The sequence below is a fragment of the Sorex araneus genome, chromosome 9 (genome assembly GCF_027595985.1).
Source record: "Sorex araneus isolate mSorAra2 chromosome 9, mSorAra2.pri, whole genome shotgun sequence".
NCBI classification, from domain to species: Eukaryota; Metazoa; Chordata; class Mammalia; order Eulipotyphla; family Soricidae; genus Sorex; species Sorex araneus.
The window spans coordinates 58,612,957-58,684,401 of NC_073310.1; the positions used below are offsets into that span (position 1 = coordinate 58,612,957).

General features: G+C 48.1%; 1 protein-coding gene across 1 annotated transcript; it reads left to right on the forward strand.

Annotated features, from left to right (window-relative positions):
* The first annotated feature begins 11,471 nt into the window (after positions 1–11,471).
* SKIDA1 (SKI/DACH domain containing 1) lies at positions 11,472–15,001 on the forward strand. The gene has a single exon (XM_055147226.1). The coding sequence runs from the start codon at positions 12,074–12,076 to the stop codon at positions 14,831–14,833; it is 2,760 nt and encodes a 919-aa protein (XP_055003201.1). The 5' UTR covers positions 11,472–12,073; the 3' UTR covers positions 14,834–15,001.
* Positions 15,002–71,445: the final 56,444 nt, after the last annotated feature.

Genomic DNA, 71,445 nt, shown 5'->3' on the forward strand with positions numbered 1-71,445 from the left:
TGCAAAACAAACTAATTCAGAATCAATCATATCATCGTTAGACATACCTAATTGCTGAGCTGTTCAGTTAGATAATTCTAAAATCTAATATAATGTAAATTTTGAAAATGTTTTTAAAAACCAATGCCTAATATTTAAAAGGTTTGGGTTTAGTTAATCTTTTGTTGGGCTTCAAAGCTTCTCCTTTTGCTATAAAATTGATATATATATCGGTTATATTTACATTTCTGGGTAAAATGCCATGTAATTACCCGTAGAAAAATAATATTTAAAAGATGAATTCAGATTTTTTAGGCATTTTATATAAACATCAATTATATTTCAGAGCTGGACAATTTTTTTCCATAAGGAACAATATTTAAAGGCATTATGCTGACTTTTCAGTCTCATCAATGTAGCATAAGTGTAAAAGTAGAAGGTCTTCATTCCCATTATTTACTGACACTGAAGATTTGCATTTCTATTATAATGAAAGTGTGATTAAATTGACATATTTAGGTGTCTGTTCATAAGATTCAATAATGTTAAGGGTATATAAGTGAAAAGATTCTGGGCATGGCAAAGAGGAAAATCAGTTTTTGAAATGGAAAATAACCTTGAAATAAATGAAATGTATCTTTGGCTCAAAAAGCAGAAATTGCAGTAAATTGCTAAATACTATTTGGACTAAAGGAGGTAATTTTTGTAAGATTTCAATGTTTTCCTCTTTGAAAGGGACCACTGCTTACCAAATCCAGAAACAAGCCTAAGAATATGTTAATTAACTGCATTGTGTCTCTGAATGAATCAACTTGACAAACTCATTTTTTTATTTCTATTCCTTCAATTAATAAGCTAATACATCTCAGATTTTTTTTTAAAGTCTCTAATGTGTATATCTACCTCTTGGAATTGTACAGTAACAGTGCCAAGGACACAACATGGCCCCATAGAGTGAATCTTATGAAGCTTAACATTCCTGGCGAATTAAACACACAAACCAAGGATCACTGTTTGTCCGTCTTTACTGTGGTGCTTCAGAGCCATAATGTAGGTAATTTTGAGATGGGAACACTTTGCCTCAATTAAAAAAGCAGTGGTCTTTGGTTCAAACACAACTGGAAAATATGACATAAAAAATGTTAAGCTATTATTATAAAGACTAAACTGCAATGCTCCATGTCCCTCTCCATTCCCACCCCCATTCACGACCTTTTTTTTCTGCCCATTTGTTGTTTTTCTCACAAGTATATCAAGACTTGTAATGTTTTGAGGTATTTTTTTTTCTTTAAACTAAAAGCTATCAAAACACTAAAAGATATCAAGAGATTGATTCACCTTCTCTTATCAACTACACAGCAGATAAACTTGCAAAACTATTCTAAATATTCAGACTTTAAAATAAAAAATGTAAATTGAATCCAAATCGTTGAGGAGGAGGGGATAGATGGGAGGATGAGTGTGGAAGGAAAGAACAGATTGAGAATACTTAATTTGCAACACCATTCCCCCCCCCTCCCCGTTCAAATCTTTCCACAGTTAAGTCTCACGTGGATTTCTTCTATAAGAATGCCTCTCTACACTTCGAAATAACTGTATGGTTTCAATGAGGAAATGCAAGTTTAGTAAAAAGATTCGCAAAATGAAAGTGTTAAAATGCAAACCACTTCTGCAGCATTTCAAATGCAAAATAACAACCACCTCTAACTTTAACTGACTCTAAAGGGGTCTTTTCAAACAGATGCTATTTATGAAGATCATCTGTTAACTTCTTTCTTGTAATTTAAAACTCTTGTCAAATGATGTTTTCATGCTGACGTGCAAATATAATATTCCATTCGAGATCAATTCTAATTGTTTTTTTTTTAATCCACCTTGGGAAATAGTGCCTCGTAATACAGACTGGTAATGGTTCTTTTAGAAGGAATCTATTAGGAGTCTAAGTCGAAATTACTCTTGCCCTAGTAAGTTTTGGGCCAAAGGACTGAAAAAAATTTTTTTTCTGCATGAGTTTTTCAGGCATTATGACTCTGGTGTTCAAGACTCGCAAGCACTTGTTGGAAATCGTCGTTTTTAAAAAACGGTGAAGTTTGCCAGAAACATCTTTTCCACCTCCTCACAAAGGAAAACAGGCAGCGACTTTGGTGGGTTGCAATTATTTGTTCCCCAAACCTGGCTTAAAAAGCAAAGGTCGTTTTTCCCTTTTAAATCTCCCTGTTATTTTGCAAATACATTTCACCTTAAGAAATCAAGTCTGTTTTTGTCAGGGGCAACTCAGCCCTTTCTTTTAAAATCAGACTTCTTGTACACAACAAAGAGCTGAGTGGTAACAAATAAAGACAGCGAAACGTGCTTTTCCCAACTCCTTGGAGCCCCGGGCATTCATTTTCCGAATCCACACATTTGCAGGCATTTGAAAGAGGCTACAATCTGCTCGAACTTTCTGGTTGCGGGGGGTGGGGGCCGCTCAGGGAAAGGTGCCCCCATTTGTGTCTGTCTCGTTATCACTTTAGGACCCTCTGCACGCCGCTCTGCCCCCTCTTTCACCGCGCGAGTCGCAGGCTCGCCCCGCCGCCTCCGCTCAGCCGCTCGCCGCCCCGGCGCCTTCCCCGCGGGTCCGGAGAGGGGGACCCCCGCTGCCGCCGGGCCGGAGGGTAACCGAGCCGAGAGGGGCGGGAAGGGCCGAACAATGGGGGCGAGCGGCTCCCGCTTCCTCCGCCGCGCGGGCCGCGCGCCCGGCCCCCGCCTCCGCGGCCTCCCCGCCCGCCCGCGCGCGCCGCCCCGGCCCGGCCGCGCTCCCCGCGCCGACGCCCGCGCCCGGCCTCGCGTGGCCGCCGTGTGCGGGCGGCTGGCGCTCGCGCTGTGTCGCCTTCCCGCCGGCCGCCCCGCCGCCCGCATCTGCAAGGAAATCCCGCGAGCCCCTCGGCCTCGAAAGAGAGTTGTTAAAAATTTTAAAGTTTTTTTAAACGCACGTTTAACCGGGTGCCCCAAGCTAACCCCCCCTTTTGAAAATCTCTTCCTCTTAGATACTGTTATTTCAAACTCTCCGGCAAAATGCACTTTGACGAGAGGGCCGAGGGGGTGTCCGGCAGCAAATTCGAGAGCTTTCTCCTGCGCCTCCAGGGACGGGGCGTTGTGTGTGTGTGTGTGTGTGTGTTTGGGGTGGGGGGTGTGCAAAGTGGCAAGTGGGCAGAAAAGCAAGGCGATTCGCGGGGGGACGCGGCCGGGCCGGGGAGGCCCAGCAGGGGTGTGGAGGGCCCCGGGCCCGGGGCAGGGGCGCTGCTGGGCAGGAGGGGAGGTTTTAAATAGCGGGGAGAGGCGGGGAGGGGGCGCGCATGACGGCACTTTATGAGAAAGGACGGGGCAGCGGATGAGATTACTTGGCTTTCTCCTCGCCCCCTGGAAAGGAGGGGGGGAGGAGAGAAAGAGAGAAAAGTTGGAAGGAGGCGGAGAGAACAGCGCCGCCGGCCTCCGCCCCCGCCGCGGTGGAAGGCGCGGGCCGCGGCGGGCGGGCAGAGGGCGCGGGCCCGGCCGGCCAATCGCAGGCAACAGGTCGGGCCGCGGCGGGCGGCGGGGCGCGGGGCCCCCGAGTCTCCGCCCCGCGCCGGGCCGGCGTGGGGGTGGGGCGGGGGTTCCCCGCCGGAGAATCCTCCCCCGGGGCCGGCGGCGCGGCGGAGGGGAGGGGACTCGGGGCCCGGAGGATTAAGCCGGACTCGAGCGCGGCACGAGCGCGGCCCGCGTGAGGGATCCTGGGTAAAAAGTGGCCGCGCGGCCGCGGGAGAGCGCGGCGAGGAGCCGGGGTCAGAGGTCAGGGCCTGGCGCCCCGCGCGCCGAGCCCCCCACGTGAACGCTGCGAGCGGGAGGAAGGGCGCGGGGCTGGGCCGGGCCGCTGGAGAGGAAGCCCCGGCCCGGACCGGAGAGACCCGTCCGCCCCGCCCCGCCCCGCCGCCGACACAGCCCAACTCCTCTCCCCTGCCTCTCAGCTCGCGCCCCAGCCCCCCGGACCCAGCTGGCAATAACGCAGTAAATTTGCTTTAACAACAAGTGGGGGTGGTTGCATTTACTCCTCCCCTCCCCCTCCCGCTCCTCTTGCTGCGGCTCTTGACTCTACTACAAACCAGGACTATAAACATAAACATGTGTCACTGTAACTGGGCAGGTAATATACGGATTTGGGGTAGGATGGAGAGGCGGTGGGGGGAGCTTGGTCGCCGCTTGGGGGGCAGTAAAAAAAAAATGTTTCACGTGCTCGACGGCTTTGGGGGCTACCCAGACTCACACCCGCGCGCACACACACACACCCCGATGCGTTTATATAATGCCTTTGGCACTCGGTCACTTACTCATTCAGCCACAGACCCACAAAGAGACTTGCTGGTAACAACCGAACCCCAAAGCAAATACATTTCAACAGGAATCTCTCTCCTTTTCCCTGCCACCGCTGCCCTTTCTCCCAGAACAAACAGCAGCATCCCCATTTGAATCCCCTCTTCCCCCACTCCTTTAAAAAAATAATAAAATCTTTGCCGGATAGCAATAGAGAACGTTTTTCGACCGAAATACTACACCACTCTCTCCCCATAGACAGCATCTACTCGTTTTGGCCACAGAAATCTTTTCCAACAGCGAGAAAGGCTATTTAAATGACTGAGTTCGAAATCTGGTGTTTCAGTTATTTCTTGGGCTTTGCCTTTCTGCATTTAGCAACTTCTGCTCTAAGTTGCTGTGCCTGGCGCTGGAGAGATTTGCCACAGCAAGCCTTCATTATTATTATATTTAGTCTATATTTACACTGCCGCTCAACTCTCCCCACCCCATTCTTAGTTCAACAAGCTTAGCAACATCCACCAAGATAGTGGAAAGCGGAATCTCCTCGCGGTCCTTTTGACTTGAAACCGAAGGAGACACAAAATGTTCAGATGGAGAAGTGGTTCCCTTTGTTCTTTCATTGTTTCTCTACTAACTGGTGGATACAAGGACAAACACTTACCTTCTCTTCTTTTTGCTCCAAAAACCAGACGTTCCCATCAGCCTTAAAATACGACAATCCACCTTGAAAGTAACTACGAATGTCGGGAGAGTTTGTATTCCATTCTTTTTAGGTCTCTGCCCTCTTTTAGCGTAGGATTAAGTTGCCGAGCACGTTGCTGCAAGCCTTAGCCCCCCGCCTTAGTGAATCGGTCACGTTTAGGACCCTCTAAGTCCTTCCTAATTCTGCCAGTAGAATCCAGGGCATTGGAGCTCTAAACTTTGAAAAAGAAAGGGGCCTGCAAGGATTCAGAAAACTTAGGAAAACCCCGAAATTTTTTCAAGATCGTATTGTTGTAGCACATCATCAAACAGAATTTGCCAGGAAATATTAGATTTTATTCAAAGAAAGTTTTTTTTGAAGTTTGTAATCAGCAATGTGCTATTTAGACAGATGGAGTGAAAAGGAAGGTTTGTGTGGGCATTTCACGGAGGGAGTATTTTCCATATTTGTTGTGCCATGCATTTAAAAAAAATACAAACAAAACACCAGAACTGAGAGAGGAAAGAAATCTCATCTGTCTTATAATTTTCAAGAGTGACTTAAAGAGAGGCATTTATTTATAATTTCTTAGTATACAACTTGGCCTCAAAAGAGAAACATTAGCTTTTCAAAGTTGAAAGACTTAATTTCCCTCTATGATTACAAAAAATTTTAAGTGACTTTTCTGGTTCGGTGTGTGATACTTGTCACTGTTTGGTACTCAGCCTGGGGAGCATTACTGCCCAAACCTTGTTCAAATCTGATTATGGTGTGATTTGTTGAAGTCATGAATATGAAATGATCGCTGTGTATCCATAAATGCGAACTTGGGATTTTTTGATCTCCCGCTTTTTTGTGTGTGTGCCCAGTAGCTGGAGCCTTGCAAGACAGCGATTGGCTCCAGTGCTCCTGGAAGGACTTGGGCTCACGCCAGGGGAACAGAACCAGAGGATTCCCTTTCCGGAGTCCAGCAGGTCCACAGACGTCCTTCTTTCCCCCTCCTCTTGGGTGCTCAGATTTCCAGGGTGCTTTTAGCCACCCCTAAGTAGGCCTCATCACTGAATGTCATCACATCAGTTTCTACACATTTGACTCGAACATAAGCAAAAATTGGGGCAACCCAAATAAATTGTGCATCTTGATCTTTTTTTAATGATTTGATATATCAACCTTGAACTCTACTTTCTCAGATTTTTTTTTTTATCCCCCTACAGACAGGATCAATTGTGGGAGGCCCTGGTATCTCAGAGGAAAATATTGCAATAAAACAAGATAATTGGGGGGAAAGGCGGTTGCAATAGGAAAAGTGGCTTTTCTTTGATAGCGTTTAATTGGAATTAAAAGATTCTTGAGCTGTAAACATTCTTTATTTATTCAGCACACATAAGCAGACATTGTTTTATCACCATCATAATTATGGTGTCCTTTAAACTAGCTGATAGCAGGAAAGATAAGTGAATGTGCCTTAGATTCAGATCAGGTCCCCCTTCCTTTTTTTCCCTTCTTCTCTCCCTCCCTCCCTCCTCTCCCTCTCTCTCTTTCTCTCTCTCTCTCTCTCCTCACAACCACCCTCTACCCAACCCCCATTCCTCCCTTGGTCACTAGGGTCCCCCACAGCCCTTGAGATGAGGAAAGCAGGAAGATTGTGGCCTAACCATTTCTTACATCATGAAAGTGATTTGTACCACACTCTAATTTGATGCAATCTATAACCTTCTTCTCTCTATGCTTATAACTGCCTTTTAGCTTACAGTGTGTTATTTGAAGACTTGCCTATTGCTTACCTGTATAAATCTTGTCCACTAGCATTTGTTGCTTTACATTTGTCTAATTTAGAAAGCACACTCTTAGGGCTTTTGCAGAACAAAGCCTCACAAAAACTCCTTTACCTCCAAGGATTTGCAAATTTATAAAGGCTGCATTGAATTCAAGATGGGTCAGGGAGCAAAAAAAGGGTAGAAGGTCACTGCATTTTGATTATGGGTCAGTAGACAACATGGCATATACTCTGTCCCAAACTTCTGTTAAAAAACAGGATTTTAAAATACCTAAGAACAGAAGGATGGACCCTTTTGGAGACTTGCCCTGTTTTGTTTGGATGAGAGAAAAAGAAAAATTAAGGAAAATATACCAAGCACCAATTTAAGTTCTTCCTTAATTTAGCCACTTCCTTCTCCATTCTCATTTTCCCCTTTCCCCAAAGCAGAGAGCATTTGATATTAGGTAATTTTAGGCAAGGAACTACCATACAAGATTTATTGTCTTATATCCTCAATTCAGCCATATGAGACTTTAAATTATTATTATTTTAGACTTTGTAATGTTAGATCAGAGTCACTTCTGACTAACAGAACAAGGGGCTTCATTTATTCAACAATGTAAGTCGAGGCCTTTGTTATGTTCCTTGGTCTTTTCTGTCTGAATTCACTTTGAACAAACTGTGCCCAGCAATCACTAAAACAAATGTATATGGTGAAGAGTTAGATGATGGTGGTGGTGATAGTTCTGGGGTGTGTGTGTGGGGGGGTTCTCATTTAAATTATACAAGTAAGGGCAAAAACTTGGAAGGAGGGGATTATTTTAATGCACTTCAATACTTTAATTATATGACAGTTGTAGTGTAGAAATGCAAAGGTACTCTTTGGTTTTCCTTCAGGTTTTCAAAAGAACTTTTCCCATTAGTAAACTACTCCTGCAAATTGCTGTTGCATTTCCCAGCTAACCATTTAAAAGACTGTAAATGCCTTGTGCATTACTTCGCTCCAGAGGAAAGAGGTCAGACTGAATTGCAATGGTATTGAAACATAAAATACACCGAAAATAAATCAAAATAGAACATCTGAAGGTAAATTTATCATATTCATACAGGAAAAGTAAAGACAAATATGTTCATATCTTCATAGCCCATCACTTTAGAAACTGAAAGTACTGGTTTTGGTTGTTGGTTTTTTTTTTTTCTTTACATAAATGCAGAAGTGAGTGTTCACCAGAATGTATTTCATCTGTATTTGCCACTGAGGATTTTCTTAGCAAGAAGCTTTGTTTTCAAAGCTCAAGTACTTTTTATGATACTATGTAGATTATACATTCCTGAGCAAATAACAACAATTAACAAACTCAGGGTACATACTGTCTACATGCCTACGTCTTCAATAAGCAATTCCCTGGCCTCTCAGGGATGGATATACCTGCACTGTTAATTTGGGTGAATCCATCCACATGGGTATATGCATTTGAGAAGAATAGGAGTTGATATATCTTTTCTGGAAAAAAAGAATCAGAATACAGTCCATCATCTGAATTGGGTTCATCTTTGATTGTAGAGGCGGCTGACATGATCAACAAATTTATCAAAGACACCTCCTGGCTTTTGAAGAATAGTACTTTATACATCTGGATCCTTACATCCATGCAAAGTAAGTAAATTATTGCATAACTTTAAGCATAATTGATAACAGACACCTTTAATTTTTCATCCCCATTCTTTTGGCCAGCTTTCACATTAATAATCTAAGCCATAAATGTTGGTAGCTATTGATCGAAATCCCCTGTGTGCATGCAAATCCATCTTAAAGTCCCTTGCCTTTCATGTGTGAGAGCTCAGGGGCCTCTGCTAGATCTTTTTATCGGGATTGACCCCCAAGGTGCCTGGAGAAGACCCCGGATATGCAACGTGTGCTGATGGCCACAAGAAAGCTGTCTGTCACATTCTGTCTATATGTATGTGTGTGTGCCTGTGTGCTAGTGTGCGTATTCATGCCTTAACACATACACACATGCGCGCACATGCACACATCCAAGGATGAGGAAGTTCAAGGAACAAAAGAATGTATCAGACAAGAGGAAAGATGTGTAACAGGAGTATTACAAATGTATAAGTGAAAAGGTGTCTCAGTGCACAAAGGTACCAGCACAAATTGTCTATCTGGACATGTTTTCCTAATCTTCTGACCTTTATTTTTCCTTTTCTGACCCAACCGATTATACCTTTAGCTAAAAAACAATACCAAACAACTTAATATTCTGATAGTTTTTAAAGCCATATATACTGCCAGTATTGTAAAGGTGGAGAGAGGGGTAGGGAGAGAAAAAGAAGGTAATTTTGAACTAGTTACTAAATCATGTTGCCATGTGCAGGAGGAATAAGAGTATGACAGAGAGAGAGAGAGTGAGAGAGAGAGAGGGAGGGGGAGGGAGGAGGAAGAGGGAGAGGGGGAGGGAGGGAGTGGGGAGAGAGAGAAATGTGTGTAAATCTAAATGGGAATCAGGACTGACTAGAACTACCTGGAAAGGGGGTGGGGGTGGGGAGGGGACACTCTAGCCAACCTTTTGTAATGTCCTCCTAAAGGTTGTTTTTTTTTCTTGTGAGTTTACAATTTCTTGGCTGTTCCACTCGTTGGTGGAAATCCTAAAGCTGGGGGAGGGGTATTGGATGGGAGGGTGGGTGGGAGGAAGAGGCTGGCTGTATATAAGTGCATCAGGGGGAATTTTTACACGACATTATTGTCACCAGCAGTAGAAAGAGTCTGGGCATTCCACTTTAAAAAACAAACACCAGCATCTGCTTTTCCTGGAAACTTTGCTTTCTGCTGGAACCTTTTGCATTTTGCTTCCTGTGAAAGTGAAAGAGAAAAACGGGATGTGATAGATCCAGATGCAAAAGAAAGCCAACTCGGTGGATGGTATTAGCTGTGACGAGGCATTGTTCATTGCTGCCTCTCCGTTACGTTAAAGCCTGAAATATCACGAGATCCATTCAATGATCCTTCTCTCATTCAAGGGACAAAAATGTAATTTGCTGTAGCTCTGATTTCTTGGATGGAAATGCTAGCCTTAGATTTCAAAGGCAAGAACTAGACATCGCGGTTTGTACACACATTGATTAAGTTGAAGAGCGGCGATTACATCTGTGCTGAGTGCAACAGTAGTCCAGGGCTGACTTTTCAAATCCCAACCTCTGAGTTACAGACTCTTCTAAATAGACTTCCTTAATTTCCGGATGCACTTCTTGAAATTCCCAAATCTCTTCAAAATTCCTGGGAAATTGCAAGAGAGATGAGGGTGGGGGTGGGGAGCTATGGCGGGATCTCATGCAAACTACCTTTTTGTATATCTGATTCCTGTTTCTCTTTTTCTTTCTTTCTTCTTTTTTTTTTTTAAAAGTCATCCCTGCTGTTACTAGTCAGACCAAAGTAGGAGAAGCCGAAACTTTTGAATATGAAGAGATTATTGCATTTCCCCCCTCTCTCACAGGCTCAGAAATATTCCTTTATTCTTTTAACCACACGGATGTGTCTATTTTTGGAGGAACAAGGAAGCATATAAATGTCTGGGTTGCATTTATGCTCTAGTTGCAAACACCGGATAGTTAAAATGTTGCTGAATTTTGCAGTGCAGCCAACACACCGCCCTGGGATCGTGGTCATGCAACTGGAAGACCCCTGCTCTCACTTGGCAATATTTCGAAGATCCTTGAAAATGACACACAGGAAAATGCCTTCATTTGCCTAAGAAGAGATTCAATAGTATTGATCGTCATCCAAAGAGATTGTTTAAAACAAATACTTGACTTTCATAGGGGGAAAAATGGAGAGTTGTGGAAGATTCATTTAAACTACGGAGCAGAAGCATTGTAGACCACTGAAAGAGTCTGCATCCTACACCAGCACTTTCTTTTCATCTTTATTACATAAAACCTCTGGAAGCACCTTGGGCGGTTTACATTTTCTTTTCTTTGCTGCAGAAGCAATCTACTCCCTGGAATTCTGACCTGTGGTGAAACAGGACCCTGGCAAAGGCTGTGCTGGGGACTCTAGGACAATCCCGCCTCCAATCTAGTCTGGTTAATTGTGAAAAGTGTACACATTTCTGGCTTATCTATGCTTTGTTATGAGTCTGACGTGAAACTACCTCCTCCCCACCCCACCCCCCAGCATAGGACCAAAATCTGGTTGAATTGTTACAGTGTTTCAGAGCTGGAGCCTTGAACTGCTTCCTTGGTCAAATAACTTTGTTTCTGGTTGTGAAAAGGCATTTCTGGGGAGAAAAAAAAAAAGAGGAAAATCGACAGAAATTCAAAACGTAAGTCCGCACCGGGGTGGTTCGCCACGAGGGTTTAACTTTGGAGCTAGCAGCGGTTGCTGCTTCCCTCCCAGAAGGGAAATACCAAGCTATTCTGTACATTTTCCTCTTAAGCTCTTTTTTTTTTTTTCCTAAAGGAAAAGGGTGTGGGGTGTATCTATTTAGGCTTGATAATGTTTTTAAAATGCCTTTCTTTAAAATGATAATAGCTGTAGCGGTAAAATGCAAATAAAGCGAAAAATAGGCAATATTCCTTTAAAGGGGAATATACAGGTTTTTTTTTTTTTTAAACGTACACACACTCTCCTGATGAAGTCTGAGTCAGGCTGTTTCTGAGCTCCGATAGTTTAATGGAAAGATTTATATACCGACTGTATTATTTACTTTGGGAGGGGAGGTGGCAGTATAAGGGTATGCTAATTAGTGGGAGATTTTGGGGGGAAGGGGTGGAATATCAATTTTTATTGCATCACCTGTCAGGAGTGTCCAATCAGCGCTGGCTTTAGGGGAATTAATTGATGAAGGTGTCTCCGGACGAGCTCACTTCACTCTGTCATTTTATTTGTAGCTAAAGCAGCGGCGGGAATAGCAGCTGCATTTCTTTTCTCTTTCTCCCTTCACATTCCATTATCATAGTGCTCCAATGGAGAAGGAAGGAAGAGAGGGGCCCAGGTACTGATCTGCAGCGGGAACTTAGACCAACACACTGGCAGATCAGAAACCGGATGGTTTTTTCCCTCTTTTTTAAAAAAACGAAAACCAAAAAAAAAGCAAGAATCAAGTCAGTGTAATTTCATGGTTTTTTTTTCTTCTTTTCCTTTTTCCAATAATTTCGTCTAGAGTTTGGCACTCCCTTGGCCGGGAATAACAGTCTTTGTTATTTTATTAGCAGGATGGCTTGAGACACACGCAGCAGCTGGTGGAGGATTAACATACATACATGTGTATGTATGCGTCACGTATATATTTACTGCAAATGGTGGGGATCATTTAGTGCCCGAGATGGGAGACCTGAAGTCAGGTTTTGAAGAGGTGGATGGCGTGAGGCTCGGCTACCTCATCATTAAAGGAAAGCAAATGTTTGCCCTCTCCCAAGTCTTCACGGATCTGCTGAAAAACATCCCGAGGACGACCGTGCACAAGCGCATGGATCATCTGAAAGTGAAAAAGCACCACTGCGATCTGGAGGAGTTGCGGAAACTCAAGGCCATCAACAGCATCGCCTTCCACGCCGCCAAATGCACGCTCATCTCCCGGGAAGACGTGGAAGCGCTCTACACCTCCTGCAAGACCGAGCGCGTCCTCAAGACCAAGCGCCGGCGGGTCGGCCGGGCCCTGGCCACAAAGGCGCCGGCGCCGGAGCGCGCGGCCGCGGCCGCCGGCCCCCGCCCGGCCTTCTGGAAGGAGCGGCCGCAAGTTTGGCGCGGCCTGAGCGGAGCGGCGCGGGCGCTGCCAATCAGCGCGCAGACCCCGCGCCCCGGCGCCGCCGCCGCGCGCCCGGCCACCCAGCTACCTCAGCTTTTCAGCAAGTACCCGGGCTCGCACTACCCGGAACTCGTGCGCTCGCCTTGCAAGCCCCCTCTAAACTACGAAACTGCCCCGCTGCAGGGAAACTACGTCGCTTTCCACTCGGACCCGGCTTACTTTCGGAGCCTGCTGTGCAGCAAGCACCCGGCCGCCGCCGCCGCCGCCGCGGCCGCCGCCGCCGCCGCCGCCGCCGCCGCGGCCGCCGCCTACTACCAGGCGTCGGCGGGCCGGCCCCAGCCCAAGGCGGCGGCGGCGGGCGCCGGGGGCCCGGTGAGCCTCACCTACCGCTGCAAGCGCAAGCGCGGGCCCGCCAAGGACTGCCTGCTCGCGCCCCACGCCGGCGCCCGCCGCCTGCTGCTGCTGCCCAGGTCCTACAAAGCCAAGGCGGCGGCGGCGGCGGCGGCGGCGGCAGCGGCGGCGGCGGCCGCCGCGGGGGCCACTTGCCTGGAGAGGTTTCATCTGGTCAACAGCTTCTGCCCGCCTCCCCACCACCACCACCACCACCATCACCACCACCACCACCATCACCACCACCACCACCGGGCCCAGCCGCCGCCGCCGCCGCCGCCGCCGCCGCCGCCGAACCACCCACCCCCTCGTCACCACCGACCGCAGCCCCATCTGGGCAGCTTTCCCGAGAGTTGCAGCAGCGACTCGGAGTCCAGCTCCTACTCGGACCATGCCGCCAACGACTCGGATTTTGGCTCCAGCTTGTCCAGCTCCAGCAACTCTGTGTCCTCAGAGGAGGAGGAGGAGGAGGGAGAAGAGGAGGAGGAAGAGGAGGAGGAAGAGGAGGAGGAGGAGGAGGGGGGCAGCGGGGCCTCGGATTCCAGTGAAGTCAGCTCGGAGGAGGAGGACTCGTCCACGGAGTCGGACTCCAGCTCCGGCTCCAGCCAAGTGTCGGTGCAGAGCATCCGTTTCAGGCGCACCAGCTTCTGCAAGCCGCCCAGCGTGCAGGCACAGGCCAACTTCTTGTACCATCTGGCCTCCGCCGCCGCCGCCACCAAACCCGCTGCTTTCGAGGACGCCGGCAGACTTCCCGACCTCAAGGGTAGTGTCAAAGCGGAGTCGCCAGAGGAGTGGAATCCGCAGGACTGGGCCCTCAAAGCGTCTCCCGTGTACTGCCCAGCCAGCCTGGGGAGTTGTTTCCCGGAGATAAGGAACGATAGGGTATCTGAGGTTACATTCCCACACTCTGAAATTGCCAGTACAGTAAAGAGAACAGACCTGACAATTAACTGCCTGGCGGAGGGGGCCTCTTCACCTAGCCCAAAGACAAACAATGCATTTCCACAACAAAGAATACTCCGAGAGCCTAGGAAATGCCTACCGGCAACTCCTGCTACACACTGTGCAGATAACAACGCAATAGCTGCTAGGTTCGTAAAGAATGGGTCTTCGGAAGCAGCAGCAAATTCAGAAAAAGATTCCAAAATCCCTCATTGTCCCGAGTTTGCCACGGATTTGCCCACTTCGCAAACTGGTCTAGAGGTGGAAGCAGCAGCAGCAGCTAAAGCCGAGAATCTCTGCACTGACTCGGCATTGCCATTTCTGCACAATATTAAAATCAAAATAGAAGACAGTAGTGCTAATGAAGAATATGAACCTGACCTTATTGCAAATAAGCTAAAGTGTGAGTGCAATGATACAAAGGGTGAGTTTTACAGTGTGACTGAAAGTAAAGAGGAGGACGCCTTGTTAACCACAGCCAAGGAAGGTTTTGCATGCCCTGAGAAAGGAACTCCTTCCTTAATTCCACTGGCTCGGAGTCAGGGCCTCTCATGCACTTTAGGTTCTCCAAAACCTGAGGATGGGGAATATAAATTTGGTGCCAGGGTGAGAAAAAATTACCGGACACTTGTACTGGGAAAGCGACCTGGACTTCAGACACCTCCAGTCAAACCAAATTTGAAATCAGCTAGAAGTCCTCGTCCTACAGGTAAAACTGAGACACAAGAAGGATCACTGGATGATTTTACAGTTTTAAGCAGACGCAAAAAGGTAGCCAGCAATGTAGCATCAGCGGTGAAAAGGCCATTTAATTTCATGGCAAATTTTCCCTGTCCACCATCACTCATTATTGGGCAGGACGGGGATTTGTGGCCGGCGTATTCTTTAAACACCACTAAGGATTCCCAACCTCCTCACAAGGCCCATCCTATATGGAAATGGCAGCTGGGCGGTTCCGCAATACCTCTTCCACCTAGTCACAAATTCAGGAAATTTAATTCATAAAAGTGTTTTGGAAGATATTTTCTTGAACCATATTACCTTCCTTTTGTTGTAAATGGCACAGGATGGTTTGTACAAGTCCATTAATGTGTTACACCCCCTTTGGAGTCCCGGTTTATTCGGTTTATTGCATTTTGAAGACAGAAATCGGATTACTTTTTTTTTTTTCCATTGCGGGTTTTTTTTTTTTTTGAGTTAGGGTGGGGGCGGGGTGGGAGAAGGGTTGGTTTACATTCCACAGACTACTTCAGGCTAAAGACTCAAGTAAAACTCAGTTATTACGGTAGAGCTGGAACACTTTACTGTTTCAATGCTAATAATGCACCCGGTACCTCAGTTCAACTGCTACAAATAAATGTCAAAAGGTTGAATAATAAATATTACAATGAGCCATTAAGTTTATGCACTAGATTTCAGACCTGAAAATGTAACTGTTAATTCAGTGAAAGTTTGTTAGGTTACATGGTTACACAGTGAGGTTGCAAGAAGTTTCTATGAGCCCAAAATGTTCTTTTCTGGAGCTCTTGTTTGTGGGGTATCTTTTCCTTTTCCTTTTTCTCTCTCTCTTTTTTTTTAACTCCCCTTATTTCCTCTCCAAGAGTATTTGCACTTAATTTTTTTTTTGAGTGGAAAAATTGGGGAGTCTTGATTGAATGCTGATAAAAGCTGCCTCATCTATACTGAGTAAAATAAATATGAGATTGTATTTTTTCGTAAAGGGTGTGGTTTTACTTTTACAGCCAGTCCTTACAATTGGTACAAGTCCTTTTTGTGTTCTCACCCAAAGGTTTTTAATATGGTGGCCCTCACCATTGTCCTGCTTATCTTGTGCTCTGAACACAACTCCTCAAACTTGCAAAACAACTAAAACAGTCCTCTTCACAGCAGGATATTGTATGACTGACTCTTCCTAGTATCAAAGCATTAATTATGACCAAGAAAAATCAAGTGGGTCAGAGTTGTAAGAAAACCCTAAATGAAAAATAGCACAGTACTTCAGGGGTTTTGGGGGGTACCAGAACTCAGGCACTTGGGTTTTATTACCTACTACTTTTTTTTTTTTGCCTCTCTCTCAACTTCTGTTTTCAGACCATCCTGTATTTTGAGCAAGAGAGTTTCTACTGCAAGTGACAATCAGAGGTGACTATCTATATTTGCACTTAAAATCAAAGTAGTTGATTTTGAACATGCAAATGGCTATGGTCTAGCCCTTGGTAAGGGCCATGCTGGTATACTATGTTGTGATGATGGAAGCAGTAAATCAAAATTATGGAAATTTGCACTGTTGAAAAGCATGCTTTAGCTTTATTTTCAATTAAAAACACTGTTAAAAATTCCTGATTCCACACATTTCTACTTATTCCAGATTGAAGAATGGTTAATAGGAATGAGTGGCTTTGTTGACATTTTCAGATGTAATGTTTTTGCCTAAAAAGTAATGCATTTACTGGGGGTATAGTGTTTTGTTGTAATATCATGGCCAGTCAGATTCTGTGCAAAAACACTGGTGGAATTCTTCCTAGATTACAATAAAACTTTATAAACTTGTTACAAATCAAGTGCCAAAGTTTCAGGTTTAAGAAAGTAAAGCAGAAATCAATTGCTATTTTAATGAAAGATGAATCTAATCATCTTTGGTCCATCGCCTATCTGATAAATTATGTATCTCATATCTTTGCCATCTTAAACCTAAGAAGTTGCATCTAAAGATCACAAATCACAAGACAGAACTACATCAGTGAAATGTTTACTGTGTGAATTTAAGTCACTATTTCTCATGGAAATGTAGCCCCCCTCCCCCTCTTTTGCCTTTTAATTCCTACTCCCTTTGAAATTATTCTTTTGTCTATAAATGTTTCAAATGGATCTGGATGGGCTCAGCCCTAATTGCTGTACATGCTCTGTGGTTTTACTCTTATTTGTAAAGGACAGAGGCTGAGAATACCTGCATCCAAATATATTTGGATGGAGTAAACAGATGCTTTGAACTGCCTCCTCCCTTCCTTTCCTTCTTGAATGTTGCCAGATGTAGGTTTACTGGATCCCCCCCCAACCTTTTTTTTAAAAAAAAAAAAAAAAAAAACTGGAAAGATAGATATGGTCAAAGCAAAAATTGGGGCTTGTTATCCTTGAATTCATGTTTGTGTGTAATTCCCAAGACCAGTCTATGTTGTAGTTATAGCTGAACAATTGACCTCTCAGTCTGAGTTGTTTCCTCTTTGGAAGGCAAAACAGAATTTGGGTGCAGTGAGTTATTCTGCAAAATCAATCTGTAAAAAGTGTGACATACACCCTGGAAAGTCTGTAATTTCTACTCTTTAATTACTGCTAAGTCATGGAAGTTCAAACCGATGATGACTACTATTTTGCTTGTTGACGGTGGCATCATTATTTCTAAATTATAACTGAGAATACATATGTGAAGCCTACAGATCTTGGTATGGGATGACCAGGAGACAGAACAAGCACAATTTAAAACAAATATGCCCTGTGGAATTTCCGACATAAAATATTGGCCTCTAGCTTTGACACTTGGTCTCCAGCCCTTAGAGAATCAATAGTTTCAGTTTATAGGAGATGGGAAATGAGCTGTATGGAGGTTGGGCCATTCCACAGTGATATCATCAAAAGGAAAGAAATTAAGTAGTCAACACAAGTTTTACCTCACAATCCTACTACAAGCCAGCCAACCACAGCAAAACCTGAGTTGGGGCTTCTGTTGGGAAAGTGTACCCAATAGGATGCAGCAACTTGCAAAGCTAAGGTGTTCTTTCCATTCATGGGAGCCCCTCAGCTGTTTGCCCATTCTGCTGTGAGGCCTATTCTCAGTTCAGTTTATTCTGCTTGTTTTATGATGAATGACAGTATCTAGGTATTCTCAGGTGTCACAATCATTATCTGGTTCAAAAAGTTACTCCTTACTGAGAGAAAAACAAAAGTTACTTCCATGCATTGTGTCTTCACATTGAAGTGTTTTCAGATGATAGCTGGTTTTCTTAAGGCACTGTCCGGGTTGCTGGGTCACTGGCGCTGTGTCTAAGAGGAATCACAGGCTTAAGGAGAATGTGGGAAAGGTTCATTCTCTGACACTTTGGGGAAGCAAGTTTTTTGGGGGGTTTCCTGTATAAGCAGTTTACTGATAAAACTGTGAAATGCAGATTTAAGTATTTTTTAAAAGATCTATGTGCTGTCTTCCAGTAAGGTTATCTGCCTTCCTAGAAAACGCAGCTTGCTCTTTTTCCCCCAAGTATTTACGTTTTAAAGTGGGTGTTCTTTTCTACTGGCTTCCTTGATTATAGTGGAGTAATCTCAATAATGGTTGTTTATTTTAAAATCAACAACAAGGAGCCACTGCTAAACAGCAATAGCACAAACGAGATGAGCTAGTGTGTGGACTTTTGTCTTATCCGTGTCTGAGTGACTTCCAATGGTCTAGAAATCCTTCAAAGTTCAGGCACGAGCATTAGAAGTTCCTGCAGAGAGGAGAATGAGAATTTTGTGTGCTTGCAGGATGAGATGAAGACTAATTCCTCAAAAGCAGTCCTCCCCCCTTTCAAAGAAAAACAAAAACAAAAAGTCCTTCAGGGTGACAAAAATACTTTTTAAAAATAAAGCCTTAGCATCTAGAAAAGACAGAAAACTTGGTGAGTTTTGCTTCACCTTGAAAATAACTTCCTGCTGGAAAGGATGTGGAAAGGGGAGTTCCTAAAGCTAAACTAGGGGTGTGTGTGTGTGTGTGTGTGTGTGTGTGTGTGTTGTATGTGTGTATGGTGGGGTGTGTGTGTGTGTGGTGTATGTGTGTATGGTGGGGTGTGTATATGGTGGGGTGTGGTGGTGTGTGTGTGTGTGTGGTGGTGGTGGTGGTGGTGGTGGTGGTGTGTGTGTGTGTGTGTGTGTGTGTGTGTGTGCTTAAATGCTCCCATCAACTAACCTCAGGAAATTGGCTAGGAGGAACCAGGCATCCCCTTAGGGAGTCCACCCGGTCACCCCATCTTCCCCAGGACTCTCCCCTTCCCAGTGAGGAAGAACTGTTTTTCTGCTAGCTTTGGTTTTGGTTTGCTCCCTGGGCCAAAGGGCATTTTGCAAGCTCTCCTAGGGGTGGGGACGCGGGGCCGGGCCAGGAGGTGGGGGAGGGCAGCATCTTACCTGTTTAGCTGGCCCTCTTTTACTTAAGGGGAAAAATGGGCGTGGGGTGTGGGGAGCAGGGGCAGCTCTCTCGCGTCGCCCCTGCCCCGGGCCCCGCGCCTGTCCCGCTCCCTTTCAGCCGCGCGGCCTCGCGGGCGCCCACCGCGCAGGGCCCGAGGTGTTTTGCATGCGGCCGCACAATGGGCAGGGGATTGACAGCTCCGCCAGCGGGCCCGCGGCCCCTGCAGCTGCCGGCCGCGCTCCCGGCCCACGCCCGGCCTCGCCGCTGGTGGCGGCCCCGGCCGCGGCCCCCAGCCCGCCCCCGGCGCTGTTTGTAAACAGGGTCAGTGTCCAGGGGCTGCGGGCCAGGGCTGCGGGCCCGGGCAGCGGGCGGGGCGGGGGCCGGCGGGGCCGAGCAGGGGGCGCGGGGTGGGTGGGGGCGGCCGGGCCGGGGCCGGCACCCCGGGGGGACGGCCCTGCCGCCATCTTGCCCGGTGCCACCCGGCCCTTTGTGGCTTCTCCCTGGCCCGCCGGCCCGTGGTGGCGGCCCCGGCGCCCGCGCCCGCCGCTGCCCGCCCTTCCCGGCCGGCCCGCAGGGCGCCCCGGGGCGCGGCCGCAGGGACCCCGGGCGGCCCGGAGCCGCGGCCCCGCCGTCAAGCGTGTGAAATCACGCGCCGGCGCCTAAAGAGCGCCTAATTTCTAGTAAATGGCGAGGGCTTTGTAAATGGCTTTATTATGTTGTTTCTTGTTAATTGTTGGGAAAATCCCCATTGTGGAGTGTGAAAGGCTTTATGGGCCAGCCTGGGCCCGGCGCGATCCCGGGGCAGTAAATGGCCGCTCGGCCGGCGAGGCCCGCGCGGGGACAGCGACGCGGGGACAGCGCCGCGCCGGGCCCCCGCCCCGCCCCCGCCCGGGCCGCCCCGGGGACTCGGCCCGCGGGGGCCCCCGAGGGTCGCCGCCCGAGTGCGGCCCGGCCCGGGGGGCGGCGGGGAGGAGGAGCGGCCCGGGCGCCCCGCTCGGGTCACCGCCGCGACCCCGGTCGCCAGCTCCGGCCGTTCCCGGGCTTTGTCTGGGCGCGGCGGCCGCGGGCAGAGCGGGCCGGGCCGGGGGAGGCCCAGGGCGGCCGGGCCGGGGCTCGCGGAGCCGCCTCCGAGGCCCGGCCTGCGCGCCTGCCCGCGCTTTTGTCTCCAGCTTTCTCTGGCTCCCTCCTGCTCTTCCCTTCTCTTTCCCATGCACGACGATCTCCCTCCCTCCCTCCTTCCCTCTGTCTCCCCCCCGCCCCCCCCGTGTCTCTTTCTCTCTCTCTCTCTCTCTCTCTCTCTCTCTCTCTCTCTCTCTCTCTCTCTCTCTCTCTCTCTCTCTCTCTCTCTCTCTCTCTCTCTCTCTCTCTCTCTCTCTCTCTCTCTCTCTCTCTCTCTCTCTCTCTCTCTCTCTCTCTCTCTCTCTCTCTCTCTCTCTCTCTCTCTCTCTCTCTCTCTCCTTCCTCCACCTTGGAAACCTGAAATGGACTCAGAAGACAGAAGAAACCAGAAGCGCATCTTTGGGTAGCTTTTAGTGCTGGTGTTGTGTGTGTGTGTGTGTGTGTGTGTGTGTGTGTGTGTGTGTGTGTGTGTGTGTGTGTGAAAACAGGAGCCAGGATTTCTTCTTCAGTCGAAGATAAGACATTCCTCTCCCCTTCCCCGGCTCCTGCAGTTGTGTTTTTCCTCCCCCTGCTAGGAGAGACCGGGAAGGGGAGCTGGGGCGCTTTTGATTAACTTCGAGGCGGGGGCCTCCGACGCGGCCTGCAGGCAGGGAGGTGGGGGCGGGCGGAGGGCGCCTCCCTGGACTCGGCCCTGGGGCCTGGCCCGGTCCTCCAGACTCGCAGAGGGGTCGAGAGGGAAAAGCAGCCGCCGCCGCCTCTCAGCCCTGTCAGGGCCAGTGAGAGGCCAGAGAATGTCTCCGCAAACCCGCACTGCGGGAGCAAATCCTGGGCTAGCTGGCCTCAACGGCGGGGTTTGGATATTAGCAGATGCAAATCGCAAGGAAACGTTTCACTCCAGGCAGGAAAACCTATATTCTGTTAGCTTCTCCCCCTTCGAAGACGGCCCTGCGCGCGCTCTCACCAAATTAGCTATTACGTGAAAGCCCCCTGGGTTTAAAGCACTTGTTTCATGCATTCACGTACAGCCCGTATTAACTATATACTTTCTGCTATTCCTCTTGTGACTGTCCCTGCCTCTTCCTTCTTCGCAGAGAGTATGATGCGTTTTATTTTCGCCCAATCGATGCTTGCAAATACGGGGATAACGCAACCCATACTTCTGCCGGGGAGGCCGTTTTCAAAATTGAGTTTACCAATCAATACTCAGTCGAAATGCTCCAATTGCACGGGCTCACCAAATTCAAGCCTTGGGCTCCCGTTTCCCTTTTTCTCACTCATGAATGTCCTCTCAGAGGTGTGTGAGCTTCCACGGTTTTCCTTCTCAGAACAGGATGTTTTTATCCCGTTCATTTGGACTTTCCCCTCAAAGCTCACTGCAGTGTGATTGGAAAAACACGACCCCAAAATGTGTGGCGTTCAACCCGTCAATAGCTTCCAGGCGGAGCTCTCTCCCACTTGCAGCGAGATAGACCCTTCCTTTCTCTTCCCGGATCCTAAGGAGTAGCTCCTAGGAATGCCTCTGAATAAGGCTTTTGATCCCCACCCCAGGGCCCAGCTCTGTCATGGGCCACAGGTCCACTCCTGGACTTCTTCACCCAGAGCCCAGCTGTTGGTGTGTGAAGTTCCAGCTCTCTCCTCTCCAGCCGTGCCCCGGGCTGGGCTGTGTCTGTTGGGGGAAGGGCTGTGCTTGTCTCCTTGCAAGGGACCTTAAACCTGAGAGCTACAGGGTGAGGGATTTTGAAAGAAAATTAGAAAAGACGGCTGTCCAGAGAGAGAGAGAGAGAGAGAGAGAGAGAGAGAGAGAGAGAGAGAGAGAGAGAGAGAAGATTCTGAAAAGAAAAGAAAATCTATAGGGGAGGCTGAGGCTGGGAGGGAGGGGTTAGACCAAATCCTGAGGACTCTAAGATCATACCGGATTCCAGCTCCTGTCTGATCTCCCTTCAGTTGAGATGTCCAAGCAACACAGAGAGAGGTGGGGAGAGACAGTGGCAGACAGCCCAGAGACTCTCCAGGAAGCTCCAGTTACTCATCTAATCAGTGGTGTCAATAGGGTAGTGTTTGACCCTTTTGGGGTGGAAGAGGCTTAGCAGTCAAGAGACTTACTTAAACCCTAAAAGACTGGTCACCTAGCAGAGAGCCAGTGTGTCCACGGGTCTCCTAAAGGTCTCCCTAGCCCAGAGTTCAGTGGGGAAAAGGGGTTACTAGAGTCACGGCTTATCATCTTTCCCAAACATTCAAACAAATAAATAAACCAACAATTGTCCTGGGGGGCGGCGCTAGCAGAGAAATTGGAATATAATTTCCATTATTAGATCCTGCCCTCTTTAAGAGTAATTTAGATTAGCTGCAGGAACGACACAATACTTGTGATAAGTGATGAGTAGCAGAGAGGAAGCAACGTGGGCAAGATTGAGCTGGGGCAGCAGCCGGCCCCTGTCCTGTGAAAGACAGCACATAAGTATGTGAGAGGTCTCTTGGCCCTGACTTGGTCTGGCTCTGCAATGACCGAAAAGACCTTGGATCCTTGGGTCTGCCTGGAAGAAAGACTCATTTTCTATTCATTCTCCCTCAAGTATCTCTCTCTCTCCCCTCCCTTTCAAATGAGTACCCTGATTGTCAGTGATGCAAACGTGGAAGAAGGTCCATTTTCTTCCTCTCTGTTGGCTCCACCTGGATAGACCAGACCATGGTTGGGTTTTCAGATGCCTGGTTGCTCGCGCCCATTCAAAGTAAAGTCCACATGACCTAGTGGGAATTGACCTGATGGTTTATTTAGGTTTATTTACCTTTTCCCCTATAGCATTTCCTTTCCTTCTTGGCTTTTAATAGTCTCCCCTTCTCTGATTAAGCCCTTGCATCAGGTGAAGGTTCGATGGGGAGGAAACCCAGTAGTTTGGAGTCCTTTCTCTGCAGTGGGGCAGAAGGTCAGGCCTGATGGAGGCAGAGTGGGAGCTTCCTGTGACCCCACATATGCTTCCTTGCTGGGGTGAGAGGCCAGAGCTTCCCAGCCTCTGGTCCTGCATGTGCTGAGCTATTCCGTTTAGGCTATAAAACCCAGCATGTATCTCAAGACCAGGAGAGCTCAACTCCATAAACACGTGGCTAGGGCTCTAGCATGGAGCACATTGCCAGATGCAAATGCAAAGAGGGGCTTTTCATTCTGGTCCAAGTGTTGTACATTCAGTGGCAAATTAGTCTCCAGAAAGCCAATTTCGATTCTTCTTCTTCTTTTTTTTAAATCAGTAATGCTTTAAAAGAAAAAAAAAAAAAACCTTAAACATGGTGTACATCACTACCACCAGAGTGTTTTTATCTAAATTTAAAAAGAAAGGCTGCCAAACAATGTCCCCTTAAATAAAACATTTTAAGTAGAAAAGTATGATTAACATTTGACTTGTTCGACTGTTTTGGCTGCTCCTAACATTTTAAGAAGAATAAAAATCATTTAACTCCCCTGTTAAAGAGAAATCTTTTTAACAGGTTGAAGTACTGTGCATTTAAAAATAAATTAGCAATTTCATTATATACCCTTTCATCTTCTCTAGGCCAACTACCTCTGAAACACTTTTCTTAAACATTGGCATTTTTTAATATTATCTTAAACATTTCTGTCTGTACTTTGACATTGAATATAATTATTATATTGGAAAATAGAACTTATTTTTGCACACTTAGGGAGTTGCCAGGGCTTCTTGCCCTTTGCACAACCTCTAGCCAGTTTATCTGAATAGAATGCCATCCGACATAACATGCAGCCCTCATATAATATCCTGACACCATGAAAGGATTTCCAGATGAATTGGAAACATCCTGATTGTGAATTTTCTATCTTTTTCTGTTTTGAACCAATACTTGAGTATATACCAAAGACTGATTTTAAAAGTAATCCACTGCAAGGAGAAAAAAAGTACAAAAATAATAAGGAAACAAACAAAGAGCTGGCGATCTATGATAAATACTGTCAGAACCATTGATACCAGTTACCTGCTATAACGTGAATGGGGTCATGATGACTATTCCATTGACACAATCTCTTCATTCAGGATCCTGGCCAAAGGAATACCATGTCAATGTGTAAAATTCTAACCAAAGATAAGCCATTTCAATGGAAATCGCAATGTGCAAAGATTCATTGAAGCCAATGAGATTGAGTGTAATATCCATACCACATTCTCCTCTGCTTGCCCCGGGATTTAGTATGCAGCTCAGCACTGAAATGAGATTATGCATATAAAATACCAATATAGAATACAATGCCCAATAAAACATTAGAAAAGAAACTTACAGCCCATATACACAGGCTTTACTTAAATTTGAACTTCATGCGCATACCCTCCTACCATCAGAACATTAAATCTACAAAATGTCCTTACTCTGTTTTTTTTTTCCTCATTTCTTTCTGCATGATTCCCCCCACCCCCCACCCTCTCCTATCCAAACACAATTCTTTTAAGGGCACTCTTCAAATCATCTAACATTTCCCAAAGGATCTTCCAGGAGTCTCTTAAAGTGTCTTTTTAAATTAAAAGCCCCCAAACAATTTCAATGCCTTTTTCTTTTTGCACCAAAAAATATCGGAAAGTATTTGGACTTGCAAACCTATGGGTGTGTAAAAAGAAGAAAGGGACCAAAGAGAAAACGCCCCCACAGTGGATTACAAGGTTATGGGACAGGTCACTGGGAAAGGGAAATAAAACTGAATGTTAGGTCGGGCTTGTAAATTATGCACCTTTCAGGGAAAGCGGTTTAAGGTCTCTTCACTCAAGGTCCCCCCCCACATCCATTTTGCTATTAATTCTTAACTCTTGGTAGGCAGTTCTTTAATGAGGTTGTTTGTGGCAGGTTAATTTTCTCCAATCTACTGAGCGCCTCATTTTCCCTTTTAAGTGCGGTGCTGCCTAGAGCTTTCAGTATTTTCCATAGCAGAAAACAAAATAAATGTGAAGTTGCCGGGGCTGAGAATTAAAGGCGTGATGTGGACAGAAAAACAGAGGGCCTGGACAGATGGGAGAGGGAGGGTCGAAGGCAGGCTGAGTGAGGGCATGAGGGAGAGAGATTTCGGTCTTAGGAGAGCAATGAGCCTGGGAGTGTAATATATTAAATATTGCAGCGATCGATTTCAATACCCCAAGTGGACACGGGAATAAAAATTCACCCACAAGCTGAAGTGATTAGGAATGCTTTGTGGCGAGGGGGGAAAATGTGATTTTCTTCAGATCCTTTTTGTTCAGGTTCGAAGAGGCCTGGCCAATCCAAGGGTAAGCCCTGGACTCCGGGTTTGGGATCTAACTCGAAAGGTTAGTCGTATCTCAATGGTGCTGCTGCACAGGGCAGAGATGGGCCTTTGTACTGGGGGGGATTAAATATCAACCACAATTACGGCCTGGTCACTCTAGGAGCTTTGCTCCCAAATCAGAGAAGAGTCCATTTGGGAGAGGCCGCTCCTTCCTGTGTATCAGTCTTTGTTTCAGCACAGGGACAAAGAAGTTGCTTTTGCACAGTTCTTCTTTCATTAAAACCAGGGGAAAATGCACAATATGGTTTACAGAAGGTTGGTTCACAATAGCTGGACGTCAAAACAGTCTTTGGGACTGTGTAGGGGAGAAATATTTTTGAAATGTCATTCTGGGGTCAAAAGTATGCAACTGACAAATACCCGGGCACCAGTGCCCACTGCCACACATGATTTCATTAGTGATTGCAGAAGAGGGTGGGATTTTCTGTTCTTTTCTCCTGCCAAATCCAGCTGTTAGACATTCATGCTATGGACTGTGTTTCTCTCAGGCCAGGAATCTGTTTGAGGATTTGAGGTAGTCACTTCTTTCGGAGGCTGTTTGGAAGGAGGGAGGGATGGGGGATTGTTTTCACTCGCAGCCTAATGGGCCAGGCCCCGGCTCTTCTCACTGGGGACACGGGTCTGTTGTGAGGGACACAGCGCCCTGCCACATGCCTGCGTGCAGCCACCGCATCTGCCTCCTCCACCAGCGTGGCTGCTGCAAATCGGGGAGAGAAATGCAGCACCATACAAAAGATCTCTTGAAGGAGAATGGACTTTCAGAGTGCCTCGGGTGTCTGTGGCTGCCTCTGCTGGCCTCCTTGGCTTCTGCCAGATCTTCCCCTACTGGTGTGATTACATCCTTCTTTCACACCAGCCTGGGCTTGTAAGGGTACCCCCTGCCCCCTGCTCACCAACTCCCCCTGATAACCCAGACACTGATTTCTCTTCTCCCCAGGTGGTTACATGAGGCTAGCCTGCAAGATCTGAGTCAGCTGCAGTCTCCGAGTGGGGCAAAAGCAGTATATGATGGGGTTGGAGCCATAGTACAGCAGGGAGGGCTCTTGCTGTGCGCAAAACTGACCTAGGTTTGATCCCTAGCACTCCACAAGGTCCCCTGAGCCTGCCAGGAGTGATCCCTGAGCACAGAGCCAGGAGTAAGCCTGAGCACTGCTGGTGTGGCCCAAACAGAACAACCAAGCAAACAATAAAGTAGTCTAGGATGTCTCCTCAGCTTCCTCTTTTCTTCGGGTGCCCCTCCCCCACCCCAGGTTCTGTCTTCTCCCAGCTAGCTAGCTCTTAGGAGGATGAGCGCCTGCCAATGGGTGGGCCCAGGAGACTGGCCCTGTTTCTGTGGGCCGGTCTCCTAAATGAAAAGTGCTCAGGCCAAGAAGGAGCCTCAGCCACCCAGTTCCTTTGGATCCACCTGGGCTGATGGTGGCTGGGCGGAGGCTGGGGAGGGGGGGGAGAAAGAGAGCACAGAGGCTCCCCTAGAGAAACTCGCAGAGCTCTTGAGCAGCTGGAAATAGGCCTTGGTGTCTTTTCAGGAGCTTTATCTCCCTTCGGCTGCCTGACTCTTTCCTCTCTTCACACTGAGAGAGTTAGATTGGATTATTTGGCCCAAGAGCAAAGTAACCGGCAAAGAATCACTATTTTTTTTTGCTTTTTGGGTCACACCTGGCGATGCACAGGGGTTACTCCTGGCTCTGCACTCAGGAATCACACCTGGCAGTGCTCAGGGGACCATATGGGATGCTGGGAATTGAACCCGGGTCGGCCACATGCAAGGCAAACGCCCTGCCCGCTGTGCTATCACTCCAGCCCCGGAAAGAATCACTCTTTAAAGGAATGGAGAGAGAGATCAGTGGGCTGGAGCCTATGCTTCGTATGCACAGTCCCAACACTGCATTGTCCCCCCAGACTGCCCGGAGTGACCCCTGAGTTGAGAGTTGCTCCTGAGCATCATAGGGCATGACACAGAAAATCAGAAACGGTTATTCTCATGGTCAGAGGGAGCCCGAGGGGCTGAGCACATGCAGTAACCACGGAATCCCCAGCGCTGCCTGGTCTCCTGAGCACCGTGTGCAGCAACCCAGAGCACTGCACGCGGAGTAGCCTTTGAGCACCATGTGGGTGGCTGTCAAAGAAAAACAGAAGCAGAAAGTTGCTTTGAGGAGCTAGGCTGATTGAAAGTGGTCCACTCTCTTCTTGAGTTACTTAATAACGGCAGGGACCGGGAGAGCAAAGGCATTGCTCTGGGGGTTGCTGCCATCCCCCTAGGCCTTGCTGGAGCCGGCCCTTCTCTGACTTCCTCCCTCTCCTCTAAATCATGTCAGGAGGAGGCAGGTCGAATGAAAGCATGTGAGGAGATGGATGGGTAGGGTGGGGGCTGAGGCCTCAATGAGGGCTGGCTGGTCTGCGCAGGTGCAACCCCAGCTTTTGTGTGGCTGATTGCTAATGTTGGGAGAAGAATTCTATGGGGGAGTTTCAGGTGAGGGGGTCCCCCTGCACCAGCGAGCAGGTTCTGGGTACAGCGCCTGAACCCTGGGACCCCCACAGCTTGTCCTATGGGCAGTACCTGTTGCTGGGGTCCTGGGCTCTTGTCAGTCTTGGGGTCTAGGTCTGCAGCCCCTGGGGCTACCGAATTCACCTGTCATGACCTTCACTGCCTGGGAACCCCTAACTTCCACAACATGGGTCTGGAAGGACTGCTTAAGGCTCACTGATCTGTGCACAGAACTTTGCAAAACTGCAAGCAAGCGAGAAAAATTGTCTATTCTTGTGAGGGGAAATGCAAGTTTGCGCTTCACATGGGCGCCTGAGAGAAAGGGTGGGTGCGGGGGGCTGGCAAAGGAGAATTTTTCTTCTGGCCCAAAGCCCCACTGTAATCTCCAGAACAATTTCATTTCCTCCGAAGCACCCTGACTCAGAAAGCTCAGGCCGCAGAGAGCTTAAAGGCCGGGTGGGGAGCAGAAAGTGGCTCGCCTGGGCTGGGGCGCAGGTGAGGGCTGGCCCTGTGGGTACCCAGGGCTCTGAGGGTCTGGAAGGCAGCAGGAAACGGCAGGATGTGGCAGGGATTGAGGCACGCCTTTCTCTCTTTCTGTCCCTCTCTGTCTCTCTGTCTGTCTCTGTCCCTCTCTGTCTCTCCTGTCTTTGTCTCTGTGTCTCTGTCTCTCTCTCAGTCGGTCAGTCTTCGGCCTCTGGCTGGCCTGTCCCCGCCCCTCTTGCAGGGCAGGTCTCCGGGAGCTCGGGTTTCGGCAGAGACACCCCAACCCCGGCCGCCAGGCCGCAGCCGCTCTGCCCGCCCGGCGCCCAGGCCGCTCCCCGCTTGCTGAGAAAGGGAAAAGCGCGCGTCCCGCCTGGTGCAGGCTGGGGGCGCGTGTGCTCCCGGAGAGGGGGAACCGGCTCCGTAAAGCCTGGCCCTGCGTTCTCCGGAGGGGCGATGGAGGCGAGTGGTTTCTGCGACCGACCTCCGCCAGTCCCAGTTACTGCGCGGCTGCTGGGAACGCAGCGGGCCGCGGGGAAGAGGCAGGCCGGGGGAAGCTGGTCCCTGTTCCTCCAAAAGGGAGACTGGAACTTTTGAACCCTTTAAAGTGATTGATCGGGTCCCAGCAGAGAGCGGCTCCCCTCCCCCCACCCCGCCGTTCCCAGCTCTACTGCCTTCCCCTGGGCTCGGACCGCGCGTGGGGTGGCTCGGGGCACCGGGGCCGGTGCGTGCGGAGACGCGCGCTGCTGCTGGCGCCGGTGCACCGGAGCGCTGCTGCGCGCCGGGCCCGAGCATCTGGCGCGGCCCGGGACGAGGCCAGATGGGAGAATTCCTAACGCGAGGGGTGCTTCGTGTCTCCGGCGTCGCAGCCCTGGAGGTGAAAGACATCGGCCACCGCTTTTCCCACGAACCCAGCCCCTGCAGCCCGCCGCCCTGCAAGCCGCTGCTCGCACGAGCCGGGCCGGGCGCGGGGCGGCCGCAGGCTCCCGACCGCCGCCGGAGCAGGAGTTGATCATTAATTCGGCCTCCTCGCAGCGAACCACACACTCAACGCCTCTGGCTTTGGGAATAGGCCCGGAGCGGGAACCCAGGCAGAGCTGACCCCGGGGCCCGGACTGGGAAAGCCGAGCGGAGGAGGTTCCCGGGCGCGTCTGAGCTGGTTGGGTAGCACTCCCGGGGGCAAAGGTCGACTCTTCCTCGCCCCCCAATAAATTCTTGGCTAACTAGTGTAGACTAAACACATTAGGATTATTAAATGGGGGCAGAATACGAGGGTTGGATGTACGTCAACTGGACGCAGGCGCGGTGGACAAATCAAGGTGCTTCCAACCCTCAAATAGAAATGTAATGTTCAACTGGACGAATTAATTTTTGACGGATTTACGGTATGATTTTCTTTCCAGGGGTATTCATTGGTTCCTTTCGATCCGCAGTGCGGCCCAAAGACAGAAATATAAACAAGCACTTTCTGCTTTTGCGGACACTCCTTAACAGTATCTCCCAAAGAAAGATCAAGACACTTTGTGAATTTTCCCCAGATAATGCCTCATATTCCGAATGACTGATCAGAGAACTCCGGTATTGTTGAATAAAATGAGAGGAAGGCGAGTGACGTGGGAGTGGAACAATGGCATTTCTGAATCAGTTTGCTTGATTGACATTTGGGAGCTTCATGACCCCAGGGAATGGGACTCATTACGGTGAATACACCAAAACATCAACCAAGATTAGAACTCTAGATCCTGTTTTAATCCCATTTCAGTCTAAATTATAGTGGGAAAATATAAAATCCGAGAGGAGAGAATTAGTCTGTCATATATTCACCTAAAGTTTTAATTGTACTAAGGGGGAAATAAAAAAACGGAAAACCAGATGTACTTATAATCATTTTGAGGAAAAGCACCCACAATGAAGATTAATGTATGGGTTTGGTGGAGTAGAAACTAAGAATATTCATGTGATATAAAATATTTTTTCTTTTCTGGGGAGACAATTTAACGGAGATGTAGGAAGCTTTTTTGTTCTTCCTTTGCACGTTTGTGATACACACACCCTTTCACTGGATTATAAAATTGAGGATCATCAGTAAATTGATGTTAACAAATAATTAAAGGTGGAGACTAAATGTCCTATATAATTTCAAAGACCTCTGTTTCTTGGAAGGGATTTTCTTTTAATGTAAAAAATTGCTAAGAAGTAAGTTTAACTCAGAAACTTGTGAGAACTGATCTTCAGTTCTTAGAAAACTGAATGTGTTTGAGCAAAGTTTATTTTTAGCAGCAGAAAAGTGTGGTGAGATCATGTGTGTTAGGTGGAGTATCAGCTGTAGAAACTTCACTAAAGCAAAAAGAGAATTGATTCTTCAATGAAACTTACCCTTGATTCTCAGAAACTTGAAAAATTGAATATCTCAAGCAAAGGTGACCCACAGAAGACAGTAGAGCTAAGCTAAAGATTAGTAACAATTATGTCAGTAACAGTTATGCTACTTTATTTTTAATAGGTAAAGTACAGCAAAGGGAGATGTAAGAGGAGTGTAGAAAACTGGAGGAAATGTGTTATAAATCATGGACCAGAAAGGATGGCTGAACACAATAGCTTCACAATCTTATATTTTGAGAGGTAGATTTTTTTAATGAGAATCTCTGCATTGCACGGGAACTGGGAATCCTAAGAGTTATTTATGCAGCAAGAAGGGACAAAAATTAATTATTAGGAGCTCAGTAATCACCAAATAAACTCTGAGCTTTGAGGTTAAAAATAGACGACTATCTTCATGTTCAATTATACTGTATCAATTACTAATACAACGGATGTTTGAGCGTCTCAGCGCGACCAGATATCATCTTCTATGGAGATATCTTGGTATTAATTAATGACTGCTTTATTCTCATTATTCACAAGGAAAAATAGGGGTCGTGTCACATTAAAATTAAGATTATCTCAGTTTATCTGGGCTCTTAAACAAAGATCGAAGTAATTATATTTTGAATTAACAGAGGTAGGCAATTTATCTCGTTACTTTTTGTTCTAAGACAGAAAATCAAGATCAGCAATAAGCAAAGTTTCATTTTGAAGACAGAAACGAACCAAACAAACATCTCTTGACTCTTGCCATATTTCCCTTGCTAAAGGGGGAATGAGGGAACTGTAAAAGACGTGACTTTGCAAAGTCAAGTCCTTTTTAAAAGACTCGGATCGAAATTCTTGCTATGCAACAAGGATTCAGGTTTGATTAATTTTCTGCAAGCGACGTGACAGCGGTGTTTTAAAAGATTAATTAAAATTGAAGTGATACGGAGCAGGAATTCAACCTGCAGGGGCGTCCCTGGCGCCTTGGGGGGCTTTGCAAGCAAGTCCCCAGCCCGAACGGCGGGCTTTCCCGAGCCTGGGACGCTCGGTCTCCTGGAGAGGAACGCGGAATTTGGCAGGGCGCCCGCCCGGCCGCCTGGCATCCCGAGCTGGCCGCCAGCTCTCAGGGGTGGGGACGGGGTGTGTCCCGGGGAACCCGCCGCCGAGAAAACTGCTGGCTCGGCTCTCGCTGTGCCAGTGAGGTCCAGGGTCACGCCGAGAGGCCGGAGGCGACTCGGGATGCCTCGAGCTCACCGCCCCGGGCTGTGTGCGCGTACTTCTAGGGGAGGGGGGGGGGGCCCATCTGCTCGGGACCCGTCTGCCGCGGCGCCTCCACCGCCCGCGCGCGCCTGCGGACTGCGTGCACCTCGCTCCGCTCGGGCGCCTGGGCCGAGCCCTGGGCGTGCAGCGCTCGGTCACCCGGTGCGGGCCTGGAGCGCGCAGCCCTCCCTCGTGAGCTCGGACCCGGGGCTGCGGGTGGCCCTTCCCTGCACTGCCGCCTAGCTCCGCGCTGGCACCTCTCGGCCCCCTTTCGGGTCCCGGGTCTCTCCCCGCCCTCCGATCTCTCCCCTGGCTTCACTGCCCGACACCTTCGCTCGAGTCCGAAGGGAAGCCTGGCGCAATTGTAACCGGAGGAGCAGCGCGACCCTGTGGCTCCCGGGGCGCGCGCGGCGGAGCGGCGATACGGGTGGCGCCCGAGAGGGTGGGGTGGGGGTGGGGAAGCAATGGGGGACGGGGGAGCCGTTTGCAATCGGCCTCTCCCCACTAAGTGCACGATCTACGTTTACCGTGTTCCCTGCTCTTTAACAAGTGGGGAAAAGGGTCGCCCCGTGGGGACCCCGAGGCCGAGCCGTGGGGAGCTCTCGCTTCGCTGCCCGGGACCTGCCTGCCCTGGGGGAGCCGCGACCACGCGGGTCAGGCGCGGGTCAGGCGACTGCCCCGCAGGGACCGGCCCTCCGACCAGGGTCCTTGCCGGGAAACCCCCACCCCCACCCCGCCCCCCAGACTCCTCGGTGGCGGGTCCCAGGGCTCGGGGCCTAAAAGGGTCCCCGGGGAGTCTCCGCGCTGCGCAGGCGACGTGGTTTCCCCACCCCCCTCACGTCTGCCTCTCCCACTCTCATCCCTGGGAGCTGGGGGGCGGGGAGGGAGGCGGGTGCATTGACGAGGCTGGGGGAGTCGGGGTCAGAGAGAAAGAGGAGGTGACGGGGCCGTGGGGGTGGGGTGGGGGGCGAGCCGGAGGCCAGGCGGCGGGGGGCAGAGGGGGGAGGCCGGAGTCCCTTCCCTTCCGAAGGGCGCGGGGGAGCCTCTCCCGCGGGGAGCCCCCACACCACAGCTCCCAACCTGGAGAACAAAGGGGTCTGGGAAGCCCGATCCGGGTCGGGGAGCCGCGGTGCAGGGAGGCGGAAAGGCCGGTGGAGGGGCAGGGGCGGGCGCGTCCCCGTTTCCTCTGCGGGCCCGGGGCGGAAAGCGCCCTCCCGGCAAGTGCCGCGCGGAGGCGGCGGCAGAATCCCGGCGAGCTCGGGCTCCCCACGGAACAACCACGCTCTTGCCCCTTCCTCCCGCGGCGTCCCCACCCCCCTCCCAGGGACCGCGACCCGAGCGTCGGAGGCAGCTGCGGGAGCGGCGGCGGCGCGGCGCGGGCAGAACCGCGAGGCAGCAGCGCCCCCTGCAGGGCCCGGGCGCCAGGCCTCGCCGCGCGGCCTCTTAAGGTGGAACCTGCCCAGCTCCCCCGCGCCGGGGCTTTCCCACACCCGCGACTCCCGAGCCGAGCCGGGCCAGACGATCCGCAGCGGCCCGCGCCTGTGCGCTCCTGCTGCTATTTTCTCGATCCCTTGACCCCGCTACCTGCAGGACTTCCTCGGCGGATGCCCTGCTATCGATTTCCACCGTCACAATTGATAATTCCCTGCTGGTATAAAAAGGATGCGTAACTGGCGCGCCCGGGTGGAAAAACCAAACCGGCGTTTCTTTAACTTGAGTGAGATAAAATAAAAGCAGGTAATTTTTTCCTTATATTTATGAAAAGTATTAAGTAGGCCAGCAGGAAGGGGTCGCCGAGCATTGAACTGTCCGTGGGTCTTTCGGACCCGAGCGTTCCAAGGATGAGACTTCGACTGGGAATCGCACACAACCCGTCAACAGTCTGAGCGGATGTTGAGGGAGGCCAGAGCGGGGCAGCGGTGGCAGGCCCACAGGGCACCCGTCCGGGTGCATCTCCGACGTCCCAGCTTCCACCAACTTTCGCCCGGATGCCTTATTACTTTGCAGAGAGCAGGGAACGCGTAGAGCGCGTGCACTCAGGGTTTCTTGGATATGAACGCGGGTTTCCCCCTGCAAACTTGAGGTTCTTTGCGGGGGAGGTGAGGGGACTGGCGAGCATGGAGCTGGACAAACTCTTGATTCCTGAAGCCCCTTCCTTCACCCGTAGCTATTTTGCGGCCTTCAGGGGCTCTCCCGGGACCCCGCAACTCGGCCCGCACCGTGGGAACCTGCGTCCCGGGGGAGGGGGGTTGCTCGCGGCCTTGGCTCCGCCCCCCATGGCCAGGGGCCGATCCGCGCGCAGCTGGGGCCGTAGCGAGGGAGGGAAGCTTGTTCCCGGCAGGTGCCCCTGGGTCAGACCCGCCTGGACGAGGGGGACGGTGGTTGCAAACCGCAAGCGAAAGTCGAGAGGGGCCGGAGCTTTTTTGCTCTAATCCGTTTTACACCGTGAAAACCACAGAACTGTCGCCTCGGTGGCGGCCACTTTTTTTAATTGCGAGGCTAATATGAACAACCAAAACGAACGTGCGAGCTGACTTTCTTCCTGCGGGAGTAAGAGCCGGCGCGCCCCTGGGCGAAGACGGATTCCGATCCGCGCTCCCGTGCGCTTGCTGCGGGGACTGGATTTGGGGGTGCAGGCGGTACCTCGACCTCCGGGGGCTGGAGCCCCTGCTCGGAGAGATCGAGTCTCCAGCCGCCTGGCCTCCCCTCCAGGCTCTCCTCCCTAGCCGGGCGTCCGCCTTTCAGCCTCTTCCCACACTTCTTGTCTGGCACTGTGGGTCAGAGGTAGGCGCGTGGGGTCTGGGAGCTGAACTGGCTTCTGCTCCTGATCGTGCCCTGCAGCCAGCTGGCAAAGGCGAGGGGTTTGGTTGTGCCCGAGGATTCGGAGACTTCCAAGCCCACTCGGAGCAGCCCTGGCAGGCTCGCTGCTTTCCCTGCGGGCCAGTAGGCGCAGACTGCGGTGGTGACCGAGCCCCCAACTCTGCTCAGCGCGCTCAGTTCCTCGGCGGGACCCACCCCGGGAGAAGCCGGGAGCGCAGCGCCCGGGGGAGACCGGAGAGTGGGGATGCCTTTCCCAAGTTGGTGGGTTTAGGGTCCACGAGGAACATCTTCGTTAGCCAAGCTGGTGGTGGTGGAGGTAGGGAGAAAGCTGAGGAAGGAAGGCGAGCTGAAGCTAAAGGGAGTGACCAGATCGCCGAGGGGGAGGGCAAGAAGGAAGAAAACTCGTCCTCTTTGTTTCTTTCGAAAGCCCGAGCACGTTTCTTCCCAAGTCAAACCATTATGCAGCTCTCCTCCGAGCGCTTCTGTAGTGGAGAGGCGCTGCTCCTTGGTGGAGTCACTGGCAAAGCATTTGCTGAGCAAACTTTTTCGAAGGTGCTTTCTCACCCAGCCCACTCGGAGCTAGCGCGTTGTGATTCAAAGCAATTCCAGAAGGGGAAGATCTGTACAGAGATGCACACACAACAGATTGTGTAGTCCCTCTAGGAGAGTAAAGCAAATCTCTAAGAGAGAATTCTCCAGAATTCTCCTCGAGATGATAGCTGATTTCCCCTAGTACTCAGTCCCGAGTTACCGGTTTTCTCCACTCCCCATTAATAAATCTCCTGAGAGAACTGACTTTATTTTCCACATACGAACACACAAAATTATTCGCATACCGATTTCTTGATCATCTTTTTTCCCCCAGTTGGTTTTGGGGCCACACCCAGCGGTGCTCGGGGCTTACTCTTGCCCTGCACTTAGGGACCACTGGTGATGGGGCTGGGGCCGTAGGGATAAAACCAGGGTCACCCACATGCAAGGCAAATGCCCTACAGGCTGTACCATCTTCCTGGCCCCATCCTTAGTCATCTTGTGATGTCAGATCTGTCCATCTATCTATGTCCATGTTTCCATTGAAGTTTAGAGCGCTGTGGAATGTCTACTTTTGGTCTTCTAGTCTGGGAACTTGACCAGGAATTTTTGACAAATAGGGAAAATAATTACCTTTGTTCAGAATTTTTTTCTGAGTAACTGGAAAATAACATTAATGAATGACTTTAAACACCATTTTTATGTTCAGATATCTACAAATATTATAAAGAAATGAATCACTCCTCCTAAGGTTTGGCTTTTCATATTTTGCAAAAAATGACTTCCCATTAATTGAAAATGACCAACAGTACATGTATTTCACATAGCAAGGTTGATCCACTGAACTTTACTTCCAACAACATACACTATCTGGTTTCAATTATGTAAGTAATTCCTAGGGAAAATTAGGAACTGTGGAATAATTTGTGTTTTTTGTATATTTTTGTCTTTTCATCAAAACGTTGATTAAATCTGATTTCATGAAAAATAAAAACACTACAGCAAATCCCTTGAGTCATTTTGAAGAATAATATGTAATGGTTATGTACAAAAAATGTGTCTCCAGGATTTTAATGAAGCTAGGATGAATGAATCCAGAATGAATGCAAATATAACTGTTGCTGCTTTTTTTCCCAGTGATTTTTCTCTCTGAGATATAAGACATATAGAACTCCAGAAAGAAGCATTTATATGGACTCACATAGTAAGTCAACCACTGTTGGTTTTCTCAGAGGAGCCCAAGCATCTAGGGGCAATGCCAAAATCATTGGCATAAGCATTATTTTCCTATCCTGCCTCTGTCGTGATACTAATTTTGGGGGTATGTGAAAATATACATTTGTTTCCCAAGTTTGAGAACACAGCCGAATTCCAAGTGCTGAAAATATGGTTCTTAGTTGACAGTGTCTTAGAAATTTGAGAGGTATCTCTCTGAGGTGACTTTTATAACGACAACTGCAGTGATACCGCAAAGTAAGGAAAGGCTTCCATTGCAGGCGATATGATGAATGGATGCAAGGAGCTATTGATAACACATGCTAACTTTTACAGTTCTGTCTAAATGATTACTTCCCCTTCCACTGCAGAGGAAGACACAATTGCATCAATGTTCATCAGATGCAGGGTAATAAAAATGTGAGTGACAGTCAATGAACTGTGACGATTATGTGATTGTTAGTGGAGGTGGCTGTGCTCGGAAATGTTTGTTCCTATTCAAAGGACTATGGTCCTCAATGGAGAGAAAGGAAGTTCGTAGGAAATTGAGAGCATGCAGGAGAAGGGGAATGAAAGTCTAAAAAAAAGTAAAGCAAATTCTGTAATTAAAGAACTATTTTTTTTTTTAACTTTAGCTTTGATTTTAGTCAGTTTCTCCTACTGGCTATTTAGATGAAATAAATAGAATATTGCTTAATAGGCAGATACTCTGATGATATATTTTCCTCTTAAAGGATCTGATTTCTGACATCTGAAAGAAACCGGAATTCAAGTTAGTATTAGAACTTGAATTTGTTCTGCCAGAGTGAAAATTGGTTCCATTAGGCGTCAGTCACAGAACTCTTACAGAGCTGGCTAGAGCGGTAGATACGATATATCCAACTAGCTGAAATAATAAAGTCTTAAGTAATGCTGGAGGTGCTTTGGGAAACCATCCAGGGGGGTTTTAATTTTTTTTTTAAATGAAAGTTTCTTAATTTTATAGTCCTCATAAATCTGGAACAAGCCTAATTAATGTTATCAGGCAAAGCCTAATGCCTGATTCGTTGGAGAGAACATAGTAAGAAGAACTTAAAACGCAGAATTTTTGATTGTCTGCAATATTTAGCAAGGATATGTTCCTGAACATTTTTCTTCTTCACTTGCCTCTTTCCTTCTCATTGCAGATTTATAATGCTCTAGGGGCAATCCTTGGGAGAAGTAATACATCAGACCTACTATCCCAAAGCTTAGAAGTTAGTGTCTGAATTTATAAAAATCTAAACAATAACAGCCACAAGAATTTACTTTTCCTTAGATGGATAATTATATCCAAAATGTTGAAGAGTGGGAAAAATGAGCATGTGACTAAAAAGTTCATAAGTTTTTAAGCATTGCAGAGCTTCAAATAAATTAGATTCATAATATGCATGTGGGTTTATATACATAAACATTTTTTTCATAAATTGGAACCCCTTGCATATTTGTTACATGAGAATATTTGATATCTTTCCTCACATAATTATCTGTTATAATAATTTAAAAATTGCTAATGAAAAGTAGAATAGTAAACAAAGAAAAATGAAAATGAATTAAAATTCTCCTGAATTTATTGTAGAAATAAATACATTTTTCTATTTTGTTTTCTATTGCTTTTCTTTTGAGCAAAAATCCACTAGCTTATTACTTTTGCCATCACTTTGTCCTTCTATTTTATTTGTTGTTGAACAAATGCTGCCAGTTAATATACCAAACACAATAATTACAATATCCCAGAGGTAAAGTCTTTATGGGAATGGCAATTTAAATTGGCAAGTAATCATGGATAATTTAGGAAACTTACTGCTTTATTTATTTTCTTTTTCAGGACTTATCTTGTTGCCATCATATTTTTAGCCTTGCTTGTCTACAATGACAGACACCCGTATTGTCTCTTTCCACTCCTTTTCTTTTGGTTTTGTGCTGTCCTGAAGGTGCTCAGGGTTTACTTCCTGGCTCTGGGGTCTATATGGGGTGCCAAAGATTGAACTCAGAATGGTCGTTGACAAGGCAAGCACCTTATGTGCTATGTTATGTCTCTGGCCTCTGTATTTTTAATTTTTAGGGTTTTGGGCTGCACTCATTGATGCTCAAGGTCTATTTCTGCTCAGTGCTTGGAGGTTGCTCCTGACAGTGTATGAAGGACCATAGGCAATGCCAGGGATCAAATCTGGGCCTTCTGCATGCAAAGCATTGAGTTTTTTTCTCTCAGGCCACAGTGGTTTACATTTCTTTTGTCCATTAAGAAATAAAGTTGTTTGGGGCTGGAGCGATAGCACAGCAGGTAGGGCGTTTGCCTTGCACGCAGCCGACCTGGGTTTGATTCCCAGCGTCCTATGTGGTCCCCTGAGCACTGCCAGGAGTGATTCCTGAGTGCATGAGCCAGGAGTAACCCCTGTGCATCGCCAGGTGTGACCCAAAAAGAAAAAAAAAGAAATAGGGGCTGGAGCGATAGCACAGTGGGTAGGGCGTTTGCCTTGCACGTGGCCGACCAAAGGTTCGAATCCCAGCATCCCATTTGGTCCCCTGAGCACTGCCAGGAGTAATTCCTGAGTGTAGAACCAGGAATAATCCCTGTGCATCGCCGGGTGTGACCCAAAAAGAAAAAAAAAAAGAAATAAAGTTGTTCAGGAGTAGCACTGTAGCACTGTCGTCCCGTTGTTCATCGATTTGCTCAAGTGGGTACCAGTAATGTTTCCACTGTGAGACTTGTTACTGTTTTTGGCATATTGAATACGTCATGGGTAGCTTGCCAGGCTCTGCCATGTGGGCGGAATACTCTTGGTAGCTTGCTTGCCTGGATCCTTCTGAAATATTAGATCTCTTTTTTAGCTCTCACCTCAAAGCAACAAAAAGACCTGTTTAAAACTTAACTTCTGGGGTCAGATCGATAATACAGTGGGGAGGGCATTTGCTTTGCATGTGGCCAATTGAGGTTTGATTCCCAGCATCCCATATGGTCCCCTGAGCACTGCCAGGAGAATTCCTGAGTGCAGAGCCAGGAGTAACCCATGAGCATTTCTGGGTGTGACCCAAAAAGAAAAAAAACAACAGAAAAAAACCCAGCTTAACTCCTGGAGTTCTGGTGGACCTGACAGAGTGGTAGAACACTTTTCTTGTGTGTATGAGGTCTTGGGTTCCATTCCTTGTCCTTGGGCACAAATGTCAAGACCTGTAGTGAGGGGGAATAGTTCTCAAAAGACTGGAGAGCCTGCTTGCATGTTAGAGCCTCAGCTTCCATTCTGTTCTTTTTTTTTCTTTTTGGGTCACACCTGGCGATGCTCAGGGGTTACTCCTGGCTCATGCACTCAGGAATTGCCCCTGGCAATGCTCAGGGGACCAAATAGGATGCTGGGAATTGAACCAGGGTCGGCCGCATGCAAGACAAATGCCCTACCCATTGTGCTATCGCTCCAGGCTCTCAGCTTCCATTCTGGACATCGCATGTTCCTCTCCAGTAGGAGAGGATTCATCAGGGCCAAGAATCAGGTGCACTTCTGAGTGTGGCCCCAAACCAAACACAGTCACCACCCAGAGTTAGGGCTATGGATCAGAAGTGTAGACCTTGCCTTGCGTATGTGAGGCACTGAGTTTGATCTCCAGCCATCCAAACAACCAACCAACAAATGCACACTATTAAAAGCTAAAAATAGGCTGTAATGATAGTATAGAGGGAAGGGTGCTTGCCTTGCACAAGGCCAACTCACGTTCGATCACTGATAGCTCATATGGTCCCCTGAATCCACCAGGAGTGATCCCGAAGTGCTGAGTCAAGAATAAGCCCTGAGCACCACTAGGTGTGGCCCCCAAACACAAAAACTTAAAACTAGCTTTATAGGGGCTGGAGTGATAGTACAGTGGGTAGGGAGGTTGCCTTGTATGCCTCAGACCCGGGTTTAAACCCTGATATCCCATATGGTCCCCTGAGCATCACCAGAAGTAATTTCTGAGTGCAGAGCCAGGAGGAACCCCTGAGCATTGCTGGGTGTCACCCAAAAAAACAAAAAAAAATTATAAATTTTAAAGAGAGAGGAGAGAGAGAGAGAGAAAGAGAGAGCGTGCGCGAGAGACTTGTTCAAGAGAGAAGACAGGATTCTCTCCAGAAGGGAAAAAGGCAAGAATGCACATTCTTTCAGGTTGAGAGGTGGAGAATGTGCCACTTGACATATTTTAGCAGAAGCTGCCTGTCCGAGCACAGTTCAGCCCTTCCGGGTCTTCGCTTCCAGATCCAGAGGAGAATGCTTTGCACGGTGGGAGCCTTGCTCTTCCCGACAAGTGTGGGGGAGATGCAAGAGGCAATTCCAGAAATGCTGCTTTTGACAGTGCGCCTCAGGGGAGTTAATATTCAGGTGGCAATTGGCCAAAGTAAGTAGGAAATTTAAGAAAGGGTGAAGCTCCAACACCGATGAAAGAACAGCTCAGCTAACTAGAAACAGGAAGTTTCTACAGGAAAAAAGGATTTGAGCTCTTGGGGTTGAAGCAATAGTACAGCAGGGAGGGCATTTGTATTGCATGCAGCTGGCCTGGGTTCAATCCCTGGCATTCATATAGTCTCCAGAGTGATTCTGAGTGCAGAGCCAGGAGTAACCCCTGTGTATCGCCGGGTGTGACCCAAAAAGAAAAAAAATCTAACTCTTGCCATACCAACCCAGGTTTGATCCCTGGCACCACATGTGATCAATGCCCTGAACCCCGCTAGGAAGAAGCCCTCAACATTGCTGACTGTGGCCCCCGAACCAAAAACAAAAAAGAATCTGAAGAGTCAGGGGTGCCTGTGTGTGTGAAATGATACATTCTAGTTTTTATCTATCTATTATTTAATTTAAAACAATTGAATTTGCGGGTGGAGAGATGGTGGGTAGGGTGCAAGGGCATGCAGTGGACCTGGTGTTTATCCTTGGCATGCCGTGTGAGGTGCTGAGCCCTGCCAGGAGTTATCTGTTGGCAGAGTCTGGAGTAAGCCCCAGAATCCACAGATATGGCCCCCAAACCAAAAAATGGGGGGTGGGGGGAAGAAAAAAATTAATTATAGCTTGGGTCACATATTTATAATACTTTAAACATTTATTTATTTAGTTAGTTAGTTTTGCTTCGTTTGAAAGGTTTTTATTTATTTTCTTTTGGCGGGGTGGGGGGGGCAGTCACACCTGGTGTATTCCTGATACTTGGGATCCATGCAGTGCCAGCACTTGAACATGCAAGGAAAGCACCTCAGCCCCTGAACTAGCCCTCAGGCCCCTTGTCACGGCGCCTTCCTGCTCTCTGCTGCTCCTGTCTACCCTGTGCGACACGTCCTGGGTCTTCCTTCCATGAACTGGATGCAGTGGAAGTGACGTTGGACACATTCTGGAAACGGGGCCTCAGGAAGCTCTGCCACTCCCATCCTTTCTCTCCCCTGTGGAATATCGCGTCTGGGGTAGAAGATCACAAGGGGCCTGGGGGCGGAAAGATAGCTCAGTGGGTAAGGCGCTTGCTTTGCCAGTGGCCAATTTGGGTTGAATCCTCAGCATCCCGTATGGTCACCAGAGCCCCCCCAAGCATGATCCCTGAGTGCAGAGCCAAGAGTAAGCCCTGAGACAGCTGTGGTTCCCCCTCTCCCCCGGCCCTCAACACGAGGGCCTCGGTCCATGCACACACACCAGCTGAATGCTGGGACCTGATGGAACTGAGGCGAAATCAGCACAGCACAATTGTGAAAAGTAGCAAGTCACCAGTTCCAACCCCTAAGCTTTGAAGCGGTTTGTTTCACAGCAACAGATGGGGATTCCGCTGTCTGAGTCGTTCCAAGTGGTGACCAAACCCAAGAGCATTTGGCTGGAGGTGCGACTCAGTACCACTGCGAGGAACTGGGAGGGGTCCCAGCAGCCCTGTTGTTTGGGATCCTTGGGACCCTCACAAAGTGTGTCATCTCTGTTGTAGCATAAGCTGGCATTAGCCCCGCAACCCAGAGGCTTTGGTCTTGCCTGAAACAACAAAAGAAGGGAAGAGGAAAATGAAATCATAAAAAATGTTCACTCGAAAGGCTGGAGCGAGAGCACAGCGGGCAGGGCATTTGCCTTGCATGCGGCTGACCCGGGTTCAATTCTCAGCATCCCAAATGGTCCCCCGAGCACCTCCAGGAGTAATTCCTGAGTGCAGAGCCAGGAGTAACCCCTGTGCATCGCCGGGTGTGACCCCCCTAAAAAACAAAAACAAAACCAAAACAAAACAAAAAGTCCACTCGAGATAAGCTTCAACACATACTCATTCCCCCTTCCCTCCCCCCAGCAAACTTCATGGTTCTGTCGTTCTCTGGGGTGGAAGCTGTTAGCATTGGGACTAGATGATCCATGACGTAGGCCTGTGGGTGGGCTACACGCAGAACAAGCCCGGCGCTACCTCCCCAGGCATTTCCAGAAGCCTAAAACTGTCCTGTGCCCATTAAAACTTGCAGAGAAACAAATGATCCAACCTTTAGTAGCTTAAAACAAAAAGCATTTAGGACCTGAGAGATTAGACAGTGGGTGAGACACTTGGCATGTGGCTGATTGGGGTTTGATCCCGGGAACCACAAGCCTTGCCGGGTGTGATCGCTGAGCACAGAGTCAGGAGTAAGCCCTCAGCACCACCAGGTGTGACCCTATAAAACAAAACAAAACAACAAAAGCAAACTCTTCCTCCTGAGTCACAGAGTTGGACTCTGGGCGTTCCAGTCTGAGCCAGACTGAGTGGTCTAGAACGGTCTCCCTTATCTCTCTGGAGTCTCAGTGCCAGAGACAACTTGGGAGGGTGTGGCTCTATTTAAAAATCTCTTTTGGCTTTTTAGGTCACACCCAGTGATGCTTAAGGATTCCTCCTGGCTCTGTACTCGGAATTAGTCCTGGCAGTGCTTGGGAGGCCATATGGGATTCTGGGGGTCGAACTGGGTAAACCGCATGAAGGCTAATGCCCTACCCGCTGTACTATCGCTCCAGCCCCAAGGCTGTGACTCTCCTAGGGCACTAACCTGGGCTCCTCCCTGCCTACTCACCCTCTTCTGCTTTCAGGTGGTTATTCCCAGTGTAGTCAAGGGTTACTCTCAGTTCAGTGCTCAGGCTTCCTTCCTGGGGGTGTTTGCATGTAGTGTAGTGGGTGGGCATGTAGACCCATGTAGTGCCAGGGATTCAACCTGGGGCTTCTGCAGGCAAAGTGTGTGATTCAACCCTTTGAACTAGCTCTCTGGTGAGTGTGTGTGTACGTGTGTGTGTGTGTGTGTGTATGTGAGTATTTGCCACACCTGACAGTGCTCAGGATTCACTCCTGGCAGGCTCAGGGGACCTTATATAGTACCAGGATTTGAGCCTGGGTTAGCTGTGTGCAAGACACGTGCAACTACCTGCTCCACTGTACTATCTGGTTCCAAAATTTACATTTAATTTTTTTAAAATTTATTTTAAAATTTATTTATTTATTTGCTTTTTTTGGGTCACACCCAGCGATACACAGGGGTTACTCCTGGCTCATGCACTCAGGAATTACTCCTGGCAGTGCTCGGGGACCATATGGGATGCTGGGAATCGAACCCGGGTAGACCATGTGCATGACAAATGCCCTACCCACTGTGCTATCGTTCCAGTCCCAATTTTTTTTTTTTAAGTCACACCCAGTGATGCTCAGAAGTTACTCCTGGCTCTGCACTCAGGAATTACTCCTGGTGGTGCTCAGGGGACCATATGATATGCCGGGGATTGAACCCTACCCTTTCTCTGTGCTATTGCTCTGGCCCCGAAAAATTTATATATATATATATATATTTTTTTTAAATTAATCACCATGATAACAGTTACAAAACTTTCAGATTTAAGTCTCAGTCATACAATGATCAAACACCCATCCCTTCACCAGTGCACATGTTCCACCAACAAGAACCCCAGTATACCTCCCTCCCATTCCCCACCCTGCCTGTGCGGTAGGTAGATGATTTTCACTTTACTCTCTCTTTACTTTGATTACATTCAATTTTCAACAGAAAACCCACTATTATTATTTGGCATTCCCCCCCCCAACAATCAGACCTGCTGAAAAGGCATCATTAAATCATTTGTTTTCTCTTGCTGATATGAAGAGCATATGATGTTGCATGGCTGCAAAAGTGACCATGCGGTTTTGGAATTCTAGTATTTTAGTAATTAAGTCCAGAGGTATTTCTGCCAGCAGCCGCTGCGTCCCAAGATTGGTTTGTGTGCCTCTGGGATCATGACCGCTCAGGGGTGGAGGAGTCGTTTCTGAGTGTTTTTTTATGTATATCAGGAAAAGACTATTTGGAGAAGTAGTCCCAGACCCCACATACTGGAGCCATGTTAGTAGAAGCTCAGTGTCACCGGGATTCCATCTGGAGAATGTGCGGACTCTGCACCTTCTCCGTCTGAGGCACCCCGGTGTTGTTGGCCCAGACTGGGGTCCGGAGCATTCTCCGGCACAGCTTGCAGTGCCACTGGCCAATATTCTTCACTGCTGAGTGCAGCAAGATGGCACCGGAGGCAGGAAAATTTATAATTTTAAGTGTACAGTTTGGTGGAATAAGTTTATCATTTTGTTGTATATCACTGAGCACTATCTCATTCTGCAAAAACAAACTATGCACATAAGACAACTCCCCATTCCCCCTCCCTATACCTCTTCTCCTTGGAAACCACATTCTGCTTCCTATCTTCTTTTCAGTGATTAAATAATATTTTATTTCTTTTTAAAAAATTGAATCACTGGGGCTGGAACAATAACACAGCGGGTAGGGCGTTTGCCTTGCATGCAGCCGACCCGGGTTTGATTCCCAGCATCCCATATGGTCCCCGGAGCATCGCCAGGAGTAATTTCTGACTGCAGAGCTAGGAGTAACCGCTGATCATCGCAGGGTGTGACCCAAAAAGAAAAAAAAATGTATCACCATGAGATATACAGTTATGAAGTTGTTCATAATTGAGTTTCAGTCATACAGTGTTTCAATACCGGTCCCTTTATTGGTTCACATTTCCTGCCACCATCTGCTTTCTATCCTTATATATATCCGTGTATACATATCTGCTCTAAGTACCTGTATGTGTGGAATGACACGTGATACAGAATTCCTCATCTGTGACTTTCTTCACTTACCATCATGTCATCAGTGTTCGTCGGTATCGGGCTGGAGAGAAAGTATAAAGGTTATGGTGGTTGCCTAACTTGTGTCTGCGATTGTGATCTTTGTATGAATCCTGGTAACATACATGATACCCAGAGCATAAACCCAGTATGGTCCTGGGGCACAGAGCTAGGAGTGGCCCCTGAGCATTGCAGGGCGTGGCTCAAACACAAAAGAAACAAAGTTCTTTCTATTAAAGCATGTATCAGAGTTATCTTCTTCCTTTTGAAGGCTGAATCCTCTTCCATTGTATGTAGATTCCAGTTTTGTTTATATGACTGTGTAGATTGCAAGGTTGATGGTTGATTCTGGCAACTCTGAGGCTGAGGGTGCACAGGTTCCCGTCCCTCCCCCTACCCCCTTCTGGGTCTCGGGTAGGGCTGTTTTGCTCTGTGGAGTAGCTTTCTAGTCTCTTATTCTGTGGGGCTGTGCTTTCTGGTTTTTGAATGTTTTTTTTTTTTTTTCTTTTTTGGGTTACTCCTGGCTCATGCACTCAGGAATTACTCCTGGAGGTGCTTGGAGGACCATATGGGATGCGGGGAATTAAACCAGGTGGGCTGCGTGCAAGGCAAACGTCCTACCCACTGTGCTATCGCTTCAGCAGCCCCTCCTTTTTATTTTTTTGCTTTTTGGGTCACACACGGCAATGCACAGGGGTCATTCCTGGCTCTGCACTCAGGACACTCAGGAATTACCCCTGGTGGTGCTCAGGGAACCATATGGGATGGTGGGAATCAAATCTGGGTCGGCCGAGTGCAAGGCAAACGCCCTATCTGCTGTGCTATCGCTCCAGCCCCGGCTCTGCTTTCTGAACTAGCTTATTCTAGTTGCAAAAGACAAGACCCTCTGTCTCCAAGCAGTTTCCTAGCCTCAAGGTCTACTTGCAGCTTGGACAAACTCAGTCTTCTTTGGGCTAATCTGATACAGTTCCCTTCAATAACCTTGTGGACTACTGAGCACTGCTGGATGTGAACTATATTTAAAAAAAAATGAGGGGTTGGGGAGATGGCTGGAAAGGCTAGAGCCCTTGCTTTGCATGTGCAGGATTGACCACTAGGAGCAACATTCCCTAGCACCCCCCCCAACCTTGGGACACTTCAGGGTGTGGTCCAAACACTTCTGGGTGAGGACCAAACCAAAGCAAATAGAAACTTTGGGCTATTTGTCAGATTTATACTTCACCGCATGTGGTAACATACATATAGTCATACAGTTTCTTTTAGGCTTTGGGATCATACTCAAGAGCACATGAGGGTTACTCCTGCTTGTGCCAGGATCAAACCAGGGTTGGCTGCATGTAAGGCAAGTGATTTCATCTCTGGACTATTTCTTTGTCCCCATCAAGTTTTCTTCTTCGTTTTTGTCTGTTTGTTTTAACTTAAAAAAAAATTTATCTATTTATCTAGTAAGTAAGCCTTGAGAATCACCTGGTGTGGCCCAAAAAACCAATCAACCAATCAAACAAACAAACACACAAAATCCTTCCAGGTGCCAGAGTGAAGAGCACAGTTGGTAGGGCACTTACTTTTCATGTGACTGACTGTGTTTGGCCCCCGGCACTCCATCTGGTCCTGAGAGTCAGCCAGGAGTGAGTCCTGAGTGTCAAGCCAGAAGTAACCCATGAGTGGGAGGCATCACCCTCCCCAACCTCAAACTTTATTACAAAACAGTAACAATTAAAACAGCATGGTACTGGAACAAAGGCAGAGCCGCAGACCAATGGAACAGGGTGGAATATCCCTACACACAACCCCAAATGTATGATCACCTAATCTTTGATAAGGGAGCAAGAGATGTGAAGTGGAGCAAGGAAAGCCTTTTTAACAAATGGTGCTGGCACAACTGGACAACCACATGCAAAAAAATGGGCTTAGACCTTGACCTGACACCAAGCACAAAAGTCAGATCAAAATAGATTAAAGACCTCAACATCAGACCACAAACCATAAGGTACATTGAAGACAAGGTCGGCAAAACCCTCCATGATATTGAAGATAAAGGTATCTTCAAAGATGACATGCAACTGGCCAACCAAGTGGAAACAGAGATCAACAAATGGGACTACATTAAACTTAAAATCTTCTGCACCGCAAAAGATACAGTGACCAGAATACAAAGACTATCTACAGAATGGGAAAGGATATTTACACAATACCCATCAGATAAGGGGTTGATATCAATGGTATATAAAGCACTGGTTGAACTCTACAAGAAGAAAATATCCAACCCCATCAGAAAATGGGGCGAAGAAATGAACAGAAACTTTCCCAAGGAAGAGATACGAATGGCCAAAAGGCACATGAAAAAGTGATCTACATCACTAATCATCAGGGAGATGCAGATCAAAACAATTATGAGATACCACCTCACACCACAGAGACTAGCACACATCCAAAAGAACAAAAGCAACTGCTGTTGGAGAGGATGTGGGGAGAAAGGGACCCTTCTACACTGCTGGTGGGAATGCTGACTGGTTCAGCCCTTTTGGAAAACAATATGGACGATTCTCAAAAAATTAGAAATTGAGCTCCCATTTGACCCAGCAATACCACTGCTGGGAATATATCCCAGAGAAGCAAAAAAGTATAGTCGAATTGACATTTGCACTTATATGTTCATCGCAGCACTGTTTACAATAGCCAGAATCTGGAAAAACCAGAGTGCCCTAGAACAGATGACTGGTTGAAGAAACTTTGGTACATCTATACAATGGAATACTATGCAGCTGTTAGAAAAAAGGAGGTCATGAATTTTGCATATAAGTGAATCGGCATAGAAAGTATCATGCTAAGTGAAATGAATCAGAAAGAGAGAGACAGACATAGAAAGACTGCACTCATCTGTGGAATATAGAATAACAGAGTAGGAGACTAACACCCAAGAACAGAAGAATAGTAGAAATAACTACCAGGAGGTTGACTCCATGGTTTGGAGGCTGGCCTCACATTCTGGGGAGAGGGCAACTCAGAGAAGGGATCACCAAGTATAATTCGGTCGGAGGCCATGCGGGGGAAGGGTGATGCGGGCTGAATGTAGACTAGAGATTGAACACAGTGGCCACTCAACACCTTTATTGCAAACCACAACACCTAATTAGAGAGAGAGAGAGAACAAAAGGGAATACCTTGCCACAGTGGCAGGGTGGGGTGGGGGAAGATGGGATTGGGGATGCTGGGTTTATTGGTGGTGGAGAATGGGCACTGGTGAAGGGATGGGTTCTCGAACTTTGTTTTTTTTTTTTTTTTTCTTTTTGGGTCACACCCGGCAATGCACAGGGGTTACTCCTGGCTCTGCACTCAGGAATTTATCCCTGGCAGTGCTCAGGGGACCATATGGGATGCTGGGAATCGAACCTGGGTCGGCCGCGTGCAAGGCAAACGCCCTACCCGCTGTGCTATCGCTCCAGCCCCTCGAACTTTGTATGAGAGAAACATGAGCACAAAAATGTATAAATCTGTAACTGTACCCTCACGGTGATTCACTAAGTAAAAATAAATTTAAAAAAAAATTAAAAAAAAAGAAGTAACCCATGAGCATTGCTGGGGTGTGGCCTCAAAAACAAACAAACAAAATCCCACCAGCATGATAAAGGATCTGAAACTAGCCACCATGGGAGGTTACACCCCAGCAAGCCAGGAGACCTCCACGTCAGGGCTGCCGTGGGGGAGGGGGCATGGGGCCACACCAGGTGGTGCTCAGGGCTTATTGCTGGCTCTTTGTTCAGGGATTGCTCCTGGCAGGCTGGGGTCAGGGGATCATAAGGGGTGCAGGGGAGGGAAGAAAGGGGTGAAAGAAGAAAGGGAGAGAGGAAGGGAGGGAGGATAGGAAGGAGGGAGGGAGAGAGGAAGAGGGGGAAGGAAGAAAGGAAGGGAGGGAAGGAGGGAGGGAGAAGGAAGAAAGGGAGGAAGGGAAAGGAAGGAAAGGAGGAAGAAAGAAAAGAAGGGGAAAGAGGGAAGGAAGGAAAGAAGGAAGGAAAGAGAGAAGAAGGAAGGAAGGAGAGTCCTAAGACACAGCCTGGGTGTGGGAAGGAGCGGAGGTCATGTGCAGGACTGACACGTGCCTGAGGGCTCTGGTTTGGCTCTGAAGCTCCTTAGATCAAAGCAGTACCGTGGTGCCGAGCCATAGTACCGAGGGTAGGGCGCTTGTCTTGCTCGCGGCCATCCCGAGTTCCATCCCCGGCACCCCATATGGTCCCCGGGGTACCGCCACCCTGAACGCAGAGCCAGGAGTAAGCCCTGAGCACCCTGAGTATGGTACCCCCCCAGCCCTCCAACGAAACTAAGCAACAAAAAGCAGTTGCACCCTGCCCGAGGGTGGGTCAGCCCACCTCACCCCCTTCCTGACCCGGGTGGATCTCCTGCTGTGGAAAGTAGTTGCTGGACGCTGCGGGGTCTGGGTGCTGGCTGTGCCTGTGCAACAAAGTCCCCCCCAATCTTCTCTTGCAGGAGGAGAGAAAGCACCGCCCGGGGCAGGGACAGCCGGGTGCAAAGGCCGGAGTGCCGTTCCTCCGGACCTCGAGGGTTTCGCACTGGACTCGGGTGTCCCTGCATTCCCATTGCAGCCTTTTGTGTTCAAGCTGCCAGGGGTTGGCAGGACGCTGAATGTCCCAGGCCTGCTTGCGGCCCCTGAGGGCTGTCCTCGCCAGAGCGCCTGACTCCTCCTTCCGAACAGCTCATCCTGCCTGGTATGCAGCAGAAACCTATTCTCAGCTGGTTTATCTGTATGTGTTTCCACTGCTTGTTTTGGGGCCACACCTGCTGTACTATTGCTCCTACAACAGTAATGTTCATTAGCTTGGGCGCTGAGCTCCTAGCAGGGGGCTGGGGGCGCACATGTGGTGCTGGGTAAAGCCAGTGCTCACCTCCGGGTTATCTTTTCAGCCCCTCAGTCTTTCGGCCCCTGCCTGATGATGCTCAGGATTTACTCCTGGCTCTGTGCTCAAGGGTCAGTCCTAATGGGGTTTGAGGGACCGTTTGCGATGTGAGCATGGAACTGGGGTAGATTAGACAAGCGCCTTCACCCACGTTACTATCTCTTCAACTCTCAGTCATCTATTATTTTTTGTGGGCAGGTGGGCCATACCCAGCGGTGCTCAGTGCTACTCCTGACTCTGTGCTCAGAGATTATTCCTGGTGGGGCTCCAGGGACCATATGCAGTGCTAGGGATCAGACCCGGGTCAGCTGCATGCAAGTCAAGTGCCCTGCCTGCTGTACTATCTTTCTGGCCCTTATCTTAAATTTTTTAAAATTTTTTAAATTTTTGGGTCACAGCCAGCAATGCTCAGGGGTTTCTCCTGGCTCTGCACTCAGCATCCTTTGGTGCTTGGAGGACCATATGGGATGCTGGAGATTGAACCCAGGTCGGCTGTGTGCAAGCCCTACCCACTGTACTATCACTCCGGCCCCCTTATCATAATTTTTTTTGGTTGAATGTTCTGTACACATGGTATAACACTCAGAAAGTTAAAAAAGGGGTACAGTGGAAAAGAAGTCTCCTTCGCTCCCATTGCTTGCTCTTCAAACCCTCTTGTTCTCAGTTTTTTAAATTTCTTTTGGGCGATCTTTTTAGCACTTTTATTAAACACGAGTTTATATGTAATTTTCCCCTGCACAATGGTAGCATACATTACATCGTTTTCTACATTCTTTCTTTTTACTTGCTATATCTTGAGTACAGTTTGTCATATTTCCCTGTGAAGGGATTTTGTTCTGTTCTTTTGGGGCCACACCTGGCTGTACTCAAGGCTAACTCCTGGCTCAGTGCTCAGGGATCATTCCTGGCAGTGCTCAGGGGACTGAGCAAGTGCCTTACCTGCTATATTATTTCTCTGGTTCAGAAATTATTAATTACTTTTTGCGGGGAGCCACATCCAACTGCTCAGGTTTACTCAGGTCTCTCTGACTAAGAGTCACTCCTGGCCGACTTGGAGGGACGACAATAGGGTGCTGGGGATTGAGCCTGAATTAGTGGGTGCAAGGCCAGTACCTCTTACCCACCTATCATTCTTCCTGTGGCAGAAATAGTTTTTCTAATTGACTTAAAATTTTTTTTTTTTTTTTTGCTTTTTGGGTCACAACCCAGCTCAGGGGTTACTCCTGGCTTTACACTCAGGAATTACTCCTGGCGGTGCTTGGGGGACCATATGGGATGCCGGGGATCGAACCCGGGTCGGCCGCGTGCAAGGCAAACGCCCTACCCGCTGTGCTATCGCTCCGGCCCTGACTTAAAAAATTTTTTTAAGGAGAAGTCACATTATGGAGGGTGAAGACAGTTTCTATAAGTGACAGTGGTCAAATGAATAAATGACAATGGTTAAATCTGAGGTGTGTGAATGTAAAAAAAAAAAATTCCTTCTCACTCTCTGTCATTCGTCATGCTTCCCAGGTTTAAATGAGGCAGGGTCTTCCCATCTTCTGGCTGGCAAATGTTCACATAAACTGGTTCAGCTGTCTTTGTACAAAATGATTTTTAAAAATCCTGGTGACCTTTTTCTGCCCTCAAATAACTTTAAGAACAGTTGGACATAAAAACTTCAAGCTTTACATATTCATAGCTCTCTGAGGAATACAGACATTGTGAGTTTGAGAAAAAGCTTAGCATATTTTTTGGGGGGTGGAGTTGGAAAGATCTATATTACATGCTCGCACATGCTTGGGATGTAACTCTTAGCCTGCTGATGAAAATTGATATGAGCCCTTAATAGCATATGTGTAAATGCTGTGTTTTTTAGCTTTATTTACCATGTCATAGACCTTACAAAGGCCTGTGGAATTTATGCTGTAACCTCGATATGAAGTTAAAACTTCACATCTGTCCAACAATATAAAAACAGAGATCCTACTTCAACCACGCAGAAGTCATCAGAAAGTCTTGCAGGGGCTGCCTCTGAAAAATTGATCTTCCTTATGTTCATGTCTCATTAAAGAGGCCCAAGTGTCTGGCATCCATGGGAAAGCTCTTTTTGTGAGGCCCCGTAAAAGATTTTCATGTTCATCCTGGATAGAGTCTAGGTAAAGCCTGTTGTTGATTGCTGGTGCCACCAATTTCTCACATCTGGGTATAAACATAAATTTCCTCAGCATTTCTTTCAGAACAATGAAGGAGTGAAATCCTTAGTCACTTAGACTTCCTTCTCTCTCTTCCAATGTGTGGCTATAATTCCCAAGTCTGCCTTTTCTGCTCTTTTTTTTTGGGTGTTGATGTTGGTATTGGGCCACACCTGGCAGTGCTCAGGGCTTACTCCTCTCTCTGTACTCAGGGGTCACTCCCAGATAGCTTGGGAGACCATCTGGGAGGCCGAGGATTGAACCCGGGTTGGCTGCATGCAAGGCAAACACTTTACCAGCTGGACTACTGCTCTGAACTTGTCCTCATCTTTGCTTTGGGGGCACAGCCAGCAGTGCTTAGCGATGGTGTATGGGCTGATTCACTTTTTGGTTGTGTGTGTGGGGTGTGGGTCACGGGATAGAAGCTGGGGCTCCCGCATGCAAAATATGCTTCGCATACACTTAGTCCACTGACCTTTCTCTTCAACCCAGAGATCCTACTTCAGATAATCCTATTTATTTTTTGGTTTGGGGACCACTAGAACTGTGCTCAGGGGTCACTCCCAACGGTGCTTGGGATCCTTCCATGTGAAGTACTGGGGACCAAACTAGGGTCAACTGCGTACAAGTTCCCTAGTTCCTATTCCTATTATAATTAATTAATCTGGTGTGTTGAAGATTGACTAGAGGTCCTCACACATGGAAGGCTCATGGGCCCCAAGCAGCCCTGTTTCATGTTTTCTGTTAAGAATAGAGTTTCCGGGCCTGGGAGATGCCGTATGGGGCAACAGTGCTGTTGCCTTGCATGCATCCAACCCCAGTTTGATCCCTGCCAGTGCATATGGTGCAGTGAGTGACCCCAGAGCACAGAGTCAGGGATAAGCCCTGAACACCACCAGATGTGGCTCCAAAATTAAAAAAAAAAAAGTATTGCAGACTCATGAACCTTTCTATCACTATTAACTCTCCTGTTGATTCTTGATTTGCTCGAGCAGGCCCAGTAACGTCTCCATGTGTCCTAGCTCTGAGATTTTAGCAGCCTCTCTTTCTATTTTTTTTTTTTTTAAATTTTGATCTTTGGGCCACACCTGGTGGTGATGCGAGCTTACTCCTGGTTCTGATCTAGGCCCTTGCCCCGTCATGTTGCTGGGGCTTCTCCACTGCCGTCTGTGCCTCTGGAGTGTGGCGAGTCACTGGTCACTGGGATCCGAATTGTTCCTGAATGCCGCCTCCCCACCTCTGTGCCCTGTGCCCTCAATGCTCTCATTCACGTGAAGGTTTTAATCACCTCAGAATGAGCTCAGTCAACAGTTGCTGGCTCACTGACAACCGTCACATCTGCTGAGTGGAAATCTTTTATTATAAAGAGGTAATTTGTTTGCCTTAGCATTTTTCCTCAGGCTCTTGTATCTCCAAATGACTATTTCTTGAGTGTTCTTAGTCGTTCATCAAATCCAATTTCTTTCTTTTTTTTTTTAGTTCACACCTAGTGGTACTGGGGACACTCCCAGGTTCTATGCTCAGGGGCCTGTGTGATCACATGATTTAGGGACCCCCCAGCTCCCACATGCAAGCAGCCAGTCTAGCCCTGGGAGAGACTCCAAATCCAGGGGTTTTGTGTTTTTTGTTTGTTTTTGTTTTGAGGCCACACTGGCCTGTGCTCAGGATGCTGCATTTGGGGACCACACCTGGCTCTGCACTTGGGGATCACTCTTGGTGGGCTAGGGAGACCATCGGGGTGCCACGGAGTGAGTGTGGGTCAACCACGTGCAAAGCAAGAGCCCTACCTGCTGTACTATCTCGGTGGCCCTCAAATTCATCATCATCATTATTATTTCTATTTACTTATTTATTTTTGCTTTTTGGGACTGGAGCGATACCTTAGCAGGCAGGGCGTTTGCCTTGCACGCAGCCGACCTGGGTTCTATTTCTCCACCCCTCTCGGAGAGCCCGGCAAGCTACCGAGAGTTTCCCGCCTGCACGGCAGAGCCTAGCAAACTACCCGTGGCATATTCGATATGCCAAAAACAGTAACAAGTCTCACAATGGAGATGTTACCAGTGCCCACTCAAGCAAATCGATGAAAAATGGGACAACAGTGCTACAGTGCTACAGTGCTTTTTGGATCATACCCGGTGATTCTCAGGGGCTACTCCTGGCTTTGCACTCAGAAATCACTCCTGGCAGTGCTCAGGGGACCATATAGGATGCTGGGAATTGAACCCGGGTCGGCTGCATGCAAGGCAAATGCCCTACCTGCTGTGCTATTGCTCCAGCCCCTCAAAAAACATTTTTTGGAGGCCCAAGAGAAAGCACAGTGGGTGGTGCTTGCTTTGCATGTAACCAACCCAGATTTGATCCCAGTATCCCATATGATCCCCCGAACCCTGCCAGGAATGATCCCTGAGTGCAGCCAGGAGCAAGCCCTCATCATCATTGAGCATAGCCCCCCCAAACCCAAACAAAACCCATAACAACAAAAAAAACAACTTTTTTTTTTTTGAGGAGGCAGTAGGGGAACAGTATTTGGAAACTATTCCTGACTCCGCTCTCTGGCAATATCTGGGAAATCGTTTGTGGTGCTGGGGATGAAACGGGTCAAATGAATGCAAGGCAAGTGCCTTACCTCCTGTACTATCTCTCCGGCTCTTGGTGTTCTTAATTTTTATTTATTAATTTTTTAAAACCATAACACCATGATTTACCAGTTGTTAATAATGCAATTGTTTCAGGCATCAGAAGTTCCCAAACCTATCTCACCACCAGTGTGGCCTTCCCTCCCCAGTTCCCTCCCCCCAGCCTGCCCCCTTGCAGGCGCAGAGTAAATTGACTTCATATTGTTTGTTGTAGCACAGAGGCAAATGGAATGATCCAAACTTAGAAGAATAAAAGTCAGTTTCTGGAACTGTTCTATCTTACACTAATGTTGCTGATGTCATTCTTCCAGGACCTGCTATGCTAGCTAGAGCTAGTGGTGCCTTCTGTGTTACTGTTGAGGCTCGCTGAGCTCCCTGGCTTCTCTGCAACTTTCTAATCCTATTTGCTCTGATCCTACTGGGTGGATAATACTATGAAATTTTGAAGTGTCAGCCAGACAGTCCAGGAACTATAGATCTAGAACAACTGGTGGCCTGGCAGTTTGATGAAGTTCAGTTGTGTTGCTGGGCCGTTTCAATGTGGAAGGGTGCCCAGGGTGCCTTCGGGCCGAAAGGGGACTCCGACCGCCCCCACTCTGAGAAGGCCCCAGCGTTCTCAGCTTCGACCAGTCTACCTGGGAAGATTTGGCAGCATCATGTTCTCTCAGATGCATGGTGCCGGCCTTTTCTCTGGCTGCAGGTTGTGCTCTTGATTTGTAGAAATGGAACAAGAATCCCCAAAGCGATTCATTGGACAGACCCTGTTGAAGACAACAGCAAACCCAGATCTGCTCTACTCATTTTGCTGTTATTGTTGGTGGTGGTGGTGGTGTGGGGTGTTTCACAACCAGTGCTGGGTACCATGCAGTGCCAAGGATGAAATTTGAGGGGCTAGAGTGTTAGTACAGTGAGGAGGGCATTTACCTTGCATGCAGCTGGCCCAGGTTCAATTCCCGGGATCCCATGTGGTCCCCTGAGCACCACCAGGAGGAGTAATTCCTGAGTGCAGAGCCAGGAGGAACTCCTCAGCATTGCTAGGTGTGACCCAAAAAGAAAAAAAGAAAAGAAAAGAAGGATGGAATTTGGGGTCCCACATGCAAAGCATGTACTTTAGCCCTCTGGGCCATCTCCCTGGACCCACCAGTACACTTTAAGCTGGTTCAAGAGGGGCTGGAGAGATTGTAAGCAGGTAGGGTGCTTGCTGTCATCCTGGGTTTGATTCCTGGTGTCCCAAATGGTCTCTGGCCCCCCAGGAGTGTTTTCTGAGCCCTGCCAGATGTGGATAAAAAAAAAAAAAGTCAAAGGAAGGGCCAGAGAAATGGTCCAGCAAGTAGGGTGCTTGCCTTTGCACCTGGGAAACCCGGGTTCAATCCTCGGCAGACAGCAACTCTGATCTCCTAAGCATAGCCAGGATGGCCTCAAAACCAAACCCAAGAAGGTCAGAGAGTGAAGTCACGTCTCCTTTCCCTCGCCTTTTTTTTTTTTTTTTTTTTGCTTTTTTGGGTCACACCCAGCAATGCACAGGGGTTACTCCCGGCTCTGCACTCAGGAATTACCCCTGGCGGTGCACAGGGGACCATATGGGATGCTGAGAATTGAACCCAGGTCAGCTGCGTGCAAGGCAAACGCCCTCTCCGCTGTGCTACCGTTCCAGCCCCTAGCCAAGCAGCTCTCTCCAACAGAATTAACCAAAGAAGAATGATTAGCTGAAGGGGGGCGGGGGGAGAAGTTTGGCTGCCTCAGGGAAGACAGCACTAGACATTGAAAATCCAAGCCACATTGCACAGTAAGCGACGGACTGTGATGTGAGCGGAGGAAGAGTTGCCAAGGAAATCCCTCCAACTCCGTCCTCTTCCAACATGGCACTGAAAGCAATGCTCGCCACTTAGCTTAGCATTTCACTGTGGCTTTCAAGATAATATGCTGTCCATTTTTTAATAACATTCAACATGTTCTTCTCCCTTTGACTGAGCACTTATAGCAAAATTATTAGTGGTTATGGCTTACTGCAGACAGTATTTATGCTGCTTTTCAGAAGCCACTTTTATCTGTTAGGAAAAAAAAATCCCACAGTAGGATTTCCAACCTTTTAGGCTAACATCTGACTCTATTAGCTCCTAAAGAGAGGAACCATAAATAATCTTCCCATTTTACACTCTATGCTTTTAGCTAAAGCATTAATCATAGAGGTTTCCCCCCACCCTTTACCTCATGACAAAAAAAAAAACCCACAGTTTTAGAGTTTGCAGATTTGGTTTACAAAATATGATTTTTAGGGGATGCAGAAATGGGGGTTAGACATAAAAGGAAGAAGGGAAATCTTTGCTGGCTTTATAAGTTGAGGACCCTGGAGGCAAATGGACGTTTTTCCTTCCAGGGCCACAGAGTATGTCAGGATCTGCCTTGTAGTAAATTTAGGAACAGCATCTTAGAAACTCTTTCAGGTTGCTAAGGCCATTAATTCATTGCATATAGAGCTGGGGGCTGGCCCGTGGCCTCATGCTGTTGGCGTATCTCCTGAAGAGCTTCACGTTTAAACCTTCTGTAGGGGGTAACTTTAGAACGTGATTATGCCTGATTAACTGCATTTCTTTTTTACCAGGGTTTTCTCTGAAAGTCACATGTGTACAATTTAATTATTATCATTATTTTTCTTGACATACAAGTGACAGGTATTGTTGGATATATTTAATTAAGTAAATAGGCATTTTCCTTCTCTTACCAGGTGATCAAGGAGAGCATTTTTAAACACCAGTCTTGAATTTCTCTTTTTTTCCACAGGTACTCTATCATCTCTAGGCGTTGGCTTGGTGTGGTTGTTTCTGGCTTACCCGTCAATTCCCTACATCACCTGCATTTTGAACTAGGTCTATGCCAGGTCAGTAACTCATTTCTGTGCCTTGAAAATTGCTTGATTTTATTTTATCTACTGACGAAATTTGTATTTTAATTTTTTTAATGCTCTCATAGTCTTTCAGATTTGACTTAGGTTAGTTAGCTCAGACTTTTAAAGGAACGATTTCAATTGACTTGGATTAATAGCAGTAATAATTTACTAAATGGCAGTGTTATTCATCTTTAAATATGCAGCTGGTCTTGAAGGTTCCAATTTCTCTAATGGCTGTAAGTGGGAATAGAATGAGTTAGCTACCACATACAAATTTTCTTTTTCTTCTTTTTCCTTTGATGGGGGGGCCAAACCGGTGGTGCTCAGAGTTTAGGCCTGACAGTGCTCAGAGATCATTGTTGGCAAGTTTGGGGGATCATACAGAGTGTTGGGGTTGAACCTGGGTTGGCTGTGAGCAAGGCAAGTGCCCTACCCAGTCCCTTGCCCTCTTTTCAATTTTTTTTTTTTTGCAGCGAGAGGGGTGGGGGAGGGCACACCTGGCAGTGCTCAAGGATTACTCCTGGCTTGGCAGTGCTCAGGGAACCCATATGGGGTACTGGGGATCCAACCCAGATTGGCCACATGCAAGGCAAGCGCCCTACCTTCTGTGCTATTGCTCCGGCTCCTAGCCCACTGTTCTTATGCATCCTTAGAAAGTTCCTGGGGGTCTTGTGGTTGGAGTGATAGCACAGTGAGGAAGGCATTTGCCTTGCACACGGCTGACCTGGGTTCAATTCCTAGAATCCCACGTGATCCAGAATCCCATGTGATCCCCTGAGCGCTGCCAGGAGTAACTCCTGAGTGCACGAGCCAGGAGTAACCTCTGTGCATTGCTGGTGTGACACAAAAACAAAAACAAAACAAAAAAAAGAAAGAAAGAAAGAAAGAAAATTCAAGAGAGATGAAGGATGCGGCAATTCATGATGAGCAGAATCTATTGATCAGGATTTGTGTCCAGTGTATCCCGTTATATCCAATGTTAGTGAAGAGACTAAGGAAGGGGTCGGGTGCTCCCCCTCCACATTCCGCACTTACTCACCATCACCCGCTTCAAGAAACGCTCCCCCAGAGTAAGGCCTGCTGCGCACTGGATGTTGTAAGCTGAAGGGGTTGCAGGAAGATTTCTCCTAGGTTCCCTTGAAAGCAGGTGGTAAGATCCGGGGTGGGAGGACAGAGTGGGTATGTCAGCCAGTGGGTCAGGTCAGCTTTTCCAGGATGGGGGACACTCGTCACCTTGACATGAGGAGCTCAGGTCCCCCAGGGCCTGGGGAAAAACACCATAAACCTCAAGGACTGTGCGGATTTACGGTCCCTCCAGAAAGACCCTTCACTGGAGACACCTTGCGTTAGTGGGCAGGGCAGGCGTCCCTAGCTCATTCGAGACACTCCTTGTCTGAGGAGACTCCTTCCTCTCTCCTTGACAACCCCCGGCTCCTTCCTGCCCCTGCCTGAGCTCAGGACATGGGTCCTTTTTACTGTAGAATCCACAGCCCCGTAACTCTCCATATGTACCTAATTAAAACTGTTCTCCTCCCCCACAATGTGGCTGATATTAATTTTTTTTTTTTTTGCTTGTAAGACACAGGGAAGAAGCAGCCTGAAGAGGGCGAGGCCCCTGCCCCTGCCCCCGGCCCTAAGGCAGCCTTGTCATGGGGGCTGCTTGCTGAGAGGCCCTCAGAGGGTCCGGTGTGGCCCGGGGAACGGTCCCCCAGCTGACTCTCCTTAGTGTTGGCGTCGTGTTCTCCACGGCGATCACTGTTCCTCGAATCAAACTGTATCACACATGATCCTCCTTCTTTCCTCCTGTTTTTCTCTTATTTTGGTGGAGGCAACATGGCTGGCAGTTGTGCTATTCTTCATACTTTGATGGCCTTGGACTTAGGGGCCACAGAGAAAGATCGTGCCAAGGTTACGGTTACAGCACTTGTCCTGCGTCCTGATGACTGTGGTTCAAGTGCTGGACACCAGATGTGGACCACTGGGCCCAGAGCCAGGAACAGCCTTGGAGCATTGGTAGATGTGTTCCAAGCTACCCCCCACCCCCTTACCGCCCCACCCGCCCCAGCAAAGAAATGTTGGCTGTGCCTTTGGTGTACTAACTTACTGCACCTTCACCGCCCCCAAACACCACAAATCCTCCACCCCTGTCCTGTGTCCATCAGCCCCATCCCTCCCCATCCTCCGCCCCGACTTGGTCACCTCAGTTCTCCAGTCAGAGTCCAGGGATTTATTTGCTTGGCCACGGTCCATTCCCTTGCTTTGCTTCCTTATGTATCACATATGAATGGGATCACTTGATATTTGTCCTTCTCTCTGCCGTAATTTCGCCTAACATTATCCCCCTCTAGTTCTGTCCAAGCTGAAGCCAAAGGCAAGAGGACTTTGGTCTTCAGTTTTCTCATGAGGGAAGCTGTGCCACAGAGAACTTAGCTGTGGTAAACCTGATGCTCTTCTCTCGTAACTCTGATAAGTACTTTTTTTTTTTTTAACATGTAGGGTGACAACTCAAGTTTTATTTATTTTTATTTTTATTTTATTTCTTTTGCTTTTTGGGTCACACCCAGCGATGCTCAGGGGTTACTCCTGGCTTTGCACTCTGGAATTACTCCTGGCGGTGCTTGGGGGACCATATGGGATGCCGGGGATCGAACCTGGGTCGGCCGCGTGCAAGGCGAACGCCCTACCCGCTGTGCTATAGCTCCGGCCCCTGATAAGTACTTTTTCATTCACGTATGTGAGGCCAGAGAACCTTGCAGGAGGAGAGGAAGAGATCCCCCTCCTCCCGCACACTCTCTCTTCAAACACTGGAAACTCAAACAGTTGTCCAGTCCTTGCTGTAAGTGATCGCTTTTGCCCTCGCTAACCCTCCCAGGGTTTTGTGCCGGGGTCTCTGATTTCTCCCATCAAGTCCTCTTCCGATGCGTGGCTGGGCTTTCTAGGAACAGTCCCGTGGGCGAGGCTGGAGGGTGTGACGTTTCCTTCCTAGCTCTGTCATCTCAGACTCAGCGTGCGTGTTCTCTGGGTAGCCTGGAGGGGCCTGTATCCTGCCAACACTGGCAATTCCATCTTCCTGGCACCTGGTGAGGGCCAGGTTTTGGGTTTCCCTCAGTGACTGGCTTTCCAATCATGGGAGGAAGTTTCTCAGCATCTCCCTCAGGTGGGGCGGAGACCCCCCCTCCCAGGCCCAGTGGATGCCTCAGGAGTCAGATCTTCCTCACCTAGGTTGTTCCTGTCGCCAACTCCGACTGCGCAGGCCTCCTTTCAGCCTGGACTCCCCGGGATTTCAGCTCCTGGTGTTCACCTGGATTCTGCTGCGTTCTTAGGAATTGAACTTATTTTTTGGGGGGTGAGGATGTTTGGGCTGCAACTCAGCAGTGCTTAGAGCTTACTCCTAGCTCTGTGCTCACAGGGATCACACCTGGGGCTGGGGCTGCAACCCGGGTGTTGGCTGCAGCCAGGCAAGCACCCTGCCTGCTGTGTTATTTCTCTGGCCTCCCAAATCGAGTTTTTTAAATTGACACACGTGTATTTTTCTATTTTATTTTTTTATTTTTTATTTTTTTGCTTTTTGGGTCACACCCGGCATTGCACAGGGGTTACCTCCTGTCTTTGCACTCAGGAGTTACTCCTGGCGGTGCTCAGGGGACCATATGGGATGCTGGGAATTGAACCCAGGTCGGCCGCATGCAAGGCAAACGCCCTACCCGCTGTGCTATTGCTCCAGCCCCACCTGTATTTTTTTAATTTAAAATAATTTTTTAAGTTGTTCACAATAATTTATTACTTTCAATATTCCAACACCAATCCCACCCCCATTACACCTTCCCATCACCATTATTTCAAAATTTCTCGCCACCACCCAAACCATACAGATGATGCTTAGCCCCCAAAGCATCATCTGTATCTTTATGTTAAAAACATTTTTCTTGGGCTGGAGCAATAGCACAGGTAGGACATTGGCCTGCACACGGTCGACCCTGGTTCGATTCCCAGCATCCCATGTGGTCCCTGAGCATTGCCAGGACTAATTCCTGAGTGCATGAGCCAGGAGTAACCCCTGTGCACTGCCGGGTGTGACCCAAAAAGCCAAAACAAAACAAAACAAAACAAAACAAAACATTTTTCTTCCCTGGGGCGATAACTCAGGGGTGCACATGCTCAAGACTCTGAGTCCGATGTCTCGCTTGCCCTCTAGCAATGCTGGGCAAACCCTGGAAGCCCAGAGCATCACTGGGTCCCTTAATTGGCCTCAAGCCTGAACCGCCTGGCCTGGTTGACTGAGCATTGCTGAGGAGACCTCGGAGGCACCCCCACCCCTGCCACCCCAGCACTTTAATATATATCAAATTCCCAAGGCTGGAGAGACAGTACAGAAGGGAGGGTGCTGGCCTTGCCCGTGGCCAACACTAAGAGTCCTTGTATGTTCTTTTCCTGGCATGTGGCTGACCTGGGTTCTATCCCTGGTACCCCATATGAGCCCCAGGAATGATCCCTGAGAACAGAACTAGGAGTAAGCCCTGAACACCACTGGGTATTATAAAAAACCAACCAAAACAAAAAAAGTGGACACTTAGGTTTTGGTTTTGTGTGCTTGGATAAAATAAATACACATATATGTATTCTTTGTAAAAAAGTTATTATTGGTTTTGATCTTAATAGGTCATGATTTTAATTCAGCATTTCATTAGAAGAATAGCATTGATAGCAATACAACAATACCTTGGGAAACTGTTTGCTGATAGTGGAATTAAATAACAGCGGGGTCCCCCAGGCCGCCCATTTAAAGGATCCTAGATGAGTCAGAGTAGAATCTAAAATAGGTACCATGAGGATGAGTTTTAGTGATAAAAATTTCCTCATAAAGATCGGAAGATTTGAGCTGATCTCACCCATGTTAGATGACCTCACCCATGTGTGCAATGTAAGGCTATAAAGTTGATGAAGTGACAAGCGGAAATAAACAGGAAACCAGTGGACTCTTACCGTAGACCTCAGAGGGAGGGTGGGAACCAAGAGGAGTGGTAAAAGCAAAGGTGCTGTGTTTTGTTCATTTGTTTCATTTTCCTCCTTTCCCTTCCTTTTGTTCTTACTGCGTGGTGCTCACTGCGGCTCACATGTGATTGCAGTGGGCAGTGTGGGGCAGCGAGGGCAGACGTGTGGCCTCACCCCCGCGAGGCAGTAGCACTGCCATCGAGCCCTATGCGAAAACTCACATTTTTATTTTGAAGCATCCTCATGGGGCTGGGAGATGGCTCAAAGGACTGGGGCATTTGCTTTGCATGTGGAAGCTCTGGGTTGGGGCCTTGGCCCGGCGAGCACTGAAGGTGTGGGGCTTTCCCTGGCCTCCACATTCACAGGACCGGAGAAATAGCTCAAGAGCAAACACTTAGTGTGAGTCCCTGAGTCTGTCCCTGGCACTGTGTGCGCTGCCCCCCCCCCCCCCCAGTTCTTCTGGGCATGGCCTTGGTGATCAAATTATGCAACCGTCTCCAGGACTGAATCATTAGGTCTCACCACCATGAGAGGTGCCCTATGCCCCAGGTAGCTAGCTAGGGGTGGCCCTGACTTAAAAAACTCCTCCAACTATGTAAAGTAACAGAATGGGAGACTAACACCCAAGAACAGTAGAGATAAGTACCAGGAGGATTACTCCACAGCCTAGAAACTGGCCTCACATGCTGGGGAAAGGCAGCTCAGATAGAGAAGAAACCACCAAGTAAAGGGTGCTTGTCGGGCCCTCTTGGGATGGGAGGTGCAGGCTGAAGGTAGACTATAGACCAAATACGATGACCACGTAGTGCCTCTGTTGCAAACCACAACACCCAAAAGGAGAGAGAGAGCGAAAGGGAATGCCCTGCCACAGAGGTGGGGTGGGGTGGGGGTTGACGGAGGGATGCTGGGACCATTGGTGGTGGAAAATGGGCACTGGTGGAGGGATGGGAACTCGACCACTGTATGACTGAAATGCAAGCACAAAAGTTTGTAAGTCTGTAACTGTACCTCACGATGATTCACTAATAAAAAAATATAAAAACAACAACAACAACAACAACAACAACAACAAACCAACCTCCTCTGACTGGGCTGGAGCAATAGTCTGGTAGACCAATAGACTGGTAGAGCATTTGCCTTGCATGCTGCCATTCCATGTTCAATTTCCCGACATCCCATACGGTCCCCTGAGCACTGTCTAGAGTGATTCCTGAGTGTAGAGCCAGGAATAACCCCTGAGCATCGCCGAGTGTGGCCATAAAACAAAACAAAACAAAAATCCTCCTAGTAAAAAAGAATGGAGAGACATAGTAAAATGGGTCTGAACCAGAGGTTTGAAAGGAAAGCCCAAACAATCAGACCTGAGCTTGGTGAGCGCTTACACACCTGGCTAAAGGAGCTGTGTAGACAGTACAATTTCGTAGCTGTTGGCCTGGAGAGGCAATGCCCCGGCAGATGCATGGGGCCAGGCGACCCCTGCCTACATTGCAGGAAGAACTGACAAACTCAGGATTTGGTCTGTTGTGTGGCCTGGGCCTAGTGGGGACCCTGACGCTTCATGCCGGGGAGGGGGCGGGGGGAGGAGAAGCTTCATCTGAGGAGGAATTCAGGCTCATTCTTGTTGGGGGAGGAATCATGTGTGCCAGTTGGAGTGTTTCTGGCTCTACCAGGAGAATCAGACAGGAAGTGACTTGTTCTTCTATGAAGCAGCTTTAAAGGTTTAAAGATCTATAACTTTCTTTTTCTTTTTTATTCTTTCTTTCTTTTTTTTTTTTTTTTTGCTTTTTGGGTCACAGTGGTGATGCACAGGGGTTACTCCTGGCTCTGCAGTCAGGAATTACTCTTGGTGGTGCTTGGGGAACCTTATGGGATGCTGGGAATCGAACCCGGGGCGGCCGGGTGCAAGGCAAATGCCCTACCCGCTGTGCTATCGCTCCAGTCCCCTAAAGGCCTATAACTTTGGTTATGACATTACATAGATTTCGGATGTCCAGCAGTATCATGAGCTTCTGTACATTTAATCTCAGTCGTCTGCCGTAGCCACTATTTTATTCTCATAGTTTGTTTTGTCTATTCATTTGTTTTCTTTCTTTTTTTCTCACCTGACTGAAATCACACAGTGCTTGTCTTTCTCGGCCTGATTCCTCAAGGCCTATTCGGGATGCTTTGCCATGTCTCAGTACAACATCATCTTTTATTTTTGCTTTTTGGGTCACACCTGGCAATGCTCAGGGCTTACTCCTGGCTCTGCACTCAGGAATTACTCTTTTTTTTTTTTTTTCTTTTTGGGTCACACCCAGCAATGCACAGGGGTCATTCCTGGCTCATGCACTCAGGAATTACCCCTGGCGGTGCTCAGGGGACCATATGGGATGCTGGGAATCGAACTCAGGTCAGCTGCGTGCAAGACAAAAGGCTTACCCACTGTACTATTGCTCTGGCCCCCAGTGTCATCTTTTATTGTAATGCTGAGTAGTATTTATGTATAGATAGGCCACTTCTTTGTTTTTATTTTTGTTATTAGCTGCTCAGGGCTTACTCTTGGCTCTGTGCTCAGGGATCACTCCCAGCTGAACTCCAGGGACCATATGGGGTGCCAGGGATTGAACCCAGATTGACCTCATGCAAGGCGAGTGCCCTTGTACTATGGCTCCAGCCTCAGCTAAGCCACATCTTTATCCTGTTGATAAACATTTAGGCTGTTTTCAAATCTCTGAAAAAATTGCTGTGACCAACATAGGGGTGTGTATCACTTCAGATTATTATTATTATTTTTATATTCTTTAGAGAAATACCCAGAAATGGCACTGCAGGATCATATGAGAGTTCTAGTCTTAATTTTCTTTCTTTTTGGGGGGTTGGGGTGGGCCACACCTGGCAACACTCAGGGGTTACTTGGAGCATATTAAACATATTAAACATCTTCTCTTATGCGTTTGTCCATCTGCTTTGAGGCAGTTCTTTTCTGTACTGGACTCAGCATAAAATCTGGGATACATCAGGGGTTTGGTATCAACTTCAGTTTTCTACTTCTGGTTTCATGTATTTTGACTAATTGGTAACTGGCACCAACTTACTCTCATAAAGCAGTACTTTTTGTTACATAAAAAATTAGTTTATTAGTTTGGATTTTGGGCCACAACCTGCAGTATTCAGGGCTCACTCTTGGCTCTGCATTCAGGAATCATTCCTGGGGGAGCTTGGTAGAACCATACGGTATTCCGGGAATCAAATCTGGGTCAGCCCCTTGCAAAGCAGGTGCCCTACCCACTGTACTATTTCTCTGGCCCCAAGAAATACTTAACTTTATGATGAGTGTCTATGTTGAGCAAAGTTACTTGTGTTATGGAGAAATAGTACAGGGAGTGAAGGCACTTGCTTTGAACGTGGCCAACTCTGGTTGGATATCTGGAAGAGTCCCCTGAGCACAGCCAGGGGTCACTCCTAAGCATAGACAAGGAGTAGCCCCTGAGCACTGCTGGGTGTGTCCAAATCCCTTACCCTTCCAGAAAAAAACAAGTGTCCAAAAATGGGAGGGGGGGTAGAGGCTAGAGATAGAACAGCTGGAAGGGCACCTGCCTTGCATATGTCCAACTTGGCTTTGCGCTGCAACACCCGGCATGGTCCCCCAAGACCCACAAGGAGTGATCCCTTTGTGCAGAATCAGGAGTGAGCCCTGAACACTGCAGTGTATGGCTCCCCAAACAACGGCAAGAAGTATCTTGGACCAGAAGAGATAATCCTTGGCCCTCAGCCTGAATGAGGTTCGCGCTCACCTTCCCTCTTTCCCCTTTCCAGCTTGGGCTCATTGGCTCCTGCTGGTAACCACCGTTCAGATTTCTGGGACTGTCTCACGAAGCCTTTTTAAACTCTGTTCTGAGTGTGGGAGACTTGGTATCTTTAACCAGGGCAGTTGCACCCTGTTGGCACAAGGATTGGGCAACAATTCTTTTGAGGGGTCAAGCGCATCTCTTGATGTGCTTGGCTTTTCCAGTGTTTCATGCAATTCTGAATGCAGTTCTGATGGGAAACATCTTTTTTTAAAATTTTTAAAATTTTATTTATTTATTAAAAATTTTATTGAATCACCAAGTGGAGGGTTACATAGTTCTCAGGATTATGTCAGTTATACAATACTCAAACACCCTTCCCTTCACCAGTGCCCATCTTCCATCACCAACCCCCCCAGTATACCTGCCGCCCCCTCCCACCTCCCCAGTCCCCACCCTTGTAAGTGATAAGTTTCACTTCGTTTACGCTTTATCTCGATTACATTCCATGTTTCAACACACAACTCACTACCGTTGTTGGGGTTTCCCCCAAAAAAGAAAAAGACAGTCCTATTGCCAAGGAGGCATTTGATAGTTCTCCATTGCTAAGAATATAGAGATATTAAGTCCCGCTATTTGTTACATAACTTTTCTTTTTCCCCCTTGCCCCGAGCCACCGAGTTCACGCCTGTTTAGTAATCGCCATGCTGCCTGACAAAGGGAAAAAAAACCGAAAAGGATGGTTATTTCCCATCATCAGCAGGCGTGGGGCTCTGGCTTAGTTGATAGACTAGTAGAGTGTCTGCAAGCAGTTTCTGGAACCGAAGGTCTTGCGCTGGTATCGGCTCCGGCTCGAGATTCCACCAGCGTCCCACTGTTCCATATACATAATTTTTCCCCTTATATCCCATTCCCACGCCACCAGGTCTGTTTGCTTAATGGACATCACACTATGGTTGACGCCACGCCGCGTTTCTTCCCAAGAAAGAAGAAAATTTCTTCTCAGCCGGCGTGGGGATATAGCTTAGTTCAGTCTAGAGAGATGGCTACCACTTTGATTGCCTTCAATATTTCAGCAAAAGACTTACTATTCTTGTTAGGATCTCCCACAAAAGTCCGACCCATTAAAAAGGAACCATTACATATTGCTGATGCTAAGATGACATTAGGTCGCGCGGCCATGGCAGCGGCCGTGCGGTTTTGGGTTTCTGTATAAAGTCCAGGGAAAGTACAACCAGAAATAACATCACTACAAACTTTTACCCTTTTATGGTGCTCATAAGATGGAGAAACCTAGAGAGAGGCTCGGCGTCTCCATTTTGCGCTCAGAAAGCTGCGGACCCTGCGCTGTGCTCGGGAGGAAGGGGTTGAGAGAGAGAGGTTAAAAGAATTGGGGGATGCCCGGTTCCCACTGTTTCAGCCCACCGTGGGTTCTCCGATCCCGTGCCGGAATTAGTTCAGTGGGCTGCTTGGAGTCCAAGGGCGCTTCCTTGGGCTCTTCGATCATGCTCGCTCCGCAGCAGGGTCCAAAGGGCTGATGGGAAACATCTTGCTTTTAATAATGCAGGAGAATAATTTAATTTAAAAATATCATTGTGAGGGGTATAGAAAATTCGTTTCTCTGGGTCATAATGGATCTAATAGTTGCCACTTTCTGGTGTTTATCTCTCTCCAGGACTAGACTGGTTTTAGTACTGTTGTTTGTGCACATAGTAGGCACTAAATATTCATTAACTTGATGGAAAGGGAAAAAGGGAGGTAAGAGGATAAGAGACTACAAGTTCCTTCCTTCTTTCTCTCTATAATGAGTTATGTTGGGGGCTGGTGAAATAGTAGAGGGGTGAAGGCGCTTGCCTAGCATGTGGCCAACCACAGTTTGATCCCTGGCACTGCCAGTGGTTCCCCTGTGCCCGGCTACCCTCTCGGAGTGATCTCTGAGCACGGAGCAGGAGTAAGCCTCCAAGCACCACGAAGTGCAGCTGAGAATTCAGAAGAAAAAATAGGAATTGTATTGGAAAAATTGCAAATATTGAGAATATTAGAGGGTCTGGGCAAGTTGATGGCTTTCCTACTTAGGAATCATATGATAGTTATTATAAACCAAGGAGGAAAAAGAATAACACTGACTTCTCTTTATTGCTTTTGCTAGAAAAAAACTAGAAAAATGAACTTTGTTAGAATTGCGGCGGTGTTAATAAAATGAAAATGTTTTGACTATCTTGGAAGCAAAATTTGCCATGTGTAAGTATGATATGGAGTGAATGTGGGCTGTGTCTTGTCAAACCAATTTTTCTTTCCTGGGAAATAGAATTTAATCTCTGACCTCAAGTTTTATTGTGTAATGAGCTCACCAAATCCACGGAATTGAGATTTCCATGGAAGTATGATTTGTGTGCTGCTTGAACCCTGGAAACCGTGGCAGCTGTCACTCGGTGAGTAGTAAGAGGAGAGGGGCTTTGGGAAGCTTAGCTCTATAGAGCCAGTGGAAGAGAGAAAACCTCAAATGCCAGATTATTTAGAGACTGTCTAAATTGAAGTGGCTGTCTTTGACATTTTTGCAAATTTAAGGATTCCTAGAGATTTGTCTCTGGGGACCCAAAATATGCACCAGAAACAAGAGTGGTCTGCTGGTCAGATTACTGAATTACAAAAATGAAGACCAAGACATGTTCCTAATAGGTACTTATTATGGCTCCATGCAATAGTAGGCATGATGGCCCCTCAAAAGAAAGCATGGGGGCTGAGAATGTAACCCAGTGTTGGAGCGCTCTCCCTGTGCATGGGGGGCCCTGCATTTTGTGGGTTGGCACCCCCCCACCCCAGTGTAGGAGTTGTAAGAGGCAGTGGAGGAGCAATTTCTGGAGTCGAGAGCGTATATCCTGAATTTGGGGCCAAGATCAATAATTGGGGGAGAAATAAAAGACTCTGAGTAGGGGCCAAGTCATGTTTTGACTTTCAGTTAACAGGAAATAAGAAGTTGGAAGAAAGCGGGAGGGCTGGGAGGGAGTAGAGCGGGTAAGGTCCTTCCCTCACAGCCCAGGTTGGAACTCTGGCACTATCGGGAGTAAGCCCCGCGCATTGCTGGGTGTGTCCATAACAAATAAATGAGCAGAAGGGGCTAGGAAGATGCTCAGAAGTCCCCTGGACCCACGTGCCCTCCTCCCCATCCCCCTTCCAGGACGGTCCGTGGGTCGGTGAGACTTGGAGGTGACAGGCAGGGATGAACAGAGTGGCTTCCCGACTCCACTTCTCCCCCAGCAGCCCCCCATCCACCCATACACACACCTCTGGCCAGGGAGCAAAGCTGGAAAAGTTCCTGTATGTATTGACACACAACAGGCTTCTTCCTAGAGCAGGGAAGACCTCAGCCCATAGAAGACCTCACTGAGACAGAGAACAAAAGAATGTAGGTCTTGATCTTCTGCTTTTTGAAGTCTGTTAATTCCTTTGGACTTTTCTTTTTTTGGGGGGGGGTCACACCCGGCGATGTACAGGGGTTACTCCTGGCTCATGCACTCAGGAATTACTCCTGAGTGGCAGTGCTCAGGGGACCATATGGGATGCGGGGATGCTCGGCCGTGTGCAAACCCGCTGTGCTATTATTGCTCCAGCCCCTCTTTTCTTTCTTTCATTTTTTGGACCACACCTGGCCGCTGCTCAGAGTCTACTCCTGGTTCTGTGCTCTGGTGTCACTCTGGGTGGTGTTCAAGGATGTCTAAAGCTTCCTTATTGCTGATAAACTAGATTAAGAACAAAACAAACCCTGATTTCAGGCCTGAGTGATGGAACAGCGGCTAAGGAGATTGCCTTGCATGCAGCCAGCACTGTCAGGAACGATCCTAGGAGTACCTCCAGAGCACTGCAGGGGTGTGTCCCAAACCCTCTAAGGCTCCCAAACAAAAAGACCCTGGTGGCATAGTTTAATTATCTGCGTTATTAAAAGAACAAACATTTCAGTGCTTAGGTCCAATTTTGGACCAACTGAATTCACATCTCTAAGAGGTAGGGCTCTCAGGGCAATCAAATGAGACACACAGGGCACTTAAGCTTTGCGCACTTGCCTTGAAGGTTGCCAACCAGCAAGTCAGATGGTCCACTAGGCCCAGCCCAGAGCGACTCCTGAATGCCACCCAAACCAAACAACCAAACAAACAAATAAAAAACCAAAGACATGAGTGAGAGTCACATGACCGGTTGTAAGCAGCATCAAGGCAATGGGTGAAAGCTGGAAAGATCCAGCAGAGTTTATGAGAGGCTCTTGCAGGCCCTGGTAAGGAGTTAAGAAATCGCCAAGCCCTGAAGCAGCCCCAGGCTGAGGACCACTTGGGATGCAAATCCTGAGCTCTTTGGAGAGAATTCGAATCATTGCCCACTCAGAGAAACTGAGGCACCACCCAGAGAAAGGAGGGGCTCCCTTTCCCTCC

Excerpts from the sequence above, each read along its gene's own strand:
- SKIDA1 (XM_055147226.1), top strand. The coding sequence starts at position 12,074 with ATGGGAGACCTGAAGTCAGGTTTTGAAGAGGTGGATGGCGTGAGGCTC.